Below are 72,089 nucleotides of genomic sequence, written 5' to 3'. Positions count from 1 at the left end.
GGGAAGGGAGTGAGATTTACAGAGAGAGGGAGTGGGAGTGAGATTTACAGAGTGAGGGAATGGGAGTGAGATTTACAGAATGATGGAATGGGAGTGAGATTTACAGAGAGAGGGAATGGGAGTGAGATTTACAGAGTGAGGGATTGGGAGTGAGATTTACAGAGAGAGGGAATGGGAGAGAGATTTACAGAGAGAGGGAATGGGAGTGAGATTTACAGGGTGATGGAATGGGAGTGAGATTTACAGAGTGAGGGAAAAGGAGTGAGAGGTACATAGTGAGGGACTGGGAGTGAGATTTACAAAGAGAGGGAATGGGAGTGAGATTTACAGAGAGAGGGAATGGGAGTGAGATTTACAGGGTGAGGGATTGGGAGTGAGATTTACACAGTGAGGGAATGGGAGTGAGATTGACAGAGAGAGTGAATGGGAGTGAGATTTACAGAGTGAGGGAATGGGAGTGAGATTTACAGAGAGATGGAATGTGAATGAGGTTTACAGAGTGAGGGAATGGGAGTGAGATTTAGAGAGAGGGAATGGGAGTGAGATTTAAAGAGAGAGTGAATGGGAGTGAGATATACAGAGTGAGGGAATGGGAGTGAGATTTACAGAGAGAGGGAATGGGAGTGAGAATTACTGAGTGGGGGAATGGGAGTGAGATTTACAGAGCGAGGGAATGGGAGTGAGATTGACAGAGTGAGGGAATGGGAGTGAGATTTACAGAGTGAGGGAATGGGAGTGAGATTTACAGACAGAGGGAATGGGAGTGAGATTTATATAGTGTGGGAATGGGAGTGAGATTTACAGAGTGATGGAATGGGAGTGAGATTTACAGAGAGAGGGAATGGAAGTGAGATTTACAGAGTGAGGGATTGGGAGTGAGATTTACAGAGAGAGGGAATGGGAGAGAGATTTACAGAGAGAGGGAATGGGAGTGAGATTTACAGGGTGATGGAATGGGAGTGAAATATACAGAGTGAGGGAATGGGAGTGAGAGGTACATAGTGAGGGACTGGGAGTGAGATTTACAGAGAGAGGGAATGGGAGTGAGATTTACAGAGAGAGGGAATGGGAGTGAGATTTACAGAGTGAGGGAATGGGAGTCAGATTTACAGAGTGAGGGAATGGGAGTGAGATTTACAGAGAGAGGGAATGGGAGTGAGATTTTCAGAGTGAGGGAATGGGAGTGAGATTTACAGAGTGTGACTGGGATTGAGATTTACAGAGTGAGGGAATGGGAGTGAGATTTACAGAGTGAGGGAATGGGAGTGAGATTTACAGAGTGAGGGAATGGGAGTGTGATTTACAGAGTGATGGAATGGGAGTGAGATTTACAGAGATAGGGAAAGGGAGTGAGATTTACAGAGAGAGGGAGTGGGAGTGAGATTTACAGAGAGAGGGAATGGGAGTGATACTTACAGAGTGAGGGAATGGGAGTGAGATTTACTGAGTGAGGGAATGGGAGTGAGATTTACAGAGAGAGGGAATGGGAGTGAGATTTACAGAGCGGGAATGGGAGTGAGATTTACAGAGTGAGGGAATGGGAGTGAGATTTACAGAGGGAGGGAATGGGAGTGGGATTTACAGAGTGAGGGACTGGGAGTGAGATTTACAGAGTTCGGGAATGGGAGTGAGATTTACAGAGTGATGGAATGGGAGTGAGATTTACAGAGTGAGGGAAAGGGAGTGACATTTACAGAGAGAGGGAATGGGAGTGAGATTTACAGAGAAGGACTGGGAGTGAGATTTACAGAGTGAAGGAATGGGAGTTTGATTTACAGAGTGGGACTGGGAGTGAGATTTACAGAGTGAGGGAATGGGAGTGAGATTTACAGAGTGAGGGAATGGGAGTGAGATTTACAGAGAGAGGGAATGGGAATGAGATTTACAGAGTGAGGGAATGGGAGTGTGATTTACAGAGTGATGGAATGGGAGTGAGATTTACAGAGATAGGGAAAGGGAGTGAGATTTACAGAGAGAGGGAATGGGAGTGAGATTTACAAGGAGAGGGAATGGGAGTGATACTTACAGAGTGAGGGAATGTGAGTGAGATTTACAGAGTGAGGGAATGGGAGTGAGATTTACAGAGAGAGGGAATGGGAGTGAGATATACAGAGAGGGAATGGGAGTGAGATTTACAGAGTGAGGGAATGGGAGTCAGATTTACAGAGTGAGGGAATGGGAGTGAGATTTACAGAGTGAGGGAATGGGAGTGAGATTTACAGAGTGAGGGAATGGGATTCAGATTTACAGAGTGAGGGAATGGGAGTGAGATTTACAGAGAGAGGGAATGGGAGTGAGATTTACAGAGTGAGGGAATGGGATTGAGATGTACAGAATGAGGGAATGAGAGTGAGATTTACAGAGTGAGGGAATGGGAGTGAGATATACAGAGTGATGGAATGGGAGTGAGATTTACAGAGTGTGGGAAAGGGAGTGAGATTTACAGGGAGAGGGAATGGGATTGAGATTTACACAGTGGGACTGGGAGTGAGATTTACAGAGTGAGGGAATGGGAGTGAGATTTACAGAGTGGGACTGGGAGTGAGATTTACAGAGTGAGGGAATGGGAGTGAGATTTACAGAGAGAGGGAATGGGAGTGAGATTTACAGAGTGAGGGAGTGGGAGTGTGATTTACAGAGTGAGGGAATGGGAGTGAGATTTACAGAGAGAGAGAATGGGAGTGAGATTTACAGAGTGAGGGAATGGGAGTGTGATTTACAGAGTGATGGAATGGGAGTGAGATTTACAGAGAGAGGGAATGGGAGTGAGATTTACAGGGAGAGGGAATGGGAGTGATACTTACAGAGTGAGGGAATGGGAGTGAGATTTACAGAGTGAGGGAATGGGAGTGAGATTTACAGAGAGAGGGAATGGGAGTGAGATTTACAGAGAGGGAATAGGAGTGAGATTTACAGAGTGAGGGAATGGGAGTTAGATTTACAGAGTGAGGGAATGGGAGTGAGATTTACAGAGTGAGGGACTGGGAGTGAGATTTACAGGGAGAGGGAATGGGAGTGATACTTATAGAGTGAGGGAATGGGAGTGAGATTTACAGAGTGAGGGAATGGGAGTGGGAATTACAGAGTGAGGGAATGGGAGTGAGATTTACAGAGAGGGAATGGGAGTGAGATTTAGAGAGTGAGGGAATGGGAGTGAGAATAACAGAGTGAGGGAATGGGAGTGAGATTTACAGAGTGAGGGAATGGGAGTGGGAATTACAGAGTGAGGGAATGGGGGTGAGATTTAGAGAGAGGGAATGGGAGTGAGATTTACAGAGTGAGAGAATGGGAGTGGGAATTACAGAGTGAGGGAATGGGAGGGAGATTTACAGAGAGGGAATGGGAGGGAGATTTACAGAGAGAGGGAATGGGAGTGAGATTTAAAGAGTGAGGGAATGGCAGTGAGATTTACAGAGTGATGGAATGGGAGTGGGAATTACAGAGTGAGGGAATGGGAGTGAGATTTAGAGAGGGAATGGGAGTGAGATTTAAAGAGAGAGGGAATGGGAGTGAGATATACAGAGTGAGGGAATGGGAGTGAGATTTACAGAGTGAGGGAATGGGAGTGAGATTTACAGAGAGAGGGAATGGGAGTGGGAATTACAGAGTGAAGGAATGGGAGAGAGATTTATTGAGAGAGGGAATGGGAGTGAGATTTACAGGGTGAGGGATTGGGAGTGAGATTTACACAGTGAGGGAATGGGAGTGAGATTTACAGAGAGAGTGAATGGGAGTGAGATTTACAGAGTGAGGGAATGGGAGTGAGATTTACAGAGAGATGGAATGTGAATGAGGTTTACAGAGTGAGGGAATGGGAGTGAGATTTAGAGACAGGGAATGGGAGTGAGATTTAAAGAGAGAGTGAATGGGAGTGAGATATACAGAGTGAGGGAATGGGAGTGAGATTTACAGAGTGAGGGAATGGGAGTGAGAATTACTGAGTGGGGGAATGGGAGTGAGATTTACAGAGCGAGGGAATGGGAGTGAGATTGACAGAGTGAGGGAATGGGAGTGAGATTTACAGAGTGAGGGAATGGGAGTGAGATTTACAGACAGAGGGAATGGAAGTGAGATTTACAGAGTGAGGGATTGGGAGTGAGATTTACAGAGAGAGGGAATGGGAGAGAGATTTACAGAGAGAGGGAATGGGAGTGAGATTTACAGGGTGATGGAATGGGAGTGAGATTTACAGAGTGAGGGAAAGGGAGTGAGAGGTACATAGTGAGGGACAGGGAGTGAGATTTACAGAGAGAGGGAATGGGAGTGAGATTTACAGAGAGAGGGAATGGGAGTGAGATTTACAGAGTGAGGGAATGGGAGTCAGATTTACAGAGTGAGGGAATGGGAGTGAGATTTACAGAGAGAGGGAATGGGAGTGAGATTTTCAGAGTGAGGAAATGGGAGTGAGATTTACAGAGTGGGGGAAGGGAGTGAGATTTACAGAGAGAGGGAGTGGGAGTGAGATTTACAGAGTGAGGGAATGGGAGTGAGATTTACAGAATGATGGAATGGGAGTGAGATTTACAGAGAGAGGGAATGGGAGTGAGATTTACAGAGTGAGGGAATGGGAGTGAGATTTACAGAGAGAGGGAATGGGAGTGAGATTTACAGAGAGGGAATAGGAGTGAGATTTACAGAGTGAGGGAATGGGAGTTAGATTTACAGAGTGAGGGAATGGGAGTGAGATTTACAGAGTGAGGGACTGGGAGTGAGATTTACAGGGAGAGGGAATGGGAGTGATACTTATAGAGTGAGGGAATGGGAGTGAGATTTACAGAGTGAGGGAATGGGAGTGGGAATTACAGAGTGAGGGAATGGGAGTGAGATTTACAGAGAGGGAATGGGAGTGAGATTTAGAGAGTGAGGGAATGGGAGTGAGAATAACAGAGTGAGGGAATGGGAGTGAGATTTACAGAGTGAGGGAATGGGAGTGGGAATTACAGAGAGGGAATGGGAGGGAGATTTACAGAGAGGGAATGGGAGGGAGATTTACAGAGAGAGGGAATGGGAGTGAGATTTAAAGAGTGAGGGAATGGCAGTGAGATTTACAGAGTGATGGAATGGGAGTGGGAATTACAGAGTGAGGGAATGGGAGTGAGATTTAGAGAGGGAATGGGAGTGAGATTTAAAGAGAGAGGGAATGGGAGTGAGATATACAGAGTGAGGGAATGGGAGTGAGATTTACAGAGTGAGGGAATGGGAGTGAGATTTACAGAGAGAGGGAATGGGAGTGAGATTTACAGAGAGGGAATAGGAGTGAGATTTACAGAGTGAGGGAATGGGAGTTAGATTTACAGAGTGAGGGAATGGGAGTGAGATTTACAGAGTGAGGGACTGGGAGTGAGATTTACAGGGAGAGGGAATGGGAGTGATACTTATAGAGTGAGGGAATGGGAGTGAGATTTACAGAGTGAGGGAATGGGAGTGGGAATTACAGAGTGAGGGAATGGGAGTGAGATTTACAGAGAGGGAATGGGAGTGAGATTTAGAGAGTGAGGGATTGGGAGTGAGATTTACAGAGAGAGGGAATGGGAGAGAGATTTACAGAGAGAGGGAATGGGAGTGAGATTTACAGGGTGATGGAATGGGAGTGAGATTTACAGAGTGAGGGAAAAGGAGTTAGAGGTACATAGTGAGGGACTGGGAGTGAGATTTACAGAGAGGGAATGGGAGTGAGATTTAGAGAGTGAGGGAATGGGAGTGAGAATAACAGAGTGAGGGAATGGGAGTGAGATTTACAGAGTGAGGGAATGGGAGTGGGAATTACAGAGAGGGAATGGGAGGGAGATTTACAGAGAGAGGGAGTGGGAGTGAGATTTACAGAGTGAGGGAATGGGAGTGAGATTTACAGAATGATGGAATGGGAGTGAGATTTACAGAGAGAGGGAATGGGAGTGAGATTTACAGAGTGAGGGATTGGGAGTGAGATTTACAGAGAGAGGGAATGGGAGAGAGATTTACAGAGAGAGGGAATGGGAGTGAGATTTACAGGGTGATGGAATGGGAGTGAGATTTACAGAGTGAGGGAAAAGGAGTTAGAGGTACATAGTGAGGGACTGGGAGTGAGATTTACAGAGAGAGGGAATGGGAGTGAGATTTACAGAGAGAGGGAATGGGAGTGAGATTTACAGGGTGAGGGATTGGGAGTGAGATTTACACAGTGAGGGAATGGGAGTGAGATTTACAGAGAGAGTGAATGGGAGTGAGATTTACAGAGTGAGGGAATGGGAGTGAGATTTACAGAGAGATGGAATGTGAATGAGGTTTACAGAGTGAGGGAATGGGAGTGAGATTTAGAGAGAGGGAATGGGAGTGAGATTTAAAGAGAGAGTGAATGGGAGTGAGATATACAGAGTGAGGGAATGGGAGTGAGATTTACAGAGAGAGGGAATGGGAGTGAGAATTACTGAGTGGGGGAATGGGAGTGAGATTTACAGAGCGAGGGAATGGGAGTGAGATTGTCAGAGTGAGGGAATGGGAGTGAGATTTACAGAGTGATAGAATGGGAGTGAGATTTACAGACAGAGGGAATGGGAGTGAGATTTATATAGTGTGGGAATGGGAGTGAGATTTACAGAGTGATGGAATGGGAGTGAGATTTACAGAGAGAGGGAATGGAAGTGAGATTTACAGAGTGAGGGATTGGGAGTGAGATTTACAGAGAGAGGGAATGGGAGAGAGATTTACAGAGAGAGGGAATGGGAGTGAGATTTACAGGGTGATGGAATGGGAGTGAAATATACAGAGTGAGGGAATGGGAGTGAGAGGTACATAGTGAGGGACTGGGAGTGAGATTTACAGAGAGAGGGAATGGGAGTGAGATTTACAGAGAGAGGGAATGGGAGTGAGATTTACAGAGTGAGGGAATGGGAGTGGGAATTACAGAGTGAGGGAATGGGAGTGAGATTTACAGAGAGGGAATGGGAGTGAGATTTAGAGAGTGAGGGAATGGGAGTGAGAATAACAGAGTGAGGGAATGGGAGTGAGATTTACAGAGTGAGGGAATGGGAGTGGGAATTACAGAGTGAGGGAATGGGGGTGAGATTTAGAGAGAGGGAATGGGAGTGAGATTTACAGAGTGAGAGAATGGGAGTGGGAATTACAGAGTGAGGGAATGGGAGGGAGATTTACAGAGAGGGAATGGGAGGGAGATTTACAGAGAGAGGGAATGGGAGTGAGATTTAAAGAGTGAGGGAATGGCAGTGAGATTTACAGAGTGATGGAATGGGAGTGGGAATTACAGAGTGAGGGAATGGGAGTGAGATTTAGAGAGGGAATGGGAGTGAGATTTAAAGAGAGAGGGAATGGGAGTGAGATATACAGAGTGAGGGAATGGGAGTGAGATTTACAGAGTGAGGGAATGGGAGTGAGATTTACAGAGAGAGGGAATGGGAGTGGGAATTACAGAGTGAGGGAATGGGAGAGAGATTTATTGAGAGAGGGAATGGGAGTGAGATTTACAGGGTGAGGGATTGGGAGTGAGATTTACACAGTGAGGGAATGGGAGTGAGATTTACAGAGAGAGTGAATGGGAGTGAGATTTACAGAGTGAGGGAATGGGAGTGAGATTTACAGAGAGATGGAATGTGAATGAGGTTTACAGAGTGAGGGAATGGGAGTGAGATTTAGAGACAGGGAATGGGAGTGAGATTTAAAGAGAGAGTGAATGGGAGTGAGATATACAGAGTGAGGGAATGGGAGTGAGATTTACAGAGTGAGGGAATGGGAGTGAGAATTACTGAGTGGGGGAATGGGAGTGAGATTTACAGAGCGAGGGAATGGGAGTGAGATTGACAGAGTGAGGGAATGGGAGTGAGATTTACAGAGTGAGGGAATGGGAGTGAGATTTACAGACAGAGGGAATGGAAGTGAGATTTACAGAGTGAGGGATTGGGAGTGAGATTTACAGAGAGAGGGAATGGGAGAGAGATTTACAGAGAGAGGGAATGGGAGTGAGATTTACAGGGTGATGGAATGGGAGTGAGATTTACAGAGTGAGGGAAAGGGAGTGAGAGGTACATAGTGAGGGACAGGGAGTGAGATTTACAGAGAGAGGGAATGGGAGTGAGATTTACAGAGAGAGGGAATGGGAGTGAGATTTACAGAGTGAGGGAATGGGAGTCAGATTTACAGAGTGAGGGAATGGGAGTGAGATTTACAGAGAGAGGGAATGGGAGTGAGATTTTCAGAGTGAGGAAATGGGAGTGAGATTTACAGAGTGGGGGAAGGGAGTGAGATTTACAGAGAGAGGGAGTGGGAGTGAGATTTACAGAGTGAGGGAATGGGAGTGAGATTTACAGAATGATGGAATGGGAGTGAGATTTACAGAGAGAGGGAATGGGAGTGAGATTTACAGAGTGAGGGATTGGGAGTGAGATTTACAGAGAGAGGGAATGGGAGAGAGATTTACAGAGAGAGGGAATGGGAGTGAGATTTACAGGGTGATGGAATGGGAGTGAGATTTACAGAGTGAGGGAAAAGGAGTGAGAGGTACATAGTGAGGGACTGGGAGTGAGATTTACAGAGAGAGGGAATGGGAGTGAGATTTACAGAGAGAGGGAATGGGAGTGAGATTTACAGGGTGAGGGATTGGGAGTGAGATTTACACAGTGAGGGAATGGGAGTGAGATTTACAGAGAGAGTGAATGGGAGTGAGATTTACAGAGTGAGGGAATGGGAGTGAGATTTACAGAGAGATGGAATGTGAATGAGGTTTACAGAGTGAGGGAATGGGAGTGAGATTTAGAGAGAGGGAATGGGAGTGAGATTTAAAGAGAGAGTGAATGGGAGTGAGATATACAGAGTGAGGGAATGGGAGTGAGATTTACAGAGAGAGGGAATGGGAGTGAGAATTACTGAGTGGGGGAATGGGAGTGAGATTTACAGAGCGAGGGAATGGGAGTGAGATTGACAGAGTGAGGGAATGGGAGTGAGATTTACAGAGTGAGGGAATGGGAGTGAGATTTACAGACAGAGGGAATGGGAGTGAGATTTATATAGTGTGGGAATGGGAGTGAGATTTACAGAGTGATGGAATGGGAGTGAGATTTACAGAGAGAGGGAATGGAAGTGAGATTTACAGAGTGAGGGATTGGGAGTGAGATTTACAGAGAGAGGGAATGGGAGAGAGATTTACAGAGAGAGGGAATGGGAGTGAGATTTACAGGGTGATGGAATGGGAGTGAAATATACAGAGTGAGGGAATGGGAGTGAGAGGTACATAGTGAGGGACTGGGAGTGAGATTTACAGAGAGAGGGAATGGGAGTGAGATTTACAGAGAGAGGGAATGGGAGTGAGATTTACAGAGTGAGGGAATGGGAGTCAGATTTACAGAGTGAGGGAATGGGAGTGAGATTTACAGAGAGAGGGAATGGGAGTGAGATTTTCAGAGTGAGGGAATGGGAGTGAGATTTACAGAGTGTGACTGGGATTGAGATTTACAGAGTGAGGGAATGGGAGTGAGATTTACAGAGTGAGGGAATGGGAGTGAGATTTGCAGAGTGAGGGAATGGGTGTGTGATTTACAGAGTGATGGAATGGGAGTGAGATTTACAGAGATAGGGAAAGGGAGTGAGATTTACAGAGAGAGGGAGTGGGAGTGAGATTTACAGAGAGAGGGAATGGGAGTGATACTTACAGAGTGAGGGAATGGGAGTGAGATTTACTGAGTGAGGGAATGGGAGTGAGATTTACAGAGAGAGGGAATGGGAGTGAGATTTACAGAGCGGGAATGGGAGTGAGATTTACAGAGTGAGGGAATGGGAGTGAGATTTACAGAGGGAGGGAATGGGAGTGGGATTTACAGAGTGAGGGACTGGGAGTGAGATTTACAGAGTTCGGGAATGGGAGTGAGATTTACAGAGTGATGGAATGGGAGTGAGATTTACAGAGTGAGGGAAAGGGAGTGACATTTACAGAGAGAGGGAATGGGAGTGAGATTTACAGAGAAGGACTGGGAGTGAGATTTACAGAGTGAAGGAATGGGAGTTTGATTTACAGAGTGGGACTGGGAGTGAGATTTACAGAGTGAGGGAATGGGAGTGAGATTTACAGAGTGAGGGAATGGGAGTGAGATTTACAGAGAGAGGGAATGGGAATGAGATTTACAGAGTGAGGGAATGGGAGTGTGATTTACAGAGTGATGGAATGGGAGTGAGATTTACAGAGATAGGGAAAGGGAGTGAGATTTACAGAGAGAGGGAATGGGAGTGAGATTTACAAGGAGAGGGAATGGGAGTGATACTTACAGAGTGAGGGAATGTGAGTGAGATTTACAGAGTGAGGGAATGGGAGTGAGATTTACAGAGAGAGGGAATGGGAGTGAGATATACAGAGAGGGAATGGGAGTGAGATTTACAGAGTGAGGGAATGGGAGTCAGATTTACAGAGTGAGGGAATGGGAGTGAGATTTACAGAGTGAGGGAATGGGAGTGAGATTTACAGAGTGAGGGACTGGGAGTGAGATTTACAGAGTGAGGGAATGGGAGTGAGATTTACAGAGTGAGGGGATGGGAGTGAGATTTACAGAGTGAGGGAATGGGAGTGGGAATTACAGAGCGAGGGAATGGGAGTGAGATTTACAGAGAGGGAATGGGAGTGAGATTTAGAGAGTGAGGGAATGGGAGTGAGAATTACAGAGTGAGGGAATGGGAGTGAGATTTACAGAGTGAGGGAATGGGAGTGGGAATTACAGAGTGAGGGAATGGGGGTGAGATTTAGAGAGAGGGAATGGGAGTGAGATTTACAGAGTGAGAGAATGGGAGTGGGAATTACAGAGTGAGGGAATGGGAGTGAGATTTACAGAGTGAGGGAATGGGAGTGAGATTTAAAGAGATAGGGAAAGGGAGTGAGATTTACAGAGAGAGGGAATGGGAGTGAGATTTACAGAGTGAGGGAATGGGAGTGTGATTTACAGAGTGATGGAATGGGAGTGAGATTTACAGAGATAGGGAAAGGGAGTGAGATTTACAGAGAGAGGGAATGGGAGTGTGATTTACAGGGAGAGGGAATGGGAGTGATACTTACAGAGTGTGGGAATGGGAGTGAGATTTACAGAGTGAGGGAATGGGAGTGAGATTTACAGAGAGAGGGAATGGGAGTGAGATCTACAGAGAGGGAATGGAAGTGAGATTTACAGAGTGAGGGAATGGGAGTGAGATTTACACAGTGAGGGAATGGGAGTGAGATTTAAAGAGTGAGGGAATGGGAGTGAGATTTACAGAGTCAGAGACTGGGAGTGAGATTTACAGAGTGAGGGAATGGGAGTGAGATTTACAGAGTGAGGGGATGGGAGTGAGATTTACAGAGTGAGGGAATGGGAGTGGGAATTACAGAGTGAGGGAATGGGAGTGAGATTTACTGAGAGGGAATGGGAGTGAGATTTAGAGAGTGAGGGAATGGGAGTGGGAATTACAGAGTGAGGGAATGGGAGTGAGATTTACAGAGTGAGGGGATGGGAGTGAGATTTACAGAGTGAGGGAATGGGAGTGGGAATTACAGAGTGAGGGAATGGGAGTGAGATTTACAGAGAGGGAATGGGAGTGAGATTTAGAGAGTGAGGGAATGGGAGTGAGAATTACAGAGTGAGGGAATGGGAGTGAGATTTACAGAGTGAGGGAATGGGAGTGGGAATTACAGAGTGAGGGAATGGGAGTGAGATTTACAGAGAGGGAATGGGAGTGAGATTTAGAGAGTGAGGGAATGGGAGTGAGAATTACAGAGTGAGGGAATGGGAGTGAGATTTACAGAGTGATGGAATGGGAGTGGGAATTACAGAGTGAGGGAATGGGGGTGAGATTTAGAGAGAGGGAATGGGAGTGAGATTGACAGAGTGAGAGAATGGGAGTGAGATTTAGAGAGAGGGAATGGGAGTGAGATTTAAAGAGAGAGGGAATGGGAGTGAGATATACAGAGTGAGGGAATGGGAGTGAGATTTACAGAGTGAGGGAATGGGAGTGAGATTTACAGAGAGAGGGAATGGGAGTGGGAATTACAGAGTGAGGGAATGGGAGAGAGATTTATTGAGAGAGGGAATGGGAGTGAGATTTACAGGGTGAGGGATTGGGAGTGAGATTTACACAGTGAGGGAATGGGAGTGAGATTTACAGAGAGAGTGCATGGGAGTGAGATTTACAGAGTGAGGGAATGGGAGTGAGATTTACAGAGAGATGGAATGTGAATGAGGTTTACAGAGTGAGGGAATGGGAGTGAGATTTAGAGAGAGGGAATGGGAGTGAGATTTAAAGAGAGAGGGAATGGGAGTGAGATATACAGAGTGAGGGAATGGGAGTGAGATTTACAGAGTGAGGGAATGGGAGTGAGAATTACAGAGTGTGGGAATGGGACTGAGATTTACAGAGCGAGGGAATGGGAGTGAGATTGACAGAGTGAGGGAATGGGAGTGAGATTTACAGAGGGAGGGAATGGGAGTGAGATTTACAGACAGAGGGAATGGGAGTGAGATTTATATAGTGTGGGAATGGGAGTGAGATTTACAGAGTGATGGAATGGGAGTGAGATTTACAGAGAGAGGGAATGGGAGTGAGATTTACAGAGTGAGGGATTGGGAGTGAGATTTACAGAGAGAGGGAATGGGAGAGAGTTTTACAGAGAGAGGGAATGGGAGTGAGATTTACAGGGTGATGGAATGGGAGTGAGATTTACAGAGTGAGGGAAAAGGAGTGAGAGGTACATAGTGAGGGACTGGGAGTGAGATTTACAGAGAGAGGGAATGGGAGTGAGATTTACAGAGAGAGGGAATGGGAGTGAGATTTACAGAGTGAGGGAATGGGAGTCAGATTTACAGAGTGAGTGAATGGGAGTGAGATTTACAGAGAGAGGGAATGGGAGTGAGATTTTCAGAGTGAGGGAATGGGAGTGAGATTTACAGAGTGGGACTGGGATTGAGATTTACAGAGTGAGGGAATGGGAGTGAGATTTACAGAGTGATGGAATGGGAGTGAGATTTACAGAGATAGGGAAAGGGAGTGAGATTTACAGAGAGAGGGAGTGGGAGTGAGATTTACAGAGAGAGGGAATGGGAGTGATACTTACAGAGTGAGGGAATGGGAGTGAGATTTACAGAGTGAGGGAATGGGAGTGAGATTCACAGAGAGAGGGAATGGGAGTGAGATTTACAGAGCGGGAATGGGAGTGAGATTTACAGAGTGAGGGAATGGGAGTGAGATTTACAGAGGGAGGGAATGGGAGTGGGATTTATAGAGTGAGGGACTGGGAGTGAGATTTACAGAGTTAGGGAATGGGAGTGAGATTTACAGAGTGATGGAATGGGAGTGAGATTTACAGAGTGAGGGAAAGGGAGTGACATTTACAGAGAGAGGGAATGGGAGTGAGATTTACAGAGTGGGACTGGGAGTGAGATTTACAGAGTGAAGGGATGGGAGTTTGATTTACAGAGTGGGACTGGGAGTGGGATTTACAGAGTGAGGGAATGGGAGTGAGATTTACAGAGTGAGGGAATGGGAGTGAGATTTACAGAGAGAGGGAATGGGAATGAGATTTACAGAGTGAGGGAATGGGAGTGTGATTTACAGAGTGATGGAATGGGAGTGAGATTTACAGAGATAGGGAAAGGGAGTGAGATTTACAGAGAGAGGGAATGGGAGTGAGATTTACAAGGAGAGGGAATGGGAGTGATACTTACAGAGTGAGGGAATGTGAGTGAGATTTACAGAGTGAGGGAATGGGAGTGAGATTTACAGAGAGAGGGAATGGGAGTGAGATTTACAGAGTGAGGGAATGGGAGTCAGATTTACAGAGTGAGGGAATGGGAGTCAGATTTACAGAGTGAGGGAATGGGAGTGAGATTTACATAGTGAGGGACTGGGAGTGAGATTTACAGAGTGAGGGAATGGGAGTGAGATTTACAGAGTGAGGGGATGGGAGTGATATTTACAGAGTGAGGGAATGGGAGTGGGAATTATAGAGTGAGGGAATGGGAGTGAGATTTACAGAGAGGGAATGGGAGTGAGATTTAGAGAGTGAGGGAATGGGAGTGAGAATTACAGAGTGAGGGAATGGGAGTGAGATTTACAGAGTGAGGGAATGGGAGTGGGAATTACAGAGTGAGGGAATGGGATGAGATTTAGAGAGAGGGAATGGGAGTGAGATTTACAGAGTGAGAGAATGGGAGTGGCAATTACAGAGTGAGGGAATGGGAGTGAGATTTACAGAGCGGGAATGGGAGTGAGATTTCCAGAGAGAGGGAATGTGAGTGAGATTTAAAGAGATAGGGAAAGGGAGTGAGATTTACAGAGAGAGGGAATGGGAGTGAGATTTACAGAGTGAGGGAATGGAAGTGTGATTTACAGACTGATGGAATGGGAGTGAGATTTACAGAGATAGGGAAAGGGAGTGAGATTTACAGAGAGAGGGAATGGGAGTGTGATTTACAGGGCGAGGGAATGGGAGTGATACTTACAGAGTGTGGGAATGGGAGTGAGATTTACAGAGTGAGGGGATGGGAGTGAGATTTACAGAGTGAGGGAATGGGAGTGGGAATTACAGAGTGAGGGAATGGGAGTGAGATTTACAGAGAGGGAATGGGAGTGAGATTTAGAGAGTGAGGGAATGGGAGTGAGAATTACAGAGTGAGGGAATGGGAGTGAGATTTACAGAGTGAGGGAATGGGAGTGGGAATTACAGAGTGAGGGAATGGGAGTGAGATTTACAGAGAGGGATTGGGAGTGAGATTTAGAGAGTGAGGGAATGGGAGTGAGAATTACAGAGTGAGGGAATGGGAGTGAGATTTACAGAGTGATGGAATGGGAGTGGGAATTACAGAGTGAGGGAATGGGGGTGAGATTTAGAGAGAGGGAATGGGAGTGAGATTTACAGAGTGAGAGAATGGGAGTGGGAATTACAGAGTGAGGGAATGGGAGTGAGATTTACAGAGCGGGAATGGGAGTGAGATTTACAGAGAGAGGGAATGGGAGTGAGATTTAAAGAGTGAGGGATTGGGAGAGAGATGTACAGAGTGATGGAATGGGATTGGGAATTACAGAGTGAGGGAATGGGAGTGAGATTTAGAGAGAGGGAATGGGAGTGAGATTTAAAGAGTGAGGGAATGGGAGTGAGATTTACAGAGAGAGGGAATGGGAGTGAGATATACAGAGTGAGGGAATGTGAATGAGATTTACAGAGTGAGGGAATGGGAGTGAGATTTACAGAGAGAGGGAAAGGGAGTGGGAATTACAGAGTGAGGGAATGGGAGAGAGATTTATAGAGAGAGGGAATGGGAGTGAGATTTACAGAGTGAGGGAATGGGAGTGAGATTTACACAGTGAGGGAATGGGAATGAGATTTACAGAGTGAGAGAATGGGAGTGGGAATTACAGAGTGAGGGAATGGGAGTGAGATTTACACAGCGGGAATGGGAGTGAGATTTAGAGAGTGAGGGAATGGGAGTGAGAATTACAGAGTGAGGGAATGGGAGTGAGATTTACAGAGTGATGGAATGGGAGTGGGAATTACAGAGTGAGGGAATGGGGGTGAGATTTAGAGAGAGGGAATGGGAGTGAGATTTACAGAGTGATAGAATGGGAGTGGGAATTACAGAGTGAGGGAATGGGAGTGAGATTTACACAGCGGGAATGGGAGTGAGATTTACAGAGAGACGGAATGGGAGTGAGATTTAAAGAGTGAGGGAATGGGAGTGAGATTTACAGAGTGATGGAATGGGATTGGGAATTACAGAGTGAGGGAATGGGAGTGAGAATTAGAGAGAGGGAATGGGAGTGAGATATAAAGAGTGAGGGAATGGGAGTGAGATTCACAGAGAGAGGGAATGGGAGTGAGATATACAGAGTGAGGGAATGGGAGTGAGATTTACAGAGTGAGGGAATGGGAGTGAGATTTACAGAGAGAGAGAAAGGGAGTGGGAATTACAGAGTGAGGGAATGGGAGAGAGATTTAGAGAGAGAGGGAATGGGAGTGAGATTTACAGAGTGAGGGAATGGGAGTGAGATTTACACAGTGAGGGAATGGGAGTGAGATTTACAGAGAGAGTGAATGGGAGTGAGATTTACAGAGTGAGGGAATGGGAGTGAGATTTACATAGTGAGGGAATGGGAGTGAGATTTACAGAGTGATGGAATGGGAGTGAGTTTTACAGAGAGAGGGAATGGAAGTGAGATTTACAGAGTGAGGGATTGGGAGTGAGATTTTCAGAGAGAGGGAATGGGAGTGAGACTTACAGAGAGAGGGAATGGGAGTGAGATTTACAGAGTGAGGGAATGGGAGTCAGATTTACAGAGTGAGGGAATGGCATTGAGATTTACAGAGAGAGGGAATGGGAGTGAGATTAACAGAGTGAGGGAATGGGAATGAGATTTACAGATTGGGACTGGGAGTGAGATTTACAGAGTGAGTGAATGGGAGTGAGATTTACAGAGAGAGGGAATGGGAGTGAGATTTACAGAGTGAGGGAATGGGAGTGTGATTTACAGAGTGATGGAATGGGAGTGAGATTTACAGAGATAGGGAAAGGGAGTGAGATTTACAGAGAGAGGGAGTGAGAGTGAGATTTACAGAGAGAGGGAATGGGAGTGATACTTACAGAGTGAGGGAATGGGAGTGAGATTTACAGAGTGAGGGAATGGGAGTGAGATTTACAGAGAGAGGGAATGGGAGTGAGATTTACAGAGAGGGAATGGGAGTGAGATTTACAGAGTGAGGGAATGGAAGTGAGATTTACAGAGTTAGGGAATGGGAGTGAGATTTACAGAGTGAGGGAATGGGAGTGAGATTTACAGATTGAGGGAATGGGAGTGAGATTTACAGAGTGAGGGAATGGGAGTGAGATTTACAGAGAGGGAATGGGTGTGAGATTTAGAGAGTGACGGAATGTGATTGAGAATTACAGAGTGAGTAAATGGGAGTGAGATTTACAGAGTGAGGGAATGGGAGTGGGAATTACATAGTGAGGGAATGGGAGTGAGATTTAGAGAGAGGGAATGGGAGTGAGATTTACAGAGTGAGGGAATGGGAGTGGGAATTACAGAGTGAGGGAATGGGAGTGAGATTTACAGAGAGGAAATGGGAGTGAGATTTACAGAGAGAGGAAATGGGAGTGAGATTTACAGAGTGAGGGAATGGGAGTGAGGTTTACAGAGTGATGGAATGGGAGTGGGAATTACAGAGTGAGGAAATGGGAGTGAGATTTACACAGTGAGGGAATGGGAGTGAGATTTAAAGAGTGAGGGAATGGGAGTGAGATTTACAGAGTCAGAGACTGGGAGTGAGATTTACAGAGTGAGGGAATGGGAGTGAGATTTACAGAGTGAGGGGATGGGAGTGAGATTTACAGAGTGAGGGAATGGGAGTGGGAATTACAGAGTGAGGGAATGGGAGTGAGATTTACTGAGAGGGAATGGGAGTGAGATTTAGAGAGTGAGGGAATGGGAGTGGGAATTACAGAGTGAGGGAATGGGAGTGAGATTTACAGAGTGAGGGGATGGGAGTGAGATTTACAGAGTGAGGGAATGGGAGTGGGAATTACAGAGTGAGGGAATGGGAGTGAGATTTACAGAGAGGGAATGGGAGTGAGATTTAGAGAGTGAGGGAATGGGAGTGAGAATTACAGAGTGAGGGAATGGGAGTGAGATTTACAGAGTGAGGGAATGGGAGTGGGAATTACAGAGTGAGGGAATGGGAGTGAGATTTACAGAGAGGGAATGGGAGTGAGATTTAGAGAGTGAGGGAATGGGAGTGAGAATTACAGAGTGAGGGAATGGGAGTGAGATTTACAGAGTGATGGAATGGGAGTGGGAATTACAGAGTGAGGGAATGGGGGTGAGATTTAGAGAGAGGGAATGGGAGTGAGATTGACAGAGTGAGAGAATGGGAGTGAGATTTAGAGAGAGGGAATGGGAGTGAGATTTAAAGAGAGAGGGAATGGGAGTGAGATATACAGAGTGAGGGAATGGGAGTGAGATTTACAGAGTGAGGGAATGGGAGTGAGATTTACAGAGAGAGGGAATGGGAGTGGGAATTACAGAGTGAGGGAATGGGAGAGAGATTTATTGAGAGAGGGAATGGGAGTGAGATTTACAGGGTGAGGGATTGGGAGTGAGATTTACACAGTGAGGGAATGGGAGTGAGATTTACAGAGAGAGTGCATGGGAGTGAGATTTACAGAGTGAGGGAATGGGAGTGAGATTTACAGAGAGATGGAATGTGAATGAGGTTTACAGAGTGAGGGAATGGGAGTGAGATTTAGAGAGAGGGAATGGGAGTGAGATTTAAAGAGAGAGGGAATGGGAGTGAGATATACAGAGTGAGGGAATGGGAGTGAGATTTACAGAGTGAGGGAATGGGAGTGAGAATTACAGAGTGTGGGAATGGGACTGAGATTTACAGAGCGAGGGAATGGGAGTGAGATTGACAGAGTGAGGGAATGGGAGTGAGATTTACAGAGGGAGGGAATGGGAGTGAGATTTACAGACAAAGGGAATGGGAGTGAGATTTATATAGTGTGGGAATGGGAGTGAGATTTACAGAGTGATGGAATGGGAGTGAGATTTACAGAGAGAGGGAATGGGAGTGAGATTTACAGAGTGAGGGATTGGGAGTGAGATTTACAGAGAGAGGGAATGGGAGAGAGTTTTACAGAGAGAGGGAATGGGAGTGAGATTTACAGGGTGATGGAATGGGAGTGAGATTTACAGAGTGAGGGAAAAGGAGTGAGAGGTACATAGTGAGGGACTGGGAGTGAGATTTACAGAGAGAGGGAATGGGAGTGAGATTTACAGAGAGAGGGAATGGGAGTGAGATTTACAGAGTGAGGGAATGGGAGTCAGATTTACAGAGTGAGTGAATGGGAGTGAGATTTACAGAGAGAGGGAATGGGAGTGAGATTTTCAGAGTGAGGGAATGGGAGTGAGATTTACAGAGTGGGACTGGGATTGAGATTTACAGAGTGAGGGAATGGGAGTGAGATTTACAGAGTGATGGAATGGGAGTGAGATTTACAGAGATAGGGAAAGGGAGTGAGATTTACAGAGAGAGGGAGTGGGAGTGAGATTTACAGAGAGAGGGAATGGGAGTGATACTTACAGAGTGAGGGAATGGGAGTGAGATTTACAGAGTGAGGGAATGGGAGTGAGATTCACAGAGAGAGGGAATGGGAGTGAGATTTACAGAGCGGGAATGGGAGTGAGATTTACAGAGTGAGGGAATGGGAGTGAGATTTACAGAGGGAGGGAATGGGAGTGGGATTTATAGAGTGAGGGACTGGGAGTGAGATTTACAGAGTTAGGGAATGGGAGTGAGATTTACAGAGTGATGGAATGGGAGTGAGATTTACAGAGTGAGGGAAAGGGAGTGACATTTACAGAGAGAGGGAATGGGAGTGAGATTTACAGAGTGGGACTGGGAGTGAGATTTACAGAGTGAAGGGATGGGAGTTTGATTTACAGAGTGGGACTGGGAGTGGGATTTACAGAGTGAGGGAATGGGAGTGAGATTTACAGAGTGAGGGAATGGGAGTGAGATTTACAGAGAGAGGGAATGGGAATGAGATTTACAGAGTGAGGGAATGGGAGTGTGATTTACAGAGTGATGGAATGGGAGTGAGATTTACAGAGATAGGGAAAGGGAGTGAGATTTACAGAGAGAGGGAATGGGAGTGAGATTTACAAGGAGAGGGAATGGGAGTGATACTTACAGAGTGAGGGAATGTGAGTGAGATTTACAGAGTGAGGGAATGGGAGTGAGATTTACAGAGAGAGGGAATGGGAGTGAGATTTACAGAGTGAGGGAATGGGAGTCAGATTTACAGAGTGAGGGAATGGGAGTCAGATTTACAGAGTGAGGGAATGGGAGTGAGATTTACATAGTGAGGGACTGGGAGTGAGATTTACAGAGTGAGGGAATGGGAGTGAGATTTACAGAGTGAGGGGATGGGAGTGATATTTACAGAGTGAGGGAATGGGAGTGGGAATTATAGAGTGAGGGAATGGGAGTGAGATTTACAGAGAGGGAATGGGAGTGAGATTTAGAGAGTGAGGGAATGGGAGTGAGAATTACAGAGTGAGGGAATGGGAGTGAGATTTACAGAGTGAGGGAATGGGAGTGGGAATTACAGAGTGAGGGAATGGGATGAGATTTAGAGAGAGGGAATGGGAGTGAGATTTACAGAGTGAGAGAATGGGAGTGGCAATTACAGAGTGAGGGAATGGGAGTGAGATTTACAGAGCGGGAATGGGAGTGAGATTTCCAGAGAGAGGGAATGTGAGTGAGATTTAAAGAGATAGGGAAAGGGAGTGAGATTTACAGAGAGAGGGAATGGGAGTGAGATTTACAGAGTGAGGGAATGGAAGTGTGATTTACAGACTGATGGAATGGGAGTGAGATTTACAGAGATAGGGAAAGGGAGTGAGATTTACAGAGAGAGGGAATGGGAGTGTGATTTACAGGGCGAGGGAATGGGAGTGATACTTACAGAGTGTGGGAATGGGAGTGAGATTTACAGAGTGAGGGGATGGGAGTGAGATTTACAGAGTGAGGGAATGGGAGTGGGAATTACAGAGTGAGGGAATGGGAGTGAGATTTACAGAGAGGGAATGGGAGTGAGATTTAGAGAGTGAGGGAATGGGAGTGAGAATTACAGAGTGAGGGAATGGGAGTGAGATTTACAGAGTGAGGGAATGGGAGTGGGAATTACAGAGTGAGGGAATGGGAGTGAGATTTACAGAGAGGGATTGGGAGTGAGATTTAGAGAGTGAGGGAATGGGAGTGAGAATTACAGAGTGAGGGAATGGGAGTGAGATTTACAGAGTGATGGAATGGGAGTGGGAATTACAGAGTGAGGGAATGGGGGTGAGATTTAGAGAGAGGGAATGGGAGTGAGATTTACAGAGTGAGAGAATGGGAGTGGGAATTACAGAGTGAGGGAATGGGAGTGAGATTTACAGAGCGGGAATGGGAGTGAGATTTACAGAGAGAGGGAATGGGAGTGAGATTTAAAGAGTGAGGGATTGGGAGAGAGATGTACAGAGTGATGGAATGGGATTGGGAATTACAGAGTGAGGGAATGGGAGTGAGATTTAGAGAGAGGGAATGGGAGTGAGATTTAAAGAGTGAGGGAATGGGAGTGAGATTTACAGAGAGAGGGAATGGGAGTGAGATATACAGAGTGAGGGAATGTGAATGAGATTTACAGAGTGAGGGAATGGGAGTGAGATTTACAGAGAGAGGGAAAGGGAGTGGGAATTACAGAGTGAGGGAATGGGAGAGAGATTTATAGAGAGAGGGAATGGGAGTGAGATTTACAGAGTGAGGGAATGGGAGTGAGATTTACACAGTGAGGGAATGGGAATGAGATTTACAGAGTGAGAGAATGGGAGTGGGAATTACAGAGTGAGGGAATGGGAGTGAGATTTACACAGCGGGAATGGGAGTGAGATTTAGAGAGTGAGGGAATGGGAGTGAGAATTACAGAGTGAGGGAATGGGAGTGAGATTTACAGAGTGATGGAATGGGAGTGGGAATTACAGAGTGAGGGAATGGGGGTGAGATTTAGAGAGAGGGAATGGGAGTGAGATTTACAGAGTGATAGAATGGGAGTGGGAATTACAGAGTGAGGGAATGGGAGTGAGATTTACACAGCGGGAATGGGAGTGAGATTTACAGAGAGACGGAATGGGAGTGAGATTTAAAGAGTGAGGGAATGGGAGTGAGATTTACAGAGTGATGGAATGGGATTGGGAATTACAGAGTGAGGGAATGGGAGTGAGAATTAGAGAGAGGGAATGGGAGTGAGATATAAAGAGTGAGGGAATGGGAGTGAGATTCACAGAGAGAGGGAATGGGAGTGAGATATACAGAGTGAGGGAATGGGAGTGAGATTTACAGAGTGAGGGAATGGGAGTGAGATTTACAGAGAGAGAGAAAGGGAGTGGGAATTACAGAGTGAGGGAATGGGAGAGAGATTTAGAGAGAGAGGGAATGGGAGTGAGATTTACAGAGTGAGGGAATGGGAGTGAGATTTACACAGTGAGGGAATGGGAGTGAGATTTACAGAGAGAGTGAATGGGAGTGAGATTTACAGAGTGAGGGAATGGGAGTGAGATTTACATAGTGAGGGAATGGGAGTGAGATTTACAGAGTGATGGAATGGGAGTGAGTTTTACAGAGAGAGGGAATGGAAGTGAGATTTACAGAGTGAGGGATTGGGAGTGAGATTTTCAGAGAGAGGGAATGGGAGTGAGACTTACAGAGAGAGGGAATGGGAGTGAGATTTACAGAGTGAGGGAATGGGAGTCAGATTTACAGAGTGAGGGAATGGCATTGAGATTTACAGAGAGAGGGAATGGGAGTGAGATTAACAGAGTGAGGGAATGGGAATGAGATTTACAGATTGGGACTGGGAGTGAGATTTACAGAGTGAGTGAATGGGAGTGAGATTTACAGAGAGAGGGAATGGGAGTGAGATTTACAGAGTGAGGGAATGGGAGTGTGATTTACAGAGTGATGGAATGGGAGTGAGATTTACAGAGATAGGGAAAGGGAGTGAGATTTACAGAGAGAGGGAGTGAGAGTGAGATTTACAGAGAGAGGGAATGGGAGTGATACTTACAGAGTGAGGGAATGGGAGTGAGATTTACAGAGTGAGGGAATGGGAGTGAGATTTACAGAGAGAGGGAATGGGAGTGAGATTTACAGAGAGGGAATGGGAGTGAGATTTACAGAGTGAGGGAATGGAAGTGAGATTTACAGAGTTAGGGAATGGGAGTGAGATTTACAGAGTGAGGGAATGGGAGTGAGATTTACAGATTGAGGGAATGGGAGTGAGATTTACAGAGTGAGGGAATGGGAGTGAGATTTACAGAGAGGGAATGGGTGTGAGATTTAGAGAGTGACGGAATGTGATTGAGAATTACAGAGTGAGTAAATGGGAGTGAGATTTACAGAGTGAGGGAATGGGAGTGGGAATTACATAGTGAGGGAATGGGAGTGAGATTTAGAGAGAGGGAATGGGAGTGAGATTTACAGAGTGAGGGAATGGGAGTGGGAATTACAGAGTGAGGGAATGGGAGTGAGATTTACAGAGAGGAAATGGGAGTGAGATTTACAGAGAGAGGAAATGGGAGTGAGATTTACAGAGTGAGGGAATGGGAGTGAGGTTTACAGAGTGATGGAATGGGAGTGGGAATTACAGAGTGAGGGAATGGGAGTGAGATTTAAAGAGTGAGGGAATGGGAGTGAGATTTACAGAGAGAGGGAATGGGAGTGAGATATACAGAGTGAGGGAATGGGAGTGAGATTTACAGAGTGAGGGAATGGGAGTGAGATTTACAGAGTGAGGGGATGGGAGTGGGAATTACAGAGTGAGGGAATGGGAGTGAGATTTATAGAGAGAGCGAATGGGAGTGAGATGTACAGAGTGAGGGAATGGGAGTGAGATTTACACAGTGAGGGAATGGGAGTGAGATTTACAGAGTGAGGGAATGGGAGTGAGATTTACAGAGTGAGGGAATGGGAGTGAGATTTACAGAGAGATGGAATGGGAATGAGGTTTACAGAGTGAGGGAATGGGAGTGAGATTTACAGAGTGAGGGAATGGGAGTGAGATTTACAGAGCGAGGGAATGGGAGTGGGATTTACAGAGTGAGGGAATGGGAGTGAGATTTAAAGTGAGAGGGAATGGGAGTGAGATTTGCAGAGTCAGGGAATGGGAGTGAGATTTACAGAGTGAGGGAATGGGAGTGAGATTTACAGAGTGAGGGAATGGGAGTTAGATTTACAGTGTGAATGAATGGGAGTGAGATTTACAGAGTGAGAGAATGGGAGTGAGATTTACAGAGTGAGGGAATGGGAGTGAGAATTACAGAGAGAGGGAATGGGAGTGAGATTTACAGATGAGTGAATGGGAGTGAGATTTACAGAGTGAAGCAATGGGAGTGAGATTTACAGATGAGGGAATGCGAGTGAGATTTACAGAGTGAGGGAAGGGGTTGAGATTTACAGAGTGAGGGAATGGGATTGAGATTTACAGAGTGAGGGAATGGGAGTGAGATTTACAGAGTGAGGGAATGGGAGTGAGATTTACAGAGTGAGGGAATGGGAGTGAGATTTACAGAGTGAGGGAATGGGAGTTAGATTTACAGAGTGAGTGAATGGGAGTGAGATTTACAGAGTGAGGGAATGGGAGTGAGATTTACAGAGTGAGGAAATGGGTGTGAGATTTCAAGAGAGAGAAACATAGAAATGCAGAAGCATAGAGGATAGGAGCAGGAGTAGGACATTCGGCCCCTCGTGCCTGCTCCGTCATTCAATGAGATCATGGCTGGTCATCCAAATTCAGTACCCTGTCCCTGCCTTCTCCCCGTATCCCTTGATCGCTTTAGCCTGAAGAAATATATCTCACTCTTTCTTGAATATATTTCATGATTTGGCCTCAACTGTCTTCTGTCGTAGAGAATTCCACAGGTTCACCGCTCTCTGGGTGAATAAATTCCTCCTCATCTCTGTCCTTTGGCTTAACCCTTATCTTTAGACTGTGACCCCTGGTTCTGGACTCCCCCACCATCGGGAACATCCTTCCTGCATCTAGTCTGTCTCGTCCTGTTAGAATTTTATAAGTTTCAATGAGATCCCCTCTCATATTTCTAAACTCCAGCTAATTTAAACCCAAACGACCCAATCTCTCCTCATAGGTAATTCCTGCCATCGCAGCTATCAGTCTGGTGAATCTTCGCTGCAATCCCTCCATGGCCAGAACATCCATCCTCAGATAAGGCGATCAAAACTGCACACAATACTCAAGGTGTGGTATCACCAAAGCCCTGTATAACTGCAGCAAGACATCCTTGTTCCTGTACTCAAACCCTCTCGCTACGAAGGCCAATGTGCCATTTGCCTTCTTAACCACCTGCTGCACCTGCATGCTTACCTTCAGCGACTGGTGCACAAGAACACCCAGGTATCGTTGCACTTCCCCTTCTCCCAATATATTGCAGTTCATGTAATAATCTGCCTTCCTATTTTTGCCAGCAAAGTAGATCCTCTCGTATTTATCCACATTATACTACATCTGCCAACATCTTCCCAATCACCCAACCTGTCCAAATCATACCGGAGTTTCTCGGCATCCTCTTCACAGCACACATGCCCACCCAGCTTTTTGTCATCTGCAAACTTGGAGATATTACATCTAGTTCCCTCGCCTAGATCATTAATATATATTGTGAATAACTGGGCTCCTAGCACCGATCCCTGTGGTACCCCACTAGTCACTGATTGCAACTCAGAAAAAGACCCATTTATTCCAACTCTTAGCTTCCTGTCTGCCAACCAGTTCTCTATCCAAGTGAGTAACTTACCCAGAATTCCATGTGCTTTAACTTTGCATGCTAATCTCTTATGTGGGACATTATTGAAAGCCTTCTGAAATTCCAAGTACTCCACATCAACTGGATCTCCCTTATCTATTCTACCAGTTACATCCTCAAAAAATTGCTGTAGGTTAGTCAAGCACGATTTAACTTTTGTAAATCCATGTACAATTTGTCCGATCCTGTCACTGTTTTCCAAGTGCTCTTCTATTACATGTTTTAAAATGGACTCTAGCATTTTCCCCACTACCGATGTCATGCCTACCGGTCTATAGTTCCCCGTTTTCTCTCTACCACCTTTTTTGAATAGTGGGGTTACATTAGCTACCCTCCAATCCACGGGATCTGTTCCAGATTCTATGGAATTTTGGAAGTTGACCAGCAATGCATCTACTATTTCTAGGGCCACTTCCTTAAGTGCCCTAGGAGGTAGATTATCAGGCCCTGGGGATTTATCGGCCTTCAATCCCGTCAATTTCCCTAACACCATTTCCCTACAATTATTGATTTCATTCAGTTCCGTCATTCTCATTAGACCCTATGTTCCCCGACATCTCTGGCGGGTTATTTGTGTCCTCCTTTGTGAAGACAGAACCAAAGTATGTATTTAATTGGTCAGCCATTTCTTTGTTCCCCATTATAAATTATCCTGATTCTGGCTGCATGGGTCCTACGCTTGACTTCACAAGTCTTTTTTTCTTCACTTATCTATAGAAGCTTTTACAGTCAGTTTTTAAGTTCCTTGCAAGCTTACTCTCATTCTCTATGTTTGCCCTCTTAATTAATCCCTTTGTCCTCCATTGCTGAATGCTAAACTGCTCCCAATCCTCAGGTTTGCTGGTTTGTCTGGCCAATTTATATGCTATCCCTAATTTCCCTTGTTAGCCACGGTTGAGTCACTTTCTTTGTTTTATTTTTGTGCCAAACGGGGATGAAAAAATTCTGTAGTTCCTCCATGCGATCTTTAAATGTTTGCCATTGAGGGAATGGGAATGAGATTTTAAAAGTGAGGGAATGTGAGTAAGATTTACAGAGGGCGGGAATGGGAGTCAAATTTACTGTGAGGGAATGAGAGTGAGATTAACAGACTGAAGGAAAGGGAGTGAGATTTACAGAATGAGGGAGTGGGAGTGAGATTTATAGAGTGAGGGAATGGGAATGAGATTTACGTTTTGAGGGAATGGGAGTAAGATTTACAGAGGGCGTGAATGGGAGTCTGAATAACAGTCAGGGAATGGGAGTGAGGTTTAGAGAGTGAGGGAAAGGGAGTGAGGCTTACAGAATGAGGGAAAGGGAGTGAGATTTACAGAATGAGGGAATGGAAGTGAGATTTAGAGAGTGAGTGATTGGAAGTGAGATTTATACAGTGAGCAATTGTGATTGTTTAAACAGTGAGGAAATGGGGATGAGATTTAAAGATTGATCGAATGTGAGTGAGAATCACAGATTGAGGAAATGGGAGTGAGTAATACAGAGTGAGTGAAAGGGAGTGAGAAATACAGATTGTGGGATTGGGAGTGAGCTGTACAGAGTCAAGGAATGGGAGTGAGATATCGGCTGGGAGAGAATGCGATTGTGAGTGAGACTCATCGAGTGAGAGAATATGAATGGCATCGATAATGTGAGGGAATGGGGGTAAGAATGAAATGTACAGAGTTGGAGAATTGGATTTACATTTAAAGATGTTGGGGCTTGAAGGGCAGCCTTTGTGCAAGAAGGGATATAGAGGTAAACCAGATTACGATAGACCAGTCCAACTATGGTCTCACTGACCGACTTTCAGTGCTTTAGATAAAAATGATAATTTCTTGCGACTGTGTGATATCAAATTAGATGCGCATTATACACCATGCTGGATTCTCCTTTCTGTGGAAGTCAGTGGTGGGGAGAATCGGGCGGCGTGTATAATGAGCGGCCAGTTCTCCATCGCCCCTGTTATGTTATCACCCAAAGTTAAAGTGAATCCTCTTTGAATTTAATAACAATCACTGGCTGTATGTTAAGCAGCCATTTAGTTTTTCTCTTTCATGTAGCAATATTTCCCATCCCAGTGTCATTTTCTGGGGGAACCTTAGCTCCTGGTGATAATATGGAATGGGCAATATCGAATTGGCCTTCCACTGTATTCAATGGGAAGGAAAATCGGACTGGTATAAAATGGGTGACTGATTCGCTATGTCCCATTTTACACCATCGCCCAAAGTTAATATGCACCCTTTGTGTCACCTTCACGCACACACAACCCACAACTTTGCTTTTAGGAATGAGATGATGAGAGACCTTCCGCTATTGACAGGCCTGGAGGACATTGCCAGCCGGCTGGGACTCGGCCTCTTGGCTCCAAGGAAGAAGATCACGGTGATGTTGATGAGGAACCATTCGGCCGGCAAGAGCTCGTTCATCAACTGGTAAGTACATCATTTGTTCTTTTACTCTTGCGACACTGGTGACGCTGGCAAAGACGCATTTATTCCCAACTTTAGTTGTCTTGATGGCATTAAGAACCAGGGAAGTGGTGTGGGATTGGAGTTACTTGTTAATGCTGTGGATGTGATCTGAATGAATTTTACCAAGGCATTTGATAAAACACCTCAAAGAAGCTTGTTACAAAACTCAGGAAAATGCGACAGCAAGCGACAGCAGGATAGCTATAAATCTGTTAACAGAAAGGAAAATGAGCAGGAACTCTAATCAGCGAGAATAGTGCAGGGGAAAGGTTCGAATTTCAAAATTTAGCTCCAAGCTCCAGCTGGCAAGCTGCCTTCAGTGTCATGAAGGTGAATTATGCCATCGACATTACACCCACTAAAGGCAGGCGGGGCCTACTTAACATTCAATAGTTGTGCCCCAATAACTTCTTCAGGCATGGCAATTGCCTTGAATCTGGCATGCAGCTTTCGTGACAGCCCTTTTAAAATCGGGGCCTAATGGGTATGCTTGTATTGGAGACGGGTTAGAAGTGCTTTACTCCGGGGTTCAGTAATGCATCCATTTCAGTTCTTGGAGTATATCTTGGAATTGAGCATAGGGAGCTTAATCTCAAAATTTGCGCATGAGTCAAATAGCAGCGGATTAAAAAACCAAGAGGACTTGGAGTTCATGAATTAGAAAGTAAATTTGGACAGGCCTCAGACAGGAAATGTGTGCAGTTTTGGGCACCCCAATATAGAACCTCATTCAGCCACAGACAGCATGCAGCATAGATTCAGCAGGATGATGCCCTCATGACGAAGTACTTATGTTGCAACTATTCATCTATATATATAAAAGGATACTTCTGTCTGTCATTCCGTCTGTCTGTCTTGAATTAACTCGAAAGTTATAGAGCGTACTTACACGTGCGTTATGTCGAAAGAAAGCTGACGATTCCAGAACCGTCCTAAGCATATTTACATTTCCGCCGGACAAAAATTGTTCGCGCGTTATGCAAAAAACCTTCAAAATTAAACTCATTATCTGCTAAGTAGCATTGATTGACTGACGCCAAGGTCGACCAATCCTGTGCCGGCACGATTTACCAATCCTACAGTTTAGTCGCCTGATGGTTGGCCAATCGCTGCGTCTGTGGGCGGGACTAATGCTTTTCAACTCAGGCATCGGGCAGCCATTGCTTCACTACTTCCAGCTCAAACTACTCTGCTAATCCAGCTTCGAAAAAGTTAGTATCTCTTTTAAAAATAACATAAGATTTACCAAAAACGTTTTATAAGTACTTTCACTTTCATCTTTCAAGGTATTAGAAGGTAGAAATGTTGCCCGGCAGCAGATTGAGAGAGGGACACAGAGACAGGGCCCAAAAGCCTGGGACTCGATTTAAAATGTTGCCCGGCAGCAGATTCATCGAGGGACACAGAGAGGCCCCAAAGCCTGGGACTCAATTTAAACCGCCCGGCCCAAAACAGCCCTGGCAAAGCCGGGCTCCCCCAGCTTAGTATCATAGAAAGATAGCACTGGAGAAATAGAAAATCACGGGACTGTAGAATGGTGGAGTTACAGAAACAGAGAGACAAATAAACAGATAATCATAGAATCAGCGAATCATAGAATCTTAGGAACCGGGAACCTCTGATTCAGATAATAATGTAACCATAGAAGTAGCAAATCAGAGACACACAGTTCAGAGGACTGAGAACTGTTGCATCTTTGATGCAGAAATCAACGTGAATGACAAGCAGGTAGTTTGCATAATTGGCGGGCAATCTGCAATGCCAGTTTTATGTCCAGGCAGCACGCTGAAAATCTACTCCATAATCAGAGAACTGTAGTACGGTAGAATCAGTGCAATATCCAGGTGCAGCACCAACGATTCATAGAATTATACCGCTGTAGAACAGTGAAATCATAGAATAAGTGACTAAAAGAAACATAGGAGTAAAAGGCTCATGGGATTGGGGGCAAAGTATTAACGTGGATAGAGAACTGGCTGGCGGATAGAAAACAGAGAGTTGGAATAAACGGCTCGTTTTCAGAGTGGCAGGCAGTGACCAGCGGGGTGCCGCAAGGATCTGTCCTGGGACCCCAGCTGTTCACAATATATATAAATGATCTGGATCAGGGAATTGGATGCAATATTTCCAAATTCGCTGACGACACTAAACTAGGAGGAGGGGTGGGCTCTGATGAGGATGTCAGGAGGCTACAGTGCGATTTGGACAGGTTGGGGGAATGGGCGGATACGTGGCAGATGCACTATAATGTGGATAAATGCGAGGTTATCCACTTTGGGGGTAAAAACAGGAGGGTAGATTATTATCTAAATGGCAATAGATTGGGAGATGGGGAAGTGCAGAGGGACCTGGGTGTTCTTGTGCACCAGTCACTGAAGGAGAGCATGCAGGTGCAACAGGCGATTAAGAAGGCAAATGGTATGTTGGCCTTCATATCAAGGGGGTTCGAGTATAGGAATAGGGATACCTTACTACAGCTGTACAAGGTGCTGGTGAGACAGCATCTGGAGTATTGTGTACAGTTTTGGTCGCCCCATCTGCGGAAGGATGTTCTTGCCATGGAAAGAGTGCAACGGCGATTCACCAGGCTGATACCTGGAATGGCGGGAATGACCTACGAAGAGAGATTAAATAGTTTGGGCTTGTACTCACTGGAGTTTAGAAGATTGAGAGGGGATCTCATCGAAACATATAAAATTATGGCAGGCCTGGACAGGCTGAATTCAGAGAGAATGTTTCCAATGGCCAGGGAGCACAGAACCAGGGGCCACAGTCTAAAAATAGCGGGCAAATCATTTAAAACAGAGATGAGGAAGAATTTCTTCACTCAAAGAGTGGTGAGCCTGTGGAATTCCCTGCCACAGAGGGCTGTGAAGGCTAATTCAATAAATATTTTCAAGAGAGAATTGGATATATTTCTGAAGGCTAAGGGGATTAAGGGTTACGGAGAAAAGGCGGGGACGGGGTACTGAACTGGTAAGATCAGCTATGATCTCAGACGAGGATCAGCCATGATCTCATTGAATGGCGGAGCAGGCTCGAAGGGCCGAATGGCCTACTCCTGTTCCTATCTCTATGTTACTATGTTACTAAATACAGGAGTAGGTAAAGCAGCCCCTCTTACCAGTTCTGTCATTCGATTATATCATGGCTGATTTGTACCTTAATTTCCTTGAAACATTTACCGAAAACAAACAATCTCAATATTGAAAATTTCACTTGTTTCAACATTTACAATTTTTGAGAGACAAATTTCTAGATTTCCTCAACCCTGTGGGTGAAAAGGTTTTTCATGATTTTACTACTAACCGGCCTAGCTCTACATTCTGTTTTCTGCTCCCTTGTTCTGGATTTCTATACAACAGCATATAGATTTTCTGGATCTACCCTGTCAATTCTGTATCTACCCAATCGAATGTATTCTGCATTTAAAAAAACTCGATGAAATCACTCATTATAATTGTAATCTCGCCTGTCCTCATTATTTAACACTTCAGTGGTGGTGGAAATGGTTCAGGGGGGGCGAGGGGGGCATTCCAGAGTCCCATTATTCTTCGTGGGAAGATGTGCTTCGCTATTTCGCTGCTGAATAACCTAGCTCTAATTTTAAAATTATGGACCGTTCTTTGGCAGGACATAGTTTCTTAGCATCCATCCTACCGAATAATTTTACCATTTTGCACGCTTCTATCAGATCTCCTTCAATGTTTTATACTCAAGGGAACACATTTTTATGCTGGTGAATATGTTCTGCACCCCTCAAAGGACAACAAATCTTGCTGAAGTGCAATGTCCATAACTGAGTCGATACTCTCAATGCGGGCCTCAGCAAGGCTCTCCACAACTGGAGGATAACTTTCTCTGCTTTGATATCCATTCACCTTGACATTGGGGCCAACATTCCATCAATCATTTCATTACATTTGGTATCTGTCTATTAGTGTTCAATGATTTGTGTGCACAGATATCGAATATATATTTGATTCTCAATTGTTCGTAGATTCTCATGATACAGAGCCTCCTACGAATAAATTATCTGGATCCGGAGTGATGGCCTGACACTTCCCTGTATTGAGATCATTTTGCCACAGTTTCTCCTATTCAATTAAACTATTTTATCTCCTTTTGTAAATTGCTGCTCCCATCTGCACTAAGTAATGTGTCTGCCAACCACGTGCAGACCGCTAATATACAACACTCTAATTTTTCATCCAATCCATTGACAAATATGGTGAAAAGATGCTGACACAGAATAGATCCATGGTTAACAGAATTTTCACATCAAGACAGTCAGACTATTTGTAATTTATCCAAACTCTCTGTGTCCTACCACCCCAACAAATTACAACCCATTTCAAAAGGTTCCCTCCAATTCCACACAATTTCATTTTCACTAATATCTCTTGTACAAAACCTGATCAACTACCTTCTGGAAGTCCATATAGACAACATCCAGAGGCGCTCCTTTTTCTAGCATGAAAAAATGAGCTAGATTACTCATGACTCCATAATTTTTAATATCCCATGCAGATTAATTCAATTTTCATGCTCGCTAGTCATACCTATTAATAGTATATATTCCATGAAATTAATATATATATATACTAGCTGGAGTGCGCGGCGGTGCCGAGGCTTTTTCGAGAGCATGTTGTTGTTGGAAGAGAGAGAGAGAGAGAGCGTGCGACTGGGGGGGAAGAGATCGCGTGACTGGGGGGGAAGAGAGAGCGTGACTGGGGGGAAGAGAGAGAGCAACTGGGGGGAAGAGAGACAGCGACTGGGGGGAGGGAGGGGGGAGGGGGAAGGGGGGGGAGGGGGGAGGGCGAAGGGGGGGAGGGAGGGGGAAGGGGGGGAGGGAGGGGGAAGGGGAAGGGGGGAGGGGGGAGGGACGGGGAAGGGGGGAGGGGAAGGGGAGGGGAAGGGGGAGTGGAAGGGGGGAGTGGAAGGGGGGCAGGGAGGGAGGGGGAGAGGGGAGGGGGAGGGGGGAGGGGGAGGGGGAGGGGGAGGGGGAAGAGGGGGGAGGAGGTGGGGAGGGGAGAGGGGAAGGAGGGGAGGGGAGGGGGAGGGGAGGGAGGGGGAGGGGAGAGGGGGGAAGGGGAGGGGAGGGGGAGGAGGGGGAAGAAGGGGTGGAGGGGAGGTGGATGGGAGGGGGAGGGGGAGCGGGAAGGGGAGGAAGGGGAGGGGGAGGGGGGAGTGGGGAGGGGGAGGAAGGGGAGGGAGGAAGGGGAGGGGGGAGGGGAGGGGGAGTGGGAGGAAGGGGAGGAGGGGGCAGGGGGGAAGCGGAGGGAAGGGGGAGGGGGAGGAAGGGGAGGGAGGAAGGGGAGGGGAGGGGGAGGGGAGGGGGAGGGGGAGTGGAAGTGGAGGAGGGGGAGGGGAGGGGGAGAGGAGGGGGAGAGGGGGCGTCCCCGAGCCCCGCCCCCCGATCCCTGATCTCCCGATGTCCCGTCCCCCGATCTCTCGATGTCCCGCCCCCGATCTCCCGATGTCCCGCCCAGCGATCTCCCCATGTGCCGCCATGCGATCTCCCGATGTGCCGCCCCCTGATCTCCCGCCCCCCGATGTCCCGCCCCGATCTCTCTATCCCGCCCCCCATCTCTCGATGTCCCACCCCCCCGATCTCCCGATGTCCCGCCCCGCGATTCCCGATGTCCCGCCCAGCGAACTCCTGATGTGCCGCCCCGCGATCTCCCGATGTGCTGCCCTCGATCTCCCGATGTCCCGCCCCCCGATCTCCCATCCCCCGATGTCCCGCCCCCCCGATCTCCCGATGTCCCGCCCCCGGATCTCCGTGATGTCCCGCCCCCGCGATCTCCCGATGTCCCCGCCCGAGCCGGCTTCAAGACCAGAGAGACGCCACCACGCAACCTACCACGTGAGGCCCGGCCGGACTCAAGTCGCACTCCGGGCAGAAGATGACGCAGACGCTGACTCCCGCCCCGCCCGCCTTTACTAAGATGGTGGCGGTGGCAATGCTCGGCTCAGGCCCGCCCCCTCCAACCTTCAAAAAGATCGCGATGGGAGGCGCCTAGCTCGGGCGTGGCTGGTCAACAGATGCCCAGGCTTTGAGGCCTGGAAAAACGGTGAAAGGTAGGAAAATTATAGAGGTTAGACAAAAGATTTACAAATTAATTAACTTTTTTAAAAAACAATTTGTCTTTTAAAAGCAACTTTTTTTTTGCTGGAAATATAGATTTGAAAAGAAACACGCAGAAAACGGGAAAAAGAAAGGAAAAGTTTGGAATCAAGATGGCGGTGACTCACCTCGGTTCAGAACGATAAGGCCCACCCACACAGGCACCGATTGATGGACCGTCAGGTCACCGAAGCGTAGGATTGGTCAATCGTCCCATCACTCGACCGTAGGAGGGCCCGGCCGCATGCGCCAGGAACCCGCCGTACGATTGGTCGACCTCGACGTCACTCGATGCTAATGAGCAGATAATGAGCAGAATGTTGAATGTTTTTTGGATACCGCGGGCGAAATTTTTGTCCGGCCGAAACGTAAATACACTTAGGACTGTTCTGGAATCGTCAGCTTTCTTTTGACGTAACGCACATGTAGGTACGCTCTATAACTTTCGAGTTAATTCAATACAGACAGACAGACGGAATGACAGACAGACAGATGTATCCTTTTATATATATAGAATATTGACGTTAATGGAGAAGAAAATCGATTGCCTTTTAAAAGTGATTCATGGTTCGCTGTAAACCTGCTTTGTGAAACTGGCTGAAACCAATTTCACCCCGTTGTGTCTGGAGGTGACAAAAGCAGGGATCAATGTTACAAAGTAAATCATACATTTATTGTTATCATACACTATTCCGCCTGTGACATCGTTTATGTGATACATCTGAGAGGAATAATTTTATCTGTTCTCTTCACTGTAAAGGTAAACTGCCGTGTATGCACCGTCACTGTATGAAAACACTGGAGGGAGAACTGAGTGCACCTGACATGTAAATGTGCAAATTTATGGCAGTACGACTACATTCATTTCTTCAAATCTTCCTGACGAGAAATATTTGAAATAGTTTTTAGATATGCGTGGCACACGGTTTGTCGAAACCAAGTGTGGTCTTCAGGTAAAGTGTCTTTAGAGGCTGGGGAATAATTGGAGCGGGGCGCAGATATGTACTTCACGTCTCATTTTAGAATTCTGTCCTCATTATTATATAATACTTTAATTGTAATTAATTAGAGTTAAACTGCAAAGCCTATGGTAATTTGGGAAGCACATGTGGGGTTCTTTTAGAGTACAGGCAGATCATCTAGGAAAGCGTGACTACTGTTAAATTGTAGCGGGAAAATTTGGCTTGAAATTATGACTAAACGCGACAACAGGAATTAACGTTATCCAGACAGGAAGTGTGTACAGATGGTGGAAATTCCATATATTACAGATAGAGCTAAAGAAAGAAAAAGGGCGCTTAATACTGTGTTGTGGGATTAAAAGGTACAAATGCCTTCAGCCTTCCTCTGCATTTCACCTCCTTACAATTTTAGCTGAAGATTTTTCTACCCCATTCTCTGTCTTCACTTTGCTGTCGTTCTCTTGAACCATCCGCTTAGATGCCTGGTTGTTCGCCGGCTTTCTGCTGAAAGATTCTGAGAGCACCGAGATAGACAAAAGCTCTAATATTTGTACCTCTAATAATTTTGTCTTGTAGGTATGTTGAAGAACATATACAGGAGACGCAGCCCTTGTTCTTGTCCAGCAGGATCGAGGTTCTTACTCCCTGTGAGGGCGGGAGCGTGGACTGCAGGGAGGATGAGCAACCTGGCCACAGCACCGTGGTACAGGGGGCCATTCAAGTGGAGGGAGTAAAAAGAAATTTTGTAGTGGTAGGGGATAGTATCATTAGGGGGATAGATAGGGTTCTCTGCAGTCAAGAGCGGGAGTCCCGAAGGCTGTGTTGCCTGCCTGGTGCCAGGGTTAAGGACATCTCTTCTGGGCTGGAAAGAAACTTGCAGTGGGATGGGGAGGATCCAGTTGTCGTGGTCCATGTTGGTACAAACGACGTAGATAGGACAAGGAAGACGGTTCTGTTAAAGGAGTATGAGCAGCTAGGTGTCAAATTAAAAAACAGAACCTCAAGGGTAATAATCTCTGGGTTATTACCTGAGCCACGAGCGAATTTGGCTAGGATAAATAAAATTAAAGAGTTAAATGCGTGGCTCAAAGACTGGTGTGGGAGAAATGGGTTTTGCTTCTTGGGACACTGGCACCAGTACTGGGACAGGAGGGAGCTGTTCTGTTGGGACGGACTCCACTTGGCCAGTGCTGGGACTAGAGTCCTGGCGAATCATATAACTAGGGCTGTAGAGAGGGCTTTAAACTAATTAGTGGGGGGGAGGTTTCTTGAGAGCAAATGATAGAAATGACAACGGAGAAGGTCATAGACTTAGGTAGCAGTGGGGGAATTAAAAAACAGAATGTGTCAGGAAGGGACAGAAGGTATGGAGTAAAAAGTAAAGTACTAAAAAGGGAAAAAACAGGAACTAAGTGTTACAAAACATATTTGAAAGTTCTTTATCTGAATGCACGTAGCATTCGTAACAAAATGAATGAGTTAACGGCACAAATAATGACATATGGGTATGATCTTGTGGCCATTACAGAAACATGGCTGCAGGGTGACCATGACTGGAAATTAAACATACCAGGTTATTTAACAATCAGGAAGGACAGGCAGGAAGGGAGAGGAGGTGGGGTGGCTATGTTAATGAAGGAAGGAATCACTATAATACAGAGAAATGATATTGGGTCAAAGGAGCAGGATAGTGAAACAGTTTGGGTGGAGGTAAGGAATAATAAGGGGAAAAAAACACTAGTGGGTGTAGTCTATAGGCTTCCGAACAGTTGCAACTCTGTTGGACGGAGTATTAATCAGGAAATAGTTGAGGCTTGTAATAAGGGTACAGCTATAATTATGGGGGATTTTAATTATCATATTAACTGGACAAATCAAATTGGGCAGAGCAGCCTTGAGGAAGAGTTCATTGAGTGTATTAGGGATGGGTTTCTTGAGCAGTATGTAACTGAACCGACCAGGGGGCAAGCAACCTTAGATTTGGTCCTGTGTAATGAGACAGGATTAATTAAAAATGTCCTAGTAAAGGATCCCCTTGGAATGAGTGACCATAACATGGTTGAGTTCCATATTCAATTAGAGGGTGAGAAGGTTGGATCTCAAACAAGCGTGCTGAGCTTGAATAAAGGAGACTATGAAGGTATGAGAGCGGAATTAATTAGAGTGGACTGGGAAAATAGATTAAAGGGTAAGACGGTACATGACCAGTGGTGTACATTTAAGGAGTTATTTTACAACTTCCAAGAAAAATATATTCCACTGAGGAAAAAAGGGTGTAAAAGAAAAGATAGCCATCCGTGGCTAAGTAAAGTAATTAAGGATAGTATCCGACTAAAAGCAAGGGCATATAAGGTAGCCAAATCTAGTGGGAGGATGGAAGATTGGGAAGTCTTTAAAAGACAGCAAAAAATAACAAAAAGATTGATTAAGAAAGGGAAGATAGATTATGAAAGTAAATTAGCAAAAAATATAAAAACAGACAGTAAAGGTTTCTATAGTTATATAAAAAGAAAAAGGGTGGCTAAAATAAATGTTGGTCCCTTAGAGGATGAGACCGGGAAATTAATGGTGGGAAACATGGAGATGGCAAAAACACTGAACAATTATTTTGTATCAGTCTTTACAGTAGAGGACACTAAGAATATCCCAACACTGGACAAACAGGGGGCTCTAGGGGGGGAGGAACTAAATACAATTAAAATCACTAAGGAAGTGGTACTTGGTAAAATAATGGGACTCAAGGCGGATAAATCCCCTGGACCTGATGGCTTGCATCCCAGGGTCTTGAGGGAAGTAGCGGTAGGGATTGTGGATGCATTGGTAATAATTTTCCAAAACTCACTGGACTCAGCAAAGGTCCCGGCAGATTGGAAAACTGCTAATGTAACACCATTATTTAAAAAGGGTAGTAGGCAGAAGGCTGGAAACTATAGACCTGTTAGCCTAACATCTGTGGTTGGTAAAATGTTAGAGTCCATTATTAAGGAGACAGTAACGGGACATTTGGATAAACATAATTTAATAGGGCAAACTCAGCATGGTTTCATGAAGGGGAAGTCATGTTTAACAAATTTGCTTGAGTTTTTTGAGGAAGTAACATACAGGGTGGATAAAGGGGAACCAGTGGACGTAGTGTATTTAGACTTCCAAAAGGCATTTGACAAGGTGCCACACAAAAGATTATTGCTCAAGATAAAAAATCACGGGATTGGGGGTAATATTCTGGCATGGGTGGAGGATTGGCTCTCTAACAGAAAGCAGAGAGTTGGGATAAATGGTTCGTTCTCAGATTGGCAACCAGTAACTAGTGGTGTTCCGCAGGGGTCAGTGCTGGGTCCCCAACTCTTTACAATCTACATTAACGATTTGGAGGAGGGGACCGAGTGTAACATATCAAAGTTTGCAGATGATACAAAGATGGGACGGAAAGTAGTGAGTGAGGAGGACATAAAAAACCTGCAAAGGGACATAGACAGGCTAAGTAAGTGGGCAGAGATTTGGCAGATGGAATACAATACTGGAAAGTGTGAGGTTATGCACTTTGGCAGGAAAAATCATAGAGCAAGTTATTATCTTAATGGCAAGAAACTGGAAAGTACTGTAGTACAAAGGGATCTGGGGGTCCTGGTGCACGAAACTCAAAAAGTTAGTATGCAGGTGCAGCAAGTGATCAAGAAGGCCAATGGAATGTTGGCTTTTATTGCTAGGGGGTTGGAATATAAAAACAGGGAGGTATTGCTGCAGTTGTACAAGGTATTGGTGAGGCCGCACCTGGAATACTGCATACAGTTTTGGTGTCCATACTTAAGAAAATACATACTTGCTCTCGAGTCAGTACAAAGAAGGTTCACTCGGTTAATCCCGGGGATGAGGGGGTGGTCATATGAGGAGAGGCTGAGTAGATTGGGACTCTACTCATTGGAGTTCAGAAGAATGAGAGGCGATCTTATTGAAATATATAAGATTGTGAAGGGGCTTGATCGGGTGGATGCGGTGAGGATGTTCCCAATGATGGGTGAAACTAGAACTAGGGGGCATAATCTTAAAATAAGGGGCTGCTCATTCAAAACTGAGATGAGGAGAAACTTCTTCACTCAGAGGCTGGTAGGTTTGTGGAATTTGCTGCCCCAGAAAGCTGTGGAAGCTACATCATTAAATAAATTTAAAACAGAAATAGATAGTTTCCTAGAAGTAAAGGGAATAAAGGGTTACGGGGAGCGGGCAGGAAATTGGACATGAGTCTGGGTTCGGAATGGTCATGGCCCTGTGGGTAGTGGAGCGGGCCCAGGGGCCGTGTAGCCTTGTTCTGCTCCTACTGTGTTCTAATTCTGTTAGATTTCAGGAGATGGTTTTATTCCTGTTCCTGGCTGGGGTGGAGATCGCCTTTACAGAAGGTAAGTACTGTAGAAAATATAGGGACAGAGTGATCTCCTGGAAGAATTTCGATCGCCTAGATGGGTCGGAGAGGAATTTCCCAGATTTTTTTCTCCCAAATTGGCCATTGGGTCTTTATCTGGTTTTTCGCCTCTCCCGGGAGATCACATGGGTTCGGGTGGATGCAGAGTGATAGAAGATTTGAGGTTAGGATCAGATCAGCCATGATCTTATTGAATGGTGGAGCAGGCTCGAGGGGCCGATTGGCCTACTCCTGCTCCTATTTCTTATGTTCTTATGTTCTTATGTTCTAGAAAACGGAAGTTCCAACAGAAACACAAGGATTTACCTTCGTCACCAGTGGCAGGAAAAGGGAAACCCTCACAGTGAGTAATCTCATGAATCATCACTGAGCCCTGACTATTTCCGTGTCTCAGATGGACTGTCTGGGAAGGAGCTTCAATAAACAGGACACCACTCATCACAGTGAGTCTCTCAGCAAAAACTAAACTAGAGGATATCGTCTTCTGAGCTTAAGTGTGAGGGATCTGATCTGCCTCCTACCCGACCCAAAGCCCTGGACATCCCATTAATAGAGTGTGTAAACCCGATTATTGTCCGCCATCCTCCGAGCCAGGCATGGATTTGACAGCATAGCTGCAAGGATAGGAACCATGGGCTGATTCTAACTTTCTAGCCCAAAGGGTTGTGGTTAATCTACTGTGATCACCGGTTGAGATGAGGAAACGCAGCACGGACCAATGAGAGAAACGGGGGAGTTACTTGTATGCCTTGAAACTACATAGGGAATATTCAACTAAAAGCAGCTCCATAAAGGAACATTTTAAACAAATTACGAGGACTGAGCATTTATTTCCTCTAATGTTTGTTTTTATTTTCACAGGGCAAGGCTACACTCCACCTATACCCGCAATTCCGAGCTCTGGTTCAGATCGAAGGTAAATTCACAGCGACTGTCAGTATTACAGACAACAGAAGGGGAAAAGCACACTTTCTCTCTCCCCTCAGTCCAGTGAACTGCGAGCCTTTCACAGGCAGGATATCCTACAGATTAATTGATGGTTCCTAAATATTGAAATTAGGACTCGCAGGTTTAAGCAATGTAGCCTTGGACAGTGAGCACGTGCTCTATTGGAGGTGAAGTATAGAATGCAAGCTGGGAAGATGATAGACAATCTGTGTGAGTGACTCCTGCTTGAAGTTGTTGGTCGATGGGCAGCTGATTAAACTGTGCTTACCGGAGAAAGTTTTATGGTTGGTATATTGCGAGCAAGAAAGAGACAAGAGAGGAAGCAACAAAGATATATATATATATATATATAGAGAGAGAGAGACAGAGAGACAGATGGAGACAGATAGAGAGATATGGATGGATTGAGAGCAGTTTTTCTCCATTAGACCAAAGGCAGTTAGTGGTTCAGAATTCTGCGGCATTATCACAAGGAGAATGGAGAAACACTATTCCCACTGGTGGGTGAGTCCATAACTTATAAGCTTTCGATTATAACCAAAAGAGGGGAAAGGTTAGGAGATGTTTGAAGCAGGTGGTTTTTAGGATATGGAGTGATCGATCAGAAATAGTTGGTGACACAGATTCAGTTTACTTTTTAAAAGAGAAGGGAATATATATTTCCGCAATGGAAAACATGGGAATGGGAAAAGGGTGAGGACATGGGACTAAGGGGCTTGCTCCTTCAGAGAGCAAGCGCAGCCACAATGAGCCGAATTACCTCCGCCTTCACTGTAAAAATTCCGCGATGCAGTTTGCTTATTGTCCTGATGCATCTATTTCCAATCTATATTCGATGATTTACCTTATACTACAGTAGGTTTTATGTGGCAAGTAACACAAAGGCTGAAAATGTTGGGAGCGCGCATCAAAGAGCTGGGTTTGAATTAAAGGGTGTATGGTGTCAGCCGGAGTTCAGTGGCAACATCATCACCTCTGTGTGAGAAGGTAGTGGGTTAAAGGACTCCAGGTCTCGAGCTCATAGGTTGCCTGACATTTCAGTGCAGTACTGAGTGAGTGCTGAATGGGAGATGAACACCGGGTATAGACACTACATGGGGAATAAACAGAGTATTAGAAACTAAGTGGTGAATGAACAGGGGGATATAAACTAAATAGGAAATATACTGGAGAATAGGAACTAAATGGAGTTTAATTAGGGTAATAGAAACTAAATGGGAAATAACCATGGAATAGAATCTAAATTGAAATAAACAGGAGAATAGGTACTAAATTGAAATAAACACGGGTTTATAAAATGCATGGGGAATACACACGGAGAATGTAAACTCAGTGGGGCATATACAGCGGGATAGAATCTAAATGTATCATAAACTGCCCAATTGAGATTAACTGGGAAATAACAGGAGGAATAGAATCTAAGTGGGAAATATAGAGGAGAATAGGGGACTAAACAGGAGCGTGTTCAGACACAATTTGATATCGAGACAACATTTGGGATATTCGGACAGATGATCAAAAAGCTTTATCAAAAGGATAGTTTTTAAGGAGCGAATTAAAGCAGGAGATAGAGGTAGAGAGGCGGGGCGGTTTACAGAGGGAATTGCAGAGCTTCAGGCCCAGACAGCTGAAGGTACGGCTGCCAATAGTGGAGCACTGAATAGCGTAGATGTGAAAGAGGCCAGAATTGAAGGAGCTCAGAGATCTTGGGAGGGTTGTAGGGCTGGAGTAGGTTACAGAGATAATGAGTGACGAGGCCATGAGGGATTTATTAAACACATTGATGTTAATTATAAAATCGAGGCATTTGCAGACAGGATGGCGAAGTCGGTCAGTAAGAACAGGGTGAATGGGGCTTGGTGTGAACAGCAGAGTTTTAGATGAGAGGGAATATGAACTAAATGGGGAATAAACAAGTGGAATACTAACGCATAAAATCAACCATAGAACAATTTGCGAAGCAGAGAAATAGAGGTCAGCGAAGTATATGTTCTTCTGTGCATAAAGATTGATGAGCTGATAGATACAAAACTGAGGAACCGCAGCACCGCCACTGACAGGAGGGTGGAATTACAGCATAATGTTGACATTCCGTTTCTATTATAAAATGGACACCGGAAATTATAATGTGGAAAATGTTGATGGAAATGTGTGACAAAAAAATGGCTTTGGGAAAAAATTGCAGACAGGAATTGTACACAGACATAAGACTTTTTTTAGATATATTTATGATATAGCTATCTCATAAATTCCATTTCGGGATATTTTTATTAAGTCTATTTTGCAATTTAAATTAATTTACTATCAAGGGAGGTTGATGTATAAAGAAAGCCTTTCACGAATTACAAACACACCAACATGACATGGAAAGTACTATTCCCGCAGCTGAACCTGGAATTCTGGAACAACTTCTGCTCCTGCTCACTGCTCGTTCTGTGCTCCACAGGAGTGGCAGACTACCTGGTCACCGAGATCAGCACCTCCAAGCAGAAGCAGTTTAACCTGGTGACCTTTATTGATACCCCGGGGCTTGTGGATGGAGATTGACCTATGAGTTTGATGTTGGCAAAGCGCTTATCCGGCTGGGTAAGTGATCAATCCCCACCGGTAGATACACAGCAGCGCTCGATCATTTGGAAATTGCTGGCAACACACTTCAATGTTAAAATCTGGCAGGTTTTTATAATTTGGTTTTATATTCATCTCGGGATGTCAGCGTCACCGGCAACCTTGGCATTTATCGCCCATCCTTAGTTGTCCTGAAAATGTGGTGGGGAATTTCTTCTTGAATTGGTGGTTTATTTTCTGTGATATAACTAAGCCGCTCCTAGTTTACTTCAGAGCCAAGTTGTCAAACCTACTGCTGAGGGACTGGATATGCCAGACCGGGTAAGGATGACAGTTTGACTTCCCTAAACGATTGGAATGAACCAGTTATTCTTTTATGACAACCCGCCAGCCTTATACTCACGTTTACTAATACCAGCGTTTTCATTCCAGATTGTTTAAAAAAGGAATGAAATTCTTATTTTCTGTGGTAGGATTTGAATGCACGTTTTGCTCGATTTCTAGGCCAGTAACTTAACCACAGCACTGCCGTAACTAACCCAATGTATGTGGGAAATCGGACGACAAAGGAAACATGGAGAGCCCCGAGGGACTCCTGGGAGCCTGGACACCAATGAGCAAGGAAGGTTCTTGTTCTAAGTTATTTCATTGTATCTGCGCTCAGAAATGAACTAACGTCCAGCCTTCCCCTGAAAGATCTAATATTTAAAGGGAAACAGGAAGAACTTTGTTCAGAAACAGTATTAGCCAGAATGACAGAAGGTACCATTTGTACAGTGGCTTTAGTCAGAAAATGTCGAATGGTGCTTCGCCGAGGTTTGAGAAAAATAAATCAAGTGGTAAAGAAAAAAGCAACAATAGATAACCGTCATAGGGTACAGAAAGCGAATAAATAATTTAAATTAAATATTAGATTAAATACGCCAAGGTGGATCGCCAAGTGAGAAGTACAATAAGTGATGAGGAATTTGATAACAGGAGTGGGGTAAAAGCTGCAGAGCAAACTGTAGGCGAGGATTAGGATTTTAAATTCTTTGGCCTAGAAATTCGGCTCAGGCGGTGGCGAAAAACGAGCGGTATCGGATCGGCCGCCCGTTGTACACGCCTGATATTCAGTTCTATTGCCGTCAACTGAATATCAGGTGCTGCGTATAATGGGCGGCTGATCCGATACAGCTCGCTTTGTGCCAACGCCCAAGATGAATTCCTAGCCCACTGACTCTGGAGAATAAGGAAACAAGGTCGGTCAGTGAAGATGGGAGTGATGAACCATGAAAATCCAGTGCGACAGGATGTGGGAGGTGAGGCTACATTTTAATGAACTTCTTAAGCGTCTATTGGCAATATTACATTTCATGATTTCTGGATTTAAAAATCCACTCAGGTAGTGTTTCCGTTTGCCTGGTTTGCAATCAGACTCACTCCTCATAATACACATCCACTCGGGAATCTACACCGGCTACCAACACCGATCGCCAGTAGATGGCCTGCTGATTGCTCAGCCGGTGGTGAGCCTGCATTGTTCTGCAGGGCCTGTGGAATGAAGTCGGAAGTGCACTGCCGACCAGCGACAGACTACCCCTCATCTCCCAATAAAGAACACGATGGCTGGTCACACAGAGTGTCCTGGAGTATAGCGGAGCCTGTCTTACCACATAGTGTGGGACTGGAGTCACATGTAGTCCAGAACCGCTAGGCGTGGCAAGTTCCCTACTCTGAAGTGAGGTTAGTGAATGTTTGTTATAATAATCCAGCAGCCTCCATGGTCATTTGTGTGGCAGCAAATTATTTCATTCTGTTTTACAACTCACCATGGTGAGATTTCAATTCAGAACCTCTGTGTTTCTAGTCCTGTACCGCGACCAATTCACTATCACCCACTTCATGAACTGAGCCTTCTTTGTTTCCCTTTTTTGCTGTTTTCTACATTCTGGAGAATAACTCTTGCCGGGTTCTGTTCTACCGGCGTGGGTGACCTGTGGTACCTGGTGTGATTAATGACTCTCCATATTTGAACCAAGATGCTGTGCATGGACTGGTATTTCTTTGCTGCAGTCTGATAAAAAGGAATCCATTCTTACCCCTCACCTTACCTGCATGCGGAAGGAGTCAATATCCAGGGATAAACTATGGGAGTCAGTCGCTGATTGGCCCTCCATGAACCAGGGCCAATTCAGTAAAGTTGAAGCGTCCAGTGAACCCCGGCTGAGAGTAGCTCAAGCAGCACAGCTTGTGAACAAGTTTTTACCGTCATAGGCTTCAGCCCCACACCTTTCAGTGCACTCACCCCTCCATTGTGATCATTTATTGGGCATTATTGACAGACACTCCTAATACCGGATTTATTCACTCGTTTTCTGTCTACAAGTGAACAGGCCGATCTGACCTTTGTCTTCTATGATCCGATTGGCCAGGCCCTGTGTAAATGGACACTGAATGTGGTGAAAAAGTTGATCAAAAAACACTGCGATAAACTGAAGTTCTACCTGAGCAAAGCCGATGAAGCTGGTTTTCAGACAGGTACAGACAGAGTTCACTTTATTGCACCTGTGGGTCCCCTTTGCGGATGGATTTCCAAATTCCGTGATTTGATCACGGTGCCCAGTGAGAATTTGCCACCAATTAATAAAAGGCAGATGTGATGTGGAATCGAGTCATACAAAGAGACTCTATAAACATCGCCCCAAATCTGTTCTCCCACACATAAATTAAGGTGTTCCTTTTGAATGAGTGAATTATACTGTAAAAATGTCCCACCCAACTCATTCATTGGATAAGGGTGTGTAGAGGCGATTGGTTCTCCATTTTAAAGTCATACATATTGGCCCAGATATTCGGGTCTCCATGGGTGAGTCCGCATGGGGTACTCACCCGTAAGCCTGATGGAAGTCCCAGTTTTTTGCATGCACTGCGCATGCGCGGGAAACCGGCACTTCCAATCCGCTGAACGAAGGGGTTCCGAGGTCGAATGTGCGTGCAGGAGAGGCTGCAGCGTGCACATCAAACTTAAGTTTTTTTTGCAGGTTTTCCCGGGATCGTAAGCCTGCTTTTCACAAGGTAAGTGGTGAATTAATTAAAACATTTTTTCCACAGGTTTATTATTTTTAAATACTTTAAAGCAAGTTAAGTATATTTTTAGCCCCGTTAGAATATAAAAGTATTTTTTCAAAAATTTAAATTATTGTTTAAAATAGTGATATCATGTAATTTATAGTTTAATTAAAAAATGTGATGCTTTTAAAAAATTTATTTGAATGTTTAGTGCTATTTTGGGGCCGTAGTATTTATAAGTTTTGACAGCTCTTCCTGTCAATCTTATGAATGGAGCATTCCCTGCTCCGATTGGCTGCCCATGGCCCACGTGGTCCCAGGGGACGCATCAAACTAACTGCACCCCTGGGATACGCAAGCACTGCGTGCCGGCAGCTGGGCCAGGCCCCGGATCGGAATTCCACAGGGCCCTACAGCTCAGCTGCTGGCTTGCAAGTTAAGTGCAGGTCGGGGGCTTACACCCGTGGGAAGCCCCCGACACGAATTTCTGGGCCATTGTCTATATTTTGATATAATTCCTTGATTTGATATTGTTACTTATAATTAAGTAGTAAATCTTACTGTAATTTGGGAAGTTGATTTTGTTGAGGGTTCTTGCACTTTTCTGTGCTGGAGAAGCTCAGGAGCGGGGAGATGTAAACACGAGACACTGCAGCATCACCACTGGCGGGGCATAGTTACAGGTGGATGTGGAGTTTCTAGTATAAACTTGGACAAAGGAATTTTTGTAAAGGAGAAATATTGATATGGAATGTGACAAAAGGAATTAGGTTTGGTAGACAGGAAGCACACGCAGGCATTAGGTTTTGAATAGGTCGTAGACAATAAAAGGATTAACAATTGCCAATAGCTGTCTGTAGCAATATCTGCCAACGTGATTTGAATCCAGCGTTGGAATGGTTTGCATGATAACAGAGCAACTTTCCAGATCCTAATATTCAAGGTATGAGGTTTTGAGATACTTTTCACCCCGTATCGCTAACTGTACACCATCCTCACTGTGCACCAGAACAAAATTGACGGCAGAGGCAGCATTTGCCGATTGACATGAACAAAAAGTATAGTAACAGAGCTCTGGGATCAGATTAGCAACGCATTTAAAAGAATGGTTGGAGCGCAATGGAGGGTGCACACAACGGATACCAGGCTGGACTCTATGGGACAGATTGGGGGCCTGGTAGTCTAGGACTTGCAATGCAAAGGTCGGGATTTAAACACCAACCACAGCAAGGTGTGCCATTGAATTTAATAAAATATGATATTTTCTGGACTGGGGCCAAAGAAATTATAGTGAATGTTACTGAAATTCAGGTGGAGTTAATGGATCCCCTCTCAGGACTTGATGAATCTTATAGTTTCGGCTAACCTTCATTCCTTAACTAAAGCCACCAAAGGACAGATTAACTGGTCATTTATCTCAACCTCAAGATTGTTCTATAAACTCAACTGGTGCCATAATGTTCTCCAGGGAAAGAAACCTTCCACATCTACCTGTTTTGGATTACACATAACTCCAGTTCCGGGAACATTTCGACTTTGTACAATACAGTATCATGTGCAATAGCGCAGCGTCTGAATGTCGTCCATCTCCCCCTGATTTTTAGTTTCATTGAATTCAATGGAAGTTATCCGTTTTACACTATCACACACATTCAAAATATACTCCGACGTGCTAACTCTTAATGCCCCCATCGCAAACAAGATGGACAACAAATGCAGCTACACTGCAAGAGCAAATTTACAAATTGATCCCGTAAAGACACTCAGAGATATGAAACCTGGGGGCAGAATGTAATGCATGAAAGTGTTTAACGCCGATTTTGCTACTTCTACTCCTTTATCAGCAGTTAGAGCGTTCAATTATCCCCCCATTCTCAGCAAAATAAAGAGGGTGTGAAATAGGAAACAAAAAGATTATTTTGGGTTCAATGCCTCTATCGAAATAATGGACCTGAATCAGCAAACTGTGTTTCCTAATCTAAGTATTGTTGTAGCTGTTTTGCGTCTCCAGAAATGCCTGCTTTGTTTCACGGTTTAAGTATAGTCTTTGTAAATCATTGACTTTAGATAAAATACCAATTTTACAGATCCTTAGTAGCATTTGAGGTCGATAGCTGGGCAGGGCACTGATTGGCTTTGACCAATATCTCACATGTTGCACAGGCGGCTCTCATTTATTCCTAAACACTCACCTCGGAATCAGAAGAACACCGGTTCATGCCTCATTCTAGAAGTTATGTCCATAATGCAGGTTGACGCTCAGTGTAGTGCTGGGTGAGTACAGCCATGTGGGAGCGATCATCTTTTGGACCAGAAGTTAAACTGAAGCCTCGTCTGCCTGTTCAGGTGAACGTGAAATTATTCTGGCACTATTTGAAGAAGTTAGTAAATATTCATTCCTTAATCAACGCCAATAAAATAAATTAACTGGTCATTTATCTCAATACCATTTGCAGGATATTGCTTTGCTGCAGCGTTTGCCCGACAATAACAGTGACTGTATTCTGCAGCTAATTAATTGTGAAATGCTTTGCGACATTCTGAGGATTTGAAAAGCTCTATAACAGTAGGATTTTTTTTATTTCTGATGGGATGTTGTTTGCTGAAGTGCGGATATGCGCTGAATTTTACAGTGGAATATTTTTGTTTCTTTCCTCAGAGAGTGATGATGCAGTTAGTGCAAGAGCTGTGCAAGAGACCCGGGCTGAACAAATGTGGCTTTGATATGCCGACCATCTACATCCCGGATCCCAGCAAGGTAGGTCCGAATTACTGCAATGTTTATCAGGAATGTACAGAGCTCACAGAAACAACGCTCTGTAGATGCTGCACGCGCAGTTTCCAATTTGCACGTTGGATAAGGGACTGGTAGCATATTGGTTATATTACTGGACTAGCATTCCAAGAGGCCTGGACTAATGATCCAGAGACGTTAGTTCAGAATCCCACCACAGCAGTTGGGGAATTTATATTAAGATAAATAAATAAACCTGGAATAAAAAGCTAGTATCAGTAATGGTGAGGATTGAAACTATCGGATTGTCATTAAGAAAGCATCTGGTTCACTAATGTCCTTTAGGGAAGGGAGTATGCCGTCCTTACCTGGTCAGGCATATATGTGACTCTAGACCCATAGAAATGTGGTTGAATTTTAACTGCCCCAGCAAGCAGCAACGGGAACAATAATACTGTAGCTGTTGAAGAAGGCGGGTCACCAACACCTTCTCAAGGGCAATTAGCGCTGGGTAATAAATGTTGGCCTTGCCAGCAGCGGCCTCATTCCAGAAATGAATAAGAAAAAGGCAGTCTTCATCAATAGGATAAATCCACCTGAAGCGAGATAACAATTTAAGTCATGCGGTGCTTTGTGTTGCGTGACTGCCGTCAACCAACTTCATAACTGATTTGAATGAGATGATGCAATGTTAACAAGTCTCCCTATCAGAATATTGGTGCGTTGGAGTTACGAGTTGGAATTAATTTCCCTTCAGTTCTGCTCAACATATGGTTGGTTCTGGATAAGTTGCTTTTATTGGCCCTTCCAAGATGCCTGGAGGAGATGGCGGGCATTCTCTTTGAATCACAGAACGCCTTTTGATGCTGGTGCTCCCAGGGTGGCGTCAGGAGAGGAATTTCACGATATTGACCCAATCCGGGGAATAAATGGCGGTATATGTCCCTGTGAGGTGAAGTGTAGCTTGGAGTGTAAAATGGGATTCTTGGGGTTCCCATTATTCTGCTGCTCTTCTTTTTACTTGGGTTCGAGTTCTCAGAGGAGGAAAATGTTGTTGAACAATCCTCGGAGAGTTGCTGCAGTACATCCTGCAGACCGTACGTACAGCAGCCGCATTGTGTCGGTAGTGGTGTGGATAGTATTGTGTCGAATAAAGGCCGATTTAGGGAATGGGCCCAGATATCCTCCAATTTGGATAACTGTAGGCTGGAGCATTGTAATACCAGAAACTCCAGGAATGTGTAGACAATGTAGCGGGACCGGTTAATGTCTGACAGGCAGGCAGAAAACGTGGTGTCACAACCAATAAATCACTGACAATCCACAAGCAGTGTTACAAGGACATTGGGAAGGTAAATAGAGATTTAGGTTGTATTGCTGCAATAGTACAATATGAACTAAAAACACTCTAACGAGGATTTGACATGTTTCCGCTTGGAATATTGCAGACCATTTTGGCAGGCAAAGATAGTGAGGATACAGGAGGAGAGTGATCAAAGCGATACAGATTCTCAGTGCACTATAATATTGGGATAGGCTTAATAAATTGAGGTGATTTTTATAAGAGAAATTTTAAATCGGTGAAGATATCATTGTGGGCTGTAAAACGCGGTGGAGATTAAATTCTGCTCAGCTGTATGAGTTACTCGGTCCCTGGGAGAACTCGGGACAGTGAGTATAAATCATGTCGACAAAGTGTTAGGTTGGACAGTCGGACCCAGAGTCCACAAACTCTGCAGTAGATTACTGAGCCATGCAGTGAAGGTAAATTCACCATAGTCCAATTGGAGCAACATGAGTTACCGAGTTAGCGATACAGTTCTGTTATTGGTAAGTCACGGGCTAGCTGGAGGGCGCATGGTTATTGTACTTTCCTGTAGCTTTGCTCGATTACATAAGAGGATTGGAAAGAAATAGCCCCGAGTTTTTCCTAAATTCACAACTGTTCTTTTCTCTGTGCTTTACTTCTGCGAGGGATCGTATGACCTGGAGGCAGATGGTGGGGGGTGTGGAGTGGTGGTGGGAGGATGATATTCTTCACTGGCTACAACATGCCTGGTTGGGAAGGGTTTACAGATCAGAGGATATTTATTAGGCCCTTTCCTGTTTACGTTTGTGTATTCTAATATCTAACATCACCCCCTTTATTGAAAAGCCGGGTAGAAATCAGAAGGAGCAGATGCATGTTGAATAGAGCATTAGAGCAGAATAATAATGGTCAATCATCGTCAGATTTGGGGTTTAAAACTGGAGTTTTATATCATGAAACGAATTATCATGTGGGCAAGGATCTTCTGGATTCTGTCGTCATTTAAGAGTAATTTTATCTGTTCGTGTTAGAGTACAATGGACGATAGTGGATTGACCGTCCTATACACATCACCCGATTTAATTCCCCATTGTGGTTATCCGATATCATAAGAACATAAGAAATAGGAGCAGGAGTAGGCCAATCAACCCCTCGGGCCTGCTGCGCCATTCAATAAGATCATGGCTGATCTGATCCTAACCTCAAATCTACTTCCACTCTCCATCCTACCCGAACCCATGTGATCTCCCGGGAGAGGCGAAAAAGCAGATAAAAAACCCAAAGGCCAATTTGGGAGAAAAACATCTGGGAAATTCCTCTCCGACCCATCTAGGCGATCGAAACTCGTCCAGGAGGTCACTCTGTCCCTGTATTTCCTGCAGTACTTACCTTCTGAAAAAGGTGATTTCCACCCCAGCCAGGAACAGGCCCAATTTACTCTTGAAGGACTCCTAGCTGGCAGCCTGTTCCCGAGGTCTCCACTAATCCCTGTGAATAGAACCATTTCCTGAAATCTAACGCAGCATTAGAACACAAGAAGGAGGAGCAGGACCAGGCTACATGGCTTCTGGGCCCGCTCCGCCACCCACAGGGCCATGACCGATCCGAACCTAGACTCATGTCCAATTTCCTGCACGCTCCCCGTAAGCCCTAAAACCCTTTACTTCTAGGAAACTGTCTATTTTTGTTTTAAGTTTATTTAATCATGTAGCTTCCACAGCTTTCTGGGGCAGTAAATTCCACAGACCTACTACCCTCTGAGTAAAGAAGTTTCTCCTCATCTCAGTTTTGAAGGAGCAGCCCCTTATTGTAAGATTATGCCCTCTAGTTCTAGTTTCACCCACCATTGGGAACATCCTCACCGCATCAACCCGATCAAGTCCCTTCACAATCTTATATGTTTCAATAAGAACGCCTCTCATTCTTCTGAACTCCAATGAGTAGAGTCCCAATCTACTCAACCTCTCCTCATATGTCCACCCACTCATCCCCGTGATTAACCGAGTGAACCTTCTGTGTACTGCCTGGAGAGCAAGTATGTATTTTCTTAAGTATGGACACCAAAACTCGATGCAGTATTCCAGGTGTGGTCTCACCAATACCTTGTATAACTGCAGCAATACCTCCCTGTTTTTATATTCTATCCCCCAGCAATAAAAGCCAACATTCCATTGGCCTTCTTGATCACCTGCTGCACCAGCATGCTAACTTTTTGAGTTTCGTGCAACAGGACCCCCAGTTCCCATTGTACTGCAGTACTTTCCAGTTTCTTGCCATTAAGATTATAACTTGCTCTATGATTTTTCCTGCCAAAGTGCATAACCTCACACTTTCCAGTATTGTATTCCATCTGCCAAATCTCTGCCCACTTAATTAGCCTGTCAATGTCCCTTTGGAGGTTTTTATGTCCTCCTCAATCACTACTTTCCCTCCCATCTTTGTATCATCTGCAAACTTTGATATGTTACACTTGGTCCTCCCCTCCAAATCGTTAATATAGATTGTAAAGATTTGGGGACCCAGCACTGACCACGATGGAGCACCACTAGTTGCTGATTGCCAGCCTGATAATGAACCATTTATCCCAACTCTCTGCTTTCTGTTAGATAACCAATCCTCCACCCGTGCCAGAAAATTACCCCCAATCCCATGATTTTTTATCTTGAGCAATAATCTTTTGTGTGGCACCTTGTCAAATGCCTTTTGGAAGTCTAAATACACTACGTCCACTGGTTCCCCTTTATCCACCCTGTAGGTTACGTCCTCAAAGAACTCAAGCAAATTTGTCAAACATGACTTCCCCTTCATAAAACCATGCTGACTTTGTCCTATTTAATTATGTTTATCCAAATGTCCCGTTACTGTCTCCTTAATAAGGGACTCCAAAATTTTCCCAGCCGCAGATGTTAGGCTAACTGGCCTATAGTTTCCAGCCTTCTGCCTACTACCCTTTTTAAATAAGGGTGTTACATTAGCAGTTTTCCAATCTGCCGGGACCTTTGCTGAGTTCAGGGTGTTTTGGAAAATTATTACCAATGCATCCACAATCCCTACCGCCACTTCCCTCAAGACCCAAGATGTAAGCCATCAGGTCCAGGGGATTTATCCACCTGGAGTCCCATTATTTTACCGAGCTCCAATTCCTTAGTGATTTTAATCGTATTTAGCTCCTCCCCCCTAGAGCCCCCTGTTTGTCCAGTGCTGGGATATTCTTAGTGTCCTCTACCGTAAAGACTGAAACAAAATATTTGTTCAGCATTTTTGCCATCTCCATGTTTCCCACCATTAATTTCCCGGTCTCATCCTCTAAGGCACCAACATTTACTTTAGCCACCCTTCTTCTTTCTATCTAACTATAGAAACTCTTGCTATCTGTTTTTATATTTCTTGCTAATTCACTTTCATAATCTATCTTTCCTTTCTTAATCAATCTTTTAGACATTTTTTGCTGTCTTTTGAAGACTTCTCAATCTTCTATCCTCTCACTATATTTGGCTACCTTATATGCCCTTGCTTTTAGTCGGACACTATCCTTAATTACTTTACTTAACCACGGATGGCTGTCATTTATTTTACACCTTTTTTCCTCAGTGGAATATATATTTTTTGAAAGATGTAAAATAACTCCTTAATTATACGCCACTGCTCATGTACCGTCTTACACATTAATCTGTTTTCCCAGTCCACTCTAATCAATTCTGCTCTCATACCTTCATAGTCTCCTTTATTCAAGCTCAGTACGCTTGTTTGAGATCCAACCTTCTCAACCTCTAATTGAATATGGAATTCAACCATGTTATGGTCACTCATTCCAAGGGGATCCTTTACTAGGACATTTTTAATTAATCCTGACTCATTACACAGGATCAGATCTAAGGTTGCTTGCCCCCTTTTCGGTTCAGTTTCATACTGCTCAAGAAACCCATCCCTAATACACTCAATGAACTCTTCCTCAAGACTGCCCTGCCCAATTTGATTTGTCCAGTTAATGTGATAGTTAAAATCCCCCATAATTATAGCTGCTCCCTTATTACAAGCCCTAACTATTTCCTGATTAATACTCCGTCCAACAGGGTTGCAAATGTTAGGAGGCCTATAGACTACGCCCACTAGTATTTTTCCCCTTATTATACCTTATCTCCACCCAAACTGTTTCACTATCCTGATCCTTTGACCCAATATCATTTCTTTGTATTTGTTCTGGACCCTCTGGTGGTAGCTATCGTATAGCAGTGACATTCTGGATATTTTTACATGCAGGTAGCACCCTCTGGTGGTGGTTATTGTGTTAGCAGTATGTTTGTATGAAACAGAGGTCATTTCACCTTTGTTCCTTTCTTCCTGTGTGAGGTCATTTGACCTTTGTTCCTTTCTTCCTGTGAGTGGTCATTTGACCTTCGTACCTTTCTTCCTGTGTGACTCAGGAAGCAGAATCCCAGGAAGTAGAATTCCAGGAAGAACCTGGCTGTAATGGTGGATTCCATAAGGGATTCACAATCCAATGCACTCTGATGATCTATGTTTGGCCAAGGACAATATCTGTGAGTATCTTTGTTTGTTAGCATAATAGCAACGTTGTCAGTGTAGTATTTTGATAACACAATTTATAAAAGTTTAATATTTGATAGTTACAGAAGTTAGTCCAAATGTTAGTTAGTTATACAATTAATCTATTCTACTTTTGTAAATATGTTATATCTTGTGTAATATCGAATGTATAGTACTCAGTTTATGTACAAAACATACTTTGTCTTTGTTTAGGGTTTCACAAATTTGTTCAGGTAAAGCTTCAAAACAGCAAACGGATTCATGAAGAATTATTTTGAATAAGTGTTTAACTTGCTGGATAACTAGATAGGAGCACGTCTAGCGTGGCCAGTACAGTGAAAATATGGCAATACGGCTAGCTGTGAAGACTGGAGCAGGAGGAACCCAGTGTAAGCCTTAACCTCGTAGAGCACACCTACCTCACATCAACATGTCAGAAGATAATAACAAAAATGCTTTGCAGCGAGGAGAAGACCTTAAACAGGCAGAAAAAACTGTAGAAGATGACAATCGGTATATAAGCTCCAGTTACGTCAGATCGCAAGCTGGTTCATGGTCATCAGGTGGTTCTAGAGTAAGCGTGACCATCGCCAGAGCACGAGCTAAGCTAGTGGCAGCTCAAGCCAGAGCTGCACATGCGAACAGTGAAATAGAAATAAAAGTAAGACAGGCCCGTCTCCAAGCTGAATCAGTAGCCGAACAGGCCCTACTCCAAGCCGAACAGGCCTGTCTCCAAGCCGAATCACAAGCCGAACAGGCCCGACTCCAAGCCGAACAGGCCCGATCCCAAGCCGAACAAGCCTGACTCCAAGCTGAATCACAAGCCGAACAGGCCCGATTCCAAGCCGAACAGGCCCCTCACCAAGTTGAACGCCAGGCTGAACAGGCCCGTCACCAAGCCACATTAGATGCTCTGCAGCAACAAATAGAGATAGATGCTGCATTAGCCAAGACACAAGTGTTCGAGGCAATTTTGGAGGGAGCTGATCCCAAGACAGCTTACAAACCTTTAATTACCATTTCATGGCAGAGTCCACGTCAGCACACCATAGATTACATGAGCGACCATGCCGACATACAGTTTACAGGAGAAAGGGATGAAGGCCCGCACATCTCTACAGACGCAAGCACTTCGTATAACATGCCACGAGTTGCCAATCAAGGTCAAAGCAGATGGCATGCCTCAAGCCGCAGAGTCTCCCCCAGCAGAATGGAAGACACGGTGCAGAGGAATAGTACACCGAATAGAGAAAGTCAGAGGCAAATCCCCTCTCGGTTCCTTGAGACCACCAACAGAGCCCCTAGCCAAGGCAACCCTGGCACAGGTCCCAGCACTTACGACCTTGCCAAATACCTTGCATGCACCTAGCTGGTGACTTCGGGGTTAATTAAGTTTGATGACAGGCCGGAGAATTATCGGGCTTGGAAGTCCTGCTTCCATGATGCCATATCGAGCTTAGACCTGTCGGCAGGAGAAGAGCTCGGCTTCCTTATCAAATGGCTCGGCCCAGAGTCCGCTGGACAGGCCTGCAGGATAAAAGCGGCCAATGTGGGACAGCTGCCAGAGGGCTTGAAGAAGGCTTGGGCGAGGCTGGAAGAAAGCTGCGGCTCGCCCGGAGCCATTGAAAGGGCTCTCTTTGACAGGTTGGAGAACTTTCCGAGGTTGACGAGTAAGGAACCCCAGAAGCTCCGCGACCTTGGAGATCTGCTGTCGGAACTCGAAGCCGAAAAGCAGGATGGCTACCTACCCGGTCTATCGTACTTAGACACTTCCAGAGGGGTAAGTCCCATCATTGAGAAGCTTCCATTTAACCTGCAGGAGAAGTGGATAACGTTTGGATCAAAGTTCAAACTAAAGCTCAACGTGGCGTTCCCACCATTCTCTGCGTTCGTTAAATTCATCCATAAAGAAGCCAAAGCCAGGAACGACCCCAGCTTCAACTTCTTCTCCTCCCACCCAGCACTTGCCAGAAGAGACAAGTTCGACAGACATGGAAAGACACCAATATCTGTCCACAAAATGAAAGTGTCCTCAACTGAGCTCACTAAGATTCAGAAGAAACCTCAGGATATGAGCAAACAATACCCTATCCACAACAAGCCCCATCCTTTAAAGAAGTGCAGAGGCTTCAGGGAGATATCCCTGGAAGATCGGAAACAATATCTTAAAGAGAACTCTATATATTTCAAGTGTTGCTATTCCACGAGCCATCTCGCCAAGAACTGCAAGGTAGATGCATAATGCACTGAATGTGCAAGTGATCGGCACGTTTCAGCACTGCACCCAGGCCCAGCTCCTTGGAAGTCAGAGGCGCCTCCTCCCGCTTCAGAGCACGGCGGGGAGAGAGAGGGAGCTGCTGGTCTGGAGATTACATCCAGGTGCACCGAGGTGTGTGGAGAAGGAGTGAGAGCAAGACCATGCTCCAAGATATGCCTCGTTAATGTGTACCCTGTAGGACGTCACACACTAGAGAACAAGCCAACTCAGGTGAGCACACTCAAGACTTCCATCTTGGAGACTGGTCGTCCAAGCTACCTTACCCCATGCAGTAGTCAGATCCGCGTGGTGTTTGACTCCAGTGCACCATATCAGGGAGTCTCTCTCCACGACGTATTCCTCACAGGGCCCGATCTTAGTAACAGCCTCTTGGGAGTGCTCATGAGATTCAGGAAAGAGCCCGTCGCCATCACTGCCGATATCCAGCACATGTTTCATTGCTTCGTGGTAGAGAAGACCACAGAGACTTCCTCCACTTCCTGTGGGATCGGGACAATGACCCCAATAGAGACATTGTGGACTACAGAATGCGTGTCCATGTCTTTGGGAATAGCCCATCGCCTGCTGTCGCCATATACAGACTAAGGAGGGCTGCCAAGGAAGACGACGACTTTGGCAGTGATGTGAGAGGGTTCATCGAACAAGAGTTCTATGTCGACGACGCACTGCAGTCATTGCCGACCGAAGCAGAGACCATCTGTACCCTCGGACGAGCCCAGGAACTACTTGCACTATCCAACCTCAGGCTGCGTAAGATAGCCTCTAACAGACCAGCAGTGATGGAGGCATTCCCCCCTGAAGATCGTGCTAAGGACGTCAAGGATCTAGACCTCTTCACTGATGACCTCCCCCTACAGCGTAGCCTAGGGGTGTCGTGGAACATAGCAACAGACACGTTCACATTCCAAGTCTTAGACGTCAAGAAACCCTTCACACGTAGAGGAGTGCTCTCTACAGTCAACAGCCTATACGACCCTCTCGGCTTCCTAGCACCTGTCACCATACGAGGCAGGCTGCTCCTCAGGGAACTCTCCACATGCGCTGAAGAGTGGGATTCACCTCTCCCTGAAGAGATGGAAGCAGAGTGGGACAGAGGGAGAGACTCACTCCAAGACTTACAGGAGATCCGAATACCTCACTGCTATTCATCTTTCTCTCCCTTAAATGCCCAATTCAAAGAGCTTTGCGTCTTTGCAGATGCATCTGCTAAGGCCATTGCAAGTGTGGCTTATCTGAAGGTCACCACTCAAGAAGGACAAAGCAAAATCGGCTTCGACTTTGATAGAGGCATGTTGGCGCCCCAGCCAGACCTCACCATACCCAGATTGGAACTGTGCATAGCAGAACGCAACCTATCCCCTGACAGCAGTCTACGGAAGCTGCATCCTATCGTCGACACTGACGGACTGTCTCTAAGGTGGTTCTTCTTTTGTCGCCAGAGGACTCCAGTGACAAGTAGAGTTCGGACTATGTGGAGTCGTTAACGACCCCAGACAGGGAGTGCTCTGGACCCTCTGGTGGTAGCTATCATACAGCAGTGACATTCTGGACATTTTTACATGCAGATAGCACCCTCAGGTGGTGGTTATTGTGTTAGCAGTGTGTTTGTATGAAACAGAGGTCATTTGACCTTTGTTCCTTTCTTCCTGTGTGAGGTCATTTGACCTTTGTTCCTTTCTTCCTGTGAATGGTCATTTGACCTTCGTACCTTTCTTCCTGTGTGACTCAGTAAGCAGAATCCCAGGAAGTAGAATTCCAGGAAGAACCTGGCAGTAATGGAGGATTCCATAAGGGTTCGCAATCCAATGAAATCTGATGTTCTATGTTAGGCCAAGCGCAATATCTGTGAGTATCTTTGTTTGTTAGCATAATAGCAACGTTGTCAGTGTAGTATTTTGAAAACACTATGTTTATAAAAGGTTAATATTTGATAGTTACAGAAGTGAGTCCAAATGTTAGTTAGTTATACAATTAATCTATTCTACTGTTGTAAATATGTTATATCTTATGTAATATCGAATGTATAGTACTCAGTTTATGTACAAAACATACTTTGTATTTGTTTACAGTTTCACAAATTTGTTCAAGTAAAGCTTCAAAACAGCAAACGGCTTCACGAAGAATTATTTTGAATAAGTGTTTAACTTGCTGGATAACTAGATAGGAGCACGTCTAGCACGGCCAGTACATTATTACAGTGATTCTTTCCTTTATTAACATAGCCACCTCACCTCTCCTTCCTTCCTGCCTGTCCTTCCTGATTGTTAAATACCCTGGTATGTTTAATTCCCAGTCATGGTCACCCTGCAGCCATGTATCTGTAATGGCCACTGTAGTGTATGTACTTTGCAGAAGGAACGATATTCTGCAGCCCCTGTATACTGCAGTACCAGTAGTGACCACCCCTGTATATAAGCCTGTGTAGTAACTTTTGCATAGTAGTTCCAGGCTGTCTCCACTCAGTAAAGACCTGTTATAACCAACTCCTGCAGTCCGTGTCTCAATTACACATGGACATAATACTGGCGACGAGCAGATCCGAACTTACCTACAGTCTGCATCACCTCATGGGGATCCATCCCTGAAGCAAAGTTATCAGATGTCGAGTCCAGAAGGAAGAAAAAAAAAATCAAACGAACAGAAGAAACGGGCGTCGACCGTGGGCATCCACCTCTGATTCATCGGAGTTGAAGATTTGCAGGAGAACCTGTCGAGAGCGGGGCTTGGTTATTCTGTCAATGGTGTTTCCGCTAATCGGGCTGGTGGCAGGTAGTACACTGATCCTTCCTGGGCTGCGGCGGTCTAGAGCTCGATCGGTGGCTTTTCAACGGGGCCGAGCAGCGTTGTCGGGAAGAGGAGAGAGAGAGAGGGTGGAGCACACAGGGCGTGGCCGGTGCTACGAAGCCGGGCAGCGCACAGACCCGAGAAGAGGGAGGCAAGTGTCCCGCAGGGTTGCTCTGACGACGGGGAAATAATAAAAATGAGATGCGCAGAAAGCCGCGAGGAGCTGCAGTTTGCTACGCGAACCGCAGAGAGTGGCATTAGCAGCAACGCGGGGGGAAGTGCGCGAAGACCATAGGGCATCGCCATCAAGGCATAAAACGCCAGCAACAGCGCTAGCAGCAGCAGAGAAGACAGAAAGCGCGGGAGGCGCCATCTTAATCCAGTGGGGAAGAAGGCAAAGCGCAGGAGGCGCCACTTTGTTAAATCGGGGAAGAAGGCAAAGCGCGGGAGGCGACATCTTAGATTTCCAAGATGCCGAAGACTGGCAATAACACTGCCTTCGATAATGCAATAGAAGACTGGACCACGTATGTGGAAAGAGTCGAGGTATAATGCGAGGCAAATGAAGTAGCTGATAAGAAAAAGGCATCGGTACTACTAAACCTAACGGGCGCAAGAACGTACGGCCTATTGCAGAACCTGATTACTCCAGCCAAACCGAAGGCAAAGACTTTTAACGAAATTGTTGATATCCTACAGGAACACCTAAATCCTACACCGCTGCTGATAGCAGAAAGATTTAAATTCCACAGGAGAAATCAGCATAAAGATGAGAGCAATGCTAATGACCTTACAGAACTACACAAGCTATCAAAGCACTGCCCGTTCGGAGCAGGACTGGCAGATACCCTACGGGACAAATTTGTCTGTGGACTCCTGAGTGAAGGAACCCAGAAGCGGTTACTCTCAGAGAAAGGGCTGACGCTAGATAAGGCTTTCAGTGTGGCAGTATCGTATGAAGCAGCAGCAAGGGGAGCTGCGGAAATACAGCAAAAGCCACAGGAATACGGCACCCACGAAATGACACGGGGATTAGAAAAATATTATTGCGGCGGCAGAACAACCCATGACCAGAAGGACTGCTGGTCCAAGGACAAAATATGCAGGCAATGCGGAAAGACGGGGCACATTGCACGAGTTTGCAGGTCAGGGAAGAAGACTAATGACAACAAAAAGGCTACTAAGGAACAGTACAGGAAAGTACAAAAGATGATGGACAGTAGTTCCGAAGACCAGATGAGCGATAGTGAATCCGGGAACAAGAGACTAAGCTGTCTCAAACTTCACAATGTAATCGCAAAAGAGGATCACCGAACCATTTGGGTCACCCTCACGATAGCAGGGTCCCAAGTCAAAATGGAATTGGATACAGGATCAGCTCTGAACGTCATGAATCGACGAGACTACGAGCGGCAATTCTCACACATACCCTTGAAAGAGGCATCCATTGTCTTGAAGACGTATACGGGGCAAAAAGTATACCCCAGAGGAAAAATAAGGGTGCCTGTCGAATACAACGGCAAGGAAATACAGAAATTGTATCTGTACATACTGCAAGATGGTGGACCACCGTTATTGGGACGTGAATGGATCAGAAAGATAAGTTTTGACTGGCACTCCATTCAGGCACTGACGGTGGCTGGTAAAAAGGATGACGACGTCACTCCTGGACGATTGTCAACCATCTTAGCTAACGCCAAAGAGGTATTTCAACAAGAACTGGGAACTCTTAAAGGCATAACCGCCTCGATAACAATAGAAGAGAATGCAATTCCCAAGTTTTTCAAAGCAAGACCGGTACCATATACAATTCGCCCAGCCGTCGAGGCAGAGCTGGAGAATCTGGAGAATGCAGGCGTGTTATCTAAGGTAGACTGGAGGGAGTGGGCAACACCCATCGTTCCTGTCATGAAGAAAACGTTAAACAATAAGTCTGAGGAGCCAAGGAAGGTTCGCATCTGTGGGGACTTCAAGTTGACGGTGAACCCAGTCCTTCACACAGTACAATATCCCCTTCCGAGGATAGAAGATATTTTCACCTCATTATCTAGAGGAAAGCGTTTTACAAAAATTGACCTAGCACAAGCATATTTGCAGATGGAGGTTGAAGAATCCTCTCGGAAGTATCTCACGATAAACACTCACAAAGGTCTTTACCAGTATAATCGACTGGTATTCGGAGTAGCATCAGCTCCGGCGATATGGCAAAGAGTGATGGAACAAGTCCTGCAAGGGATTCCGGGGACTCAGTGTTACTTGGACGACACCCTAGTGACAGGTGAAGATAACAGTGAACACCTTGCCAACCTAGAGCAGATGCTCACTAGACTAAGAGAACATGGGCTACGAGCCAATCGCCCCAAGTGCGAGTTTTTTAAGAAACCAACATCGTATTGTGGCCACGTGATTGATGAAGAGGGGTTACATAAGTCCCCTGACAAAATTGAAGCGGTAGTTAAGGCTCCAGCGCCTGAAAATGTGTCGCAACTGAGGTCATTCCTCGGATTGGTGAATTACTACCATAAGTTTTTGCCGAATTTGTCCACAATTCTGTACCCACTGAATGCCCTAGTAAAATTTGGAGTAGCATGGAAATGGAGCGATGAATGTAAGTGGGCCTTTCAGAAGAGTAAGGACCTAATCACTTCAAGAGAAGTATTGGCTCACTACAACCCAGCACTACCGATAAGACTGGCGTGTGATGCGTCTCCTTACGGCAATGGAGCGGTACTCTCACATAAATTCCTTGATGGTTCAGAGAGGCCGATAGCTTTTGCGTCACGCTCGTTAACTTCAGCCGAGCGTAACTACACCCAGATTGACAGAGAGGCCCTCAGCTTGGTACCGGGGGTGAAGAAGTTCAATCACTACCTGCACGGTCAGAAATGTACTCTACTAACTGATCATCAACCTCTTGTCTCCATTTTCAACCCTCAGAACGGAGTACCGATAAGGACAGCACAACGGCTACAGAGGTGGTCCCTTTTCCTAGGGGCACACCAATATGACATCGAGTACAAAGGAACTAAACAGCATGGGAATGCTGATGGATTGTCGCGCCTACCGTTGCCGACAGTGGAAGAAGCACCTGCAGTGGATCCAGTGGAGATATTCCACTCGACCATCGTCGAATGTCTCCCTGTGATGAATGCAAACATAGAAAAGGAAACATGAAATGACCCGACACTCTCCTGGGTCTATGATCTAACGGTGAAGGGATGGCCAGCACATGGCGAACCACTGCTGCCAGCATTCTTGCCGAGAAGAAAACAGCTGTCAGTGTGCAGAGGAACCCAGAGAGTGGTGAACCTGTGGAATTCTCTGCCACAGAGGGCGATGGAGGCCAGTTCATTAAGTATATTCAAGAAAGAGTTGGATATATTTCTTAAGGCTAAAGGGATCAAGGGATATGGGGAGAAGGCAGGGACCGGGTACTGAATTTGGATGATCAGCCATGATCTCATTGAATGGCGGAGCAGGCTTGAAGGGCCGAATGGCCTACTCCTGCTCCTATCTTCTATGTATCTATGTAACCTTGATGTGTGGGTCCAGAGTAGTAATTCCACCCAAATTGAAGGATAGAGTGCTCAATGAGCTTCATGAGGGTCATCTGGGAGGGGTAAAAATGAAGAACTTAGCCAGAGCGTTTGTGTGGTGGCCGGGAATCGATAGAGAAATCGAAGAGATGACCAAGAGCTGTACAGGATGCCAGAAGGTCCAAAACGCCCCACCACCAGCCCCTCTACATCCATGGGAGTGGCCCTCATCTCCATGGCAAAGGGTGCACATTCATTTTGCTGGTCCATTTATGGACTCAATGTTTTTAATTGCGGTGGATGCACATTCAAAGTGGCCAGAGGTAATAAAAATGTCCTCAACCACCACAGAAAAAACTATCACAGTCTTACGAACCATATTCGCCAGAAATGGGCTGCCTGAACAGATTTGCTCCGACAATGGACCACAGTTTGTGTCTGAAGAGTTCTGGAGGTTCTTAAAGAACAATGGTGTTAAGCATTACACTTCCGCCCCATATCATCCAGCCACCAATGGATTGGCTGAGAGGTTCGTTCAAACATTCAAGAAGACTATCAAGGCAATGTGTAATTAAGACATACCCCTACAACACAAGATGGATAACTTCTTGTTTGCCTACCAGAATGCGACACATGCGGTTACCAACCAAACTCCAGCCATGATGTTCTTCAATCGAAGACTACGATGCCGCTTGGATTTGGTTAAGCCAAACATCAGAAGAGATGTGGAGAACAGGCAGTTTCAGAATATGAATGAAAGGCCGACCAGGAGTTTTAAGATAGGTCAACCAGTTTTGGCCCGGGACTACCGCACAGAGAAATGGCAGCCAGGAATGATCTGTACACGGCAAGGACCTCTAATGTATACCGTGGACATTGGAGAGAGCATTGTAAGACGCCATGCTGACCAGATTCTAGAGTCACTGGAAACGTCAATTCCACACCATGATCCGGTACACCTGGCGATGAAACCGAAGTACCAATTGCATCTACCTCAGAATCGGTGATATTGGAAGCAGGCGAACCAAACAACGACGTTGATCCTGAATCAACTTTGCCAGAAGAACCTGATACCCCAAAGAGGCGTTATCCAGACAGAATCAGGAAACCTCCTCAAAGACTGAACTTATAATTGCTTAACTTCAACTAATGTATCTAGCAACTGTAATTGTAAATATGTTATTTAATTATTAATCGATGTTATGTACTGTTTAGCTAAAAGGGGAGGAATTGTAGTGTATGTACTTTGCAGAAGGAACAATATTCTGCAGCCCCTGTATACTGCAGTACCAGTAGTGACCACCCCTGTATATAAGCCTGTGTAGTAACTTTTGCATAGTAGTTCCAAGTTGTCACCTCTCAGTAAAGAACTGTTATAACCAACTCCTGCAGTCCGTGTCTCAATTACACACGGACATAATAGCCACAAGATCATACCCATATGTAATTATTTGTGCCGTTAACTCGTCCATTTTGTCACGAATGTTACGTGCATTCAGATAAAGAACTTTCAAATATGTTTTGTGACACTTAGTTCCTGCTTTTTCCCCTTTTACTACTTTACCTTTTACTCCATACCTTCTGTCCCTTCCTGACACGCTCTGGTTTTTAATTCCCCTACTGCTACCTAGGTCTATGACCTTCTCCGTTGTCATTTTTATTATTTGTTCTCTAGAAACCTCCCCCCCCCCACTAATTAGTCGATCCGATATAGCCAGTTTCAAACTATTGGACACAATTAAAATGAACCCCATTGAGTTAGTGTCGGAAACATTGCCCCGATCTCTCAGTTAAATACAGCCTGGAGGTAGGGAGGTCGCAGTAGGATCAGTTATTCATCGATGTGGATAAGAGAATACAGTGTGTACTTCGGAATGGGAAGCCTCTTATTTATCTGTTGGTAGTTCCTATGTCTTTTTGGAACATTTGGACTGGGAGCCAACATGTTGCATCAATCAGATCCAAGAGGTGTGCGCGACAATAGAACAGATGGTGAACCGGACAGTTGAGAACACGCTGAACCAGCTGGAGAAGGACTGTGAGCTGAGCATGCGCACCACCAGGAGCCAGCTCGAGGAGAGCAGGTGAGGCTTTAGTGTGAGTTGTGTTCAGGACAGGTGCAGTGAGACTGGGCAAACAAGGATAGGAATAAACAACATTGTCAGAAATGGTAACAGAAAAATTATTATAACTGAAGGGGCATCGGGATAGGAGACTGGGCTCGATATTCCTTCCTGTGCTGCTCTAATTCTGGCTTTTTGCACATCTCCGATTTTAATCGCTCCATGATTGGCGGCCCTGCCTTCAACTGCCGAGGCTCTAAGGTTTGGAATCCCCTTTCCAAGCCTCGCCACCTCTTTACTGCTCTTTCCTCCTTCAAGACGCTCGTTAAAAACTTTTCATCTGCCCTATTATCTCCTTATGTGGCTTGGTGTCAAATTCTGTTTGATAACGCTCCTGTGAAGCGCATTGGGACGTTTTATTACATTAAAAGCGCTATATAAAGATAAGCTGTTATCATATCATGAATATTTAGATAGGAAATTTGGACTTACTTTTTCGGCAGATATTATACTTCAGGAAGATCTTATCCAAGATTTCAAGTTAATGGGACAGTTCAAAATATTATTGTGTTCTGTTCATATACCAAGACACGCGAGGTAGAATTGGGGAATTAGAATCAAGAACAGAAGTCGAATGACCCATTTTATGCAAAGTGAACTGAGATCCTGGAATCATTTACCATTGAAGAGAATTGAAGCGAGCAGCGCAAAGGGCCTGGAGTCAGGAGTGAGCGATATGCGTGTGGATGCACAAAGCATTCTAAAAAGAGTTTGAGCTGAAAGCTATAATAATTATGGAAAATAGAATGTTTCTGTAACGGGAACATAACTTAGATTTGGACTGGCCTTGAAACTTAAATTTTCAGGTTTGAGAGTAGGAGAGAACCTTGGAAATAGTGACCATCACATATTGGGAGAAAGGGGCACATCATACTGTTGGCCAATTTAACTATGGTCCATAATGTAAAACGGATGATATGGGTTGGACTGCTCGTGATAAACCTCACGGAATGTTCCATTCAATTAGAGTCATTCGGGAGAGATGTGAAACCGGCTGCCGATTCACTATCACCCATTTTACACCATGGCACACAACCAGAATTACTCCCACGGCAAGGAAATTCGAACGGGCCTATAATGGGCGGCTAAATGGACATCGCCCATTGAACACTATCTCCCAGAGTTAAAATTACCCACAATGCGAAACTTCAAATGAAGCCATCTGGTGAAGTTTGGGGCTAATAATGTTAAATATAATCACGTGGAATGCAAAAAGTTTAATGGCGTTTTCAAACGGGAGAGTGGAAGGTTTAAAATGGGGTATTAAGCTGACAATAGGTAGCATAACAACAAATAGTAAGGGCTTTTACAAATATACAAAATTAAACAATTAGTTAGACAGGGTAGGACCGATCAGGAATAAAGTATACGGTGGTGGGTTATTATAACGTTGTGTGATGGTGTAAAATCGACGATATAGAATTATGCGCCCAACATACACCATCAAGTCAATCAAAGGGAAAATTGGACATGGCATAAAGTGGCGTCCAACTCAAAAACGTCCATTTTGCATCTGCGCCCAAAGTTGAAATTACTCCCATAGATTCTAAATGAGATAAATTTATGGTAATAATAGTTGATCTCATATATTAAGAAATGATCCAGCTTCGGATCACTGTTGTTGATTTCTGGTTTCCTGCGGTGCAGAGTTTCCATTATTACACTGATTTGGTGGACTTGTGGAATCTGTTTTACAACAGTTACTGAAGAGAATGATTCTGATTTCCATTTCAGTGAACTGGCATCTCAGAACAGGAAAGCCTGGATCAAACATATGTTCTTCAGCTCCTTGACATACCTGGCACCACTCTCACTGCTGACAAGTTTCAGTATTTCCAATACATCAAGAGAAAGCCTCGCCGATATAATGGGAGAGGACTTGGCCCACATTTCGCTGACCTGGGCGGTATGACAATCTTTTACTACCCTGAGTCTTACAAATGAATATCTGCCAGTGTTAGGCATCTATTTGTTTGATTGGACTGCGTAGATGGAGCACTATTCCATCTCTCGATCTGTACCTGCCCCGTGAGTCTTTGAGGAGAAAATACAGAGGGAGCTTAATTCTGTATTAAACACGTATTGTACCAAACCTAGGATTGTTTTATGGAACAGTGTATAAAAAGCTTTCCTCTGTATCTAACCCGTGCTATACCTTCATGGGAGGTTTTGATGGGACATTGCAGCGAAAGCTTCACACTGTATCTAAACTGTGCTCTACCTGCCCTGGGAGTGCTTAATGGGACTGTATAGATGGAGCTTTACTCTCTATCTGACGCATGTTTTATCTAAACCATACCGTATTTCATCTCATGTTATTTGATGTGAGTGTTTGACTCGGCATTGTACAGGACATTGTATTCTGTATCTGACGCATGCTGCACCTTCACTGGGAGTGTTTGTTGGGATAGTGTAGCGAATGCTTTATGCTGTATATAACCTATGCTGTACCTAACACAGGTGTGTTTTATGGGACCGTTTAGATGGAGCTTTGCTCTGTATCTGACGCTTGCTTTATCTAACCCTTACTGTGCATAACCTGACGGTAGTTGATGTGTGCGTTTGATGGGATATTGTAGAGGACGTTCTGCTCTGCATCTGACCAGTGCCGCACCGGCAATGGAAATATTCAATGGGCCATTGTAGAGGGAGCTTCACTTTGTATCTAACCCGTGCTGTACCTGCCCTACGTGTGTTTGAAGGGACAATGTTGAAGGAGGTTTACTTTGTGTTAAACTCCTACTGTACCTAACCTGGTGGTAGTTGCAGGTATGAGTAGCTGGATTTTTTTCAGATCTTAGTCTTGCTTTGCAGATAAGATGCTAGAATTTACTGTGGGCATAGAATGAGGGGGTGGTCGAGAAGAACTTAATGGCCCAGAAATGGTACTCAGCCGTAGGCCCAATGGAAGTGCTGGATTCCTGCATGCACTGCGCATGCGTGGGATACCGGCACGTCCGTTCCCCTGAACGAAGGGGTTCAGAGGTCGATTGCATGCACGGGAGAGGCTGCGCGTGCGCATTGAACTTATGCTTTTTTTAGTTTTTCCCGGGAGGGTAAGTCTCCAGAAGTTACAAGGTAAGTGGTGAATTAATTAAAATTAAACAATTTTTCCACAGGTTTATTAATTTAAATACTTTAAAGCAAGGTAAGTTTATTTTTAGCCCCGTTAGAAAATAAAATTATTTCTTTCAAAAATTTAAATTATTGTTTTAGTTATTTAATGTAATTTATAGTTTATTTTAAAAATGTGACTTTTAAAAATTTATTTGAAATTTAGTGCTATTTTGGGGCCGTAGTATTTAAAAGTTTTGACAGCTCTTCCTGTCATTCTTATGAATGTAGCATTCCCTGCTCCAATTGGCTCTCAATGGCCCACATGATCCCAGGGGACGCATCGATTTAACTGCGCCCCTGGGATACACAAGCACTGCACGCTGGCAGCTGGACCAGGCCCCGGATTGGATTTCCAAGCAGGCCCACAGCACAACGGCCAGCGTGCAAGGTAAGTGCAGGTCGGGGGCTTGCACCCGTGGGAAGCTCCCAAACCGAATTCCTGGGTCTATATATTTCAGTGAAATAATGAGGTTGTTCCAATTCTCCGGTCAATTTCATTCTTGCAAAATAAAATTGGAAATCAGATATGCTTTGCTGGCCATTTCAAATGTTCACTTTCAGCTAAGTTGATCTCAGATGCCTTTGACTTTCCCCTAGATTTCTCAAGAGCTGAAAGTTATTGTCTTGTAACAGGGGCCAGCGCTTTATTTCATCAAGATAAGTTCAATCTAACCTGAAATGTACCATCATAAACTCTTACCATAAACGTGAATTATGAAGATTGCAATGTGATACTTTTACTCCACCTTTATTACAGGCCTGCTCAATGTGCCACTTTGTTACTCTTCTCTTCTGGCTAATGGTGTGTATCTAAAACCTGGAACTGGTTAATCGGAGAAAGTTACCTTCTGGCGCTGATTATGCTGATCGGATTCATGTGCGTTTCGATGTTCCTTTCAAAGTGCTATTCCAGGTAAATGTTACTCTGACAGCGGAAGATGCAGTAGAACAAAAACAAAGGGAAAGCAATGTAAAGGGATAAGGCTAGAGAGACTGAAAGAGTCAGATATAGGGAGAGAAGGAGTAACAGATGAAGGAAGCTAGGTAATGTCAGAAAGAGCCAAAGACATCTACAAACACACAGGCAGATGTAAGGGAACAAACAGAGACAAGTGGAGCCAGAAACAGAGAGAGGGGGCTTAAAGAGAAATACAGGCGAAACTCGGGGACAGAGATATAATGAAGCACAGAGAGAGAGAGAGGTGAAAGACAGAGACAGAAACAGAGAATGAGCAGACCAAGAGAGCGTCAGGGAGAAAGAAAGAGGGACAGAAAGAGAGAGTAAAGCAAAGATAGAGGGAAGAGAGAGACAGCGATATACAGCAAGAGAGAGAGAGACTGTAATGGCTTCAGTGGCACTTCCCTCTGCTCACCGCCTGAGGGCAGTTTTTGAGGCCTCGGTGTACCGCTGTTGCTGTGCCTTTTGAGTCCCTCTCCTCACCTGTTTCTCGAGTAATTGGTCTCATCAGTGTAATTAGGCTAGTTAATAAAGTTGTTCGGTTTTTTTTGTCTCTGTGCCTCTGGCCTCACCTGTGTGTTGTTAATGTATTTGTCTCCTGTCTCATTTGATTAATTATGTCACGTGACCACTCTGGACTGTATTTAAGCTTCCTGTTTCCTGTCCTCTTTGCTCAGTCCTGGGTTCGCCTGCCTGCAAGTAACAGCTCTTGCTGTGTCTCTCTGTGTTTTCGAGTCTCAACTGAATCTCCTTTCGAGTGTTACCATGTCTCTGTGTTTTTGAGTCTCAACTGAATCTCCTTTTGAGTGTAACCCTGTTTCTATGTTCTCGAGTCTCAAGGAAGCATCTTTCAAGTTCTATCTGGTCTCGAGTCCTTGGATAGGTTTCCTGCACTTGGGTCCACTACCGAAAACCCTAGCATAACGGCCCCGTGAATCCACGGCCCCGTGACAGAGACAGACAGAGAGAGAGAGATAGTTTGAAGGAGACTATCATCAGTAGAGGGCTAAGCATTTAATCAGGGAGTAAGATTTCTGCAGGTGCAGTTTGCCAGATGTAAAATAATGCTAGATTGTGACTGAGGAGACGAGTAAACTGTTTACCCACACATTGTATCCTGGGCTATGCTGAATTTCTGCCTCCATTTTTCAGCACAAAAACGACCCTATTGAGCAAGGAGAAAAAGAAACTAGAAGCAAACCGTGACTATGTCCAATGTGTTGTGGCTGAGAAAAAGGTGAATTTTCCCTGCCTTCCTGTCCTCTCTCTGATCATAACAATCTACTGATAAACTGTTCTATATCGACATTTGCATTACATTTGCCTTTTACAGGCCCTGTATTTACCTTCTGTATTTGGATATCTCTCTCTCGCAATTATATTCACCAGACGTTCCAGTTTTGATGCATTTCATTCTTGAATTTCCTTTATTAACACGGGAATAATCATTTATTTGTTGCAAGCAGAGCTCTATGAGATATACCTCCATCAGCGTGTCTCTGAACAGGAAGTGAGCTAAAACTGACCAGCAGTAGGACTTTCTAAAGTGCGACAATAACATGATGCGATTTCTAACTCTGGGCTCCATGAGTGCAGGGCTGTGTAGTGTTTATGTTACTGTGCTAGTAATCTAGAGGCCTGGACTAATGATCCCGAGATGTGAGTTCAAATCCCACCACAATACCTGAGGAATTTAACTTCAGTTAATTAAATAAAAGTCTGGAATAAAAGAGTTAGTATCAGTAATGATTACCATGAAACTATTACATTGTCGTAAAACCCCATCTGGTTCAATAATGTCCTTTTAGGAAAGGACATCTGCTGACTTTACCTGGTCTGGCTGATATGTGACTCCAGATCCACTGCAATGTTCTTGACTCTGATCGGGCCTCTGAAATGGAATAGCAAGTCAATCAGTTGAACCAAACTGCTACGAATAAGAACAAAAGCGGATGGAACTCCTGGTTTGGACCTCGCCACTGGCATACCAAGCCCTGTAGAACCAGCCAAATCCTCGTCACACACATTGGGTACTTGTGACAAAATTGGGAGAGCTATCCCACAGACTAGTCAAGCAACAGCGTGACATAGTCATATTCACAGAATCACATCTTTCAGCCAATGTCCCAGACTCCTCCATCACCATCCCTGGATATGTCATGTCCCACTAGAGGTGGGGGCACAGTCGGGAGGGACTGGACCTGGGAGTCCTCAAGATTAACTGGGAACCCCGTGAAGTTTCAGGTCAAGCATGGGCAAGGAACCCGCCTGCTGATTACCACCTACTGCCCTTACTCAGCTGATGAATCAGTACTCCACCATGTTGAGCACCACTTGGAAGACGCACTGAGAGTAGAAAAGGCACAGAATGTACTCTGGGTGGGGTTCTTCAATGTCGATCACCAAGATTGGCTCGGTAACACCAATACTGGTCAAGTCCCGAAGGACATAGCTGCCAGTCTGGGCCGGCAGCAGTTGGTGAGAGAACCAAGGCGAGGGAAAAACCTACTTGACCTCGTCCTGACCAATCTACCTGTCGCAGATGCAGCTGTCCTTGATAGCTGTGGTAGCAGTGACCGTGTTAAAGTTTTTATGGAGATGAAGTCCCGTCTTTCCACTGAATGCATCCTCCACCATGTTGTGTGGCAATATCACCGTGATAAATGTAAAGTTCAGAACAGATCTAGCAATTCAAAACTGGGCATACATGAGGCGCTGTGGGCCATGAGCAGCAGCAGAATTGTATTCCACCACAATGTGTAACCTCATGGCCTGACATATCCCTCAATTTCGCAATACCTTCGAGCCAGGGTAGCAAACTTG

General features: G+C 45.1%; 2 long non-coding RNA genes across 4 annotated transcripts; both read left to right on the top strand.

Moving 5' to 3' along the window:
- Positions 1–39,550: 39,550 nt before the first annotated feature.
- Positions 39,551–54,457, top strand: LOC147081240 (uncharacterized). The gene is made up of 5 exons (XR_015076776.1): positions 39,551–39,655; positions 40,174–40,228; positions 42,646–42,846; positions 48,539–48,637; positions 54,347–54,457. It is a non-coding gene; the product is annotated as an uncharacterized LOC147081240 (long non-coding RNA).
- Positions 54,458–58,448: 3,991 nt separating this feature from the next.
- LOC147081239 (uncharacterized) lies at positions 58,449–69,215 on the top strand. Of its 3 annotated transcripts, none has more exons than XR_015076775.1 (3): positions 58,449–58,593; positions 66,926–67,097; positions 69,066–69,215. It is a non-coding gene; the product is annotated as an uncharacterized LOC147081239 (long non-coding RNA). The 3 variants fall into 3 exon arrangements; XR_015076774.1 differs by lacking the exon at positions 58,449–58,593 and adding an exon at positions 64,445–65,152; XR_015076773.1 differs by lacking the exons at positions 58,449–58,593; positions 69,066–69,215 and adding exons at positions 64,445–65,152; positions 68,906–69,059.
- The last annotated feature ends 2,874 nt before the right edge of the window (positions 69,216–72,089 follow it).

This window comes from Somniosus microcephalus, unplaced genomic scaffold, assembly GCF_052327205.1.
Source record: "Somniosus microcephalus isolate GS21.2 unplaced genomic scaffold, FLI_Smic_1.0 scaffold628, whole genome shotgun sequence".
Taxonomy (NCBI): Eukaryota; Metazoa; Chordata; class Chondrichthyes; order Squaliformes; family Somniosidae; genus Somniosus; species Somniosus microcephalus.
Note: the sequence above shows the minus strand (reverse complement) of the source record. Positions and strands in the feature narration are given on the sequence as shown.